The 58,193-nt window shown below is 29.5% G+C and overlaps 1 protein-coding gene and 2 long non-coding RNA genes across 16 annotated transcripts; all 3 read left to right on the top strand.

Annotated features, from left to right (window-relative positions):
• The first annotated feature begins 2,248 nt into the window (after positions 1-2,248).
• LOC147812627 (uncharacterized) lies at positions 2,249-10,214 on the top strand. The gene is made up of 3 exons (XR_015433328.1): positions 2,249-2,428; positions 4,167-4,267; positions 6,506-10,214. It is a non-coding gene; the product is annotated as an uncharacterized LOC147812627 (long non-coding RNA).
• Positions 10,215-23,039: 12,825 nt separating this feature from the next.
• Positions 23,040-39,489, top strand: LOC147812628 (inositol 1,4,5-trisphosphate-gated calcium channel ITPR1-like). Of its 14 annotated transcripts, XM_087162507.1 has the most exons (7): positions 23,043-24,906; positions 25,048-25,251; positions 26,650-26,692; positions 28,010-28,070; positions 30,516-30,581; positions 30,728-30,912; positions 35,081-39,489. In XM_087162507.1, exons 5-6 carry the CDS (start codon positions 30,525-30,527, stop codon positions 30,881-30,883), a joined length of 213 nt encoding a protein of 70 aa, XP_087018633.1. In that variant the 5' UTR covers positions 23,043-24,906; positions 25,048-25,251; positions 26,650-26,692; positions 28,010-28,070; positions 30,516-30,524; the 3' UTR covers positions 30,884-30,912; positions 35,081-39,489. The 14 variants fall into 14 exon arrangements, 6 of the variants coding, with proteins under 6 accessions (XP_087018637.1, XP_087018635.1, XP_087018633.1 ...); XM_087162505.1 differs by lacking the exon at positions 35,081-39,489 and having other exon boundaries at positions 30,728-32,498; XR_015433499.1 differs by lacking the exon at positions 35,081-39,489 and having other exon boundaries at positions 23,047-24,906; positions 25,048-25,190; positions 30,728-32,498.
• A 618-nt stretch (positions 39,490-40,107) lies between these two features.
• On the top strand, positions 40,108-47,874 carry LOC147812629 (uncharacterized). The gene is made up of 2 exons (XR_015433329.1): positions 40,108-41,521; positions 47,642-47,874. It is a non-coding gene; the product is annotated as an uncharacterized LOC147812629 (long non-coding RNA).
• The last annotated feature ends 10,319 nt before the right edge of the window (positions 47,875-58,193 follow it).

The raw sequence follows: 58,193 nt of genomic DNA on the forward strand, positions 1-58,193 counted from the left end.
TAAAAGAACGGTGCAAAACATGTAATGGGATTGTTAACAAAATACTTAAATTATCCACAAGTTTGGCAAAATCTCTTTTAACTTGTTGCAATCGAGCACTCTACAGTAGAACAGTTCAACGAGGACCGATGCCGCACACCCTCGGTCCCTCCACGGGCTGATTAAAATTGTCACCTCCCCCTCTCACTAACCGCTGCCAGAAATGCAAGACTTCGGTGATCTAGTGGGAACCGTGTCTTACGATCATTACCTCTGTAAGACAAATAAAACATGCAGAGATAGACTCAGAACAGATCCCGGTGTGTCCAGTTAACTTGCGATCTCATGTAACCTTACTTTCTTTTGGGGAAACAGTATATTAAATTTTTTTGTAATTCATTTACGTCGCACTGGAGCTGCACAATGAGCTATTGGCGACTGTATGGAAAACCATTTTGATCATATGCAGAGGGGATGGCACCTCCGCTTCGATATCCCGACGACCTGCACGCGAAGTCGAGCACTTTACGATAGAACAGTTTAACGAGGACCCATACCGCACACCCTCAGTCCCTACGCAGACTGATCCAAGTGGTCACCCACCCGCAAACTGACCGCAGCCAGTGATGCATGACTTCGGTGATCTACTGGGAGCCGTGTCTCAAAGATTAGTCCAATGCAGGACAATTTTTTTTGTCTTCGTTTCTTAAAAAATATATATATATATAAATGAATGAATTGTAATAAGGCAATAAAAAAATAAATTTTAAGTATTTTAAATGCTTTGAAAAAGAATTACAAGCTAACATTTAAAAAATTTTAGCGTTTTAAAATTTCATTTTTCCAATTTTTTTATTTCTATGTATTTTTATTTCTTTATATGCATCACACGGCACCATGTTGGAGTTGTGTTCACCGACCTTCAGAGGATGTGCCACTTCCTCCGTTGTACCGATAAAAGATAGTGGATTCAAGTAATGATCAAATCATAGCAGAAACCAGTATTGAACCAATGATAGCGAGTTCGAGAACTGGTAAAAATCAGTGGATTCTAGTACCGATTGAAAAAAATGAGTTCGAGTACTGATTAAATGATAGAGGGTTCAAGTGCCGATAAAAAAGATTGCGGGTTGGAGAATTGTTCCAAAGAGAGTGGGCTTGAAAGCTCTTCAAATGATATCCGATTCGAGTACTGATTAAAAAGAGAGTGGGTTCGAATATTGAAAGCAAAAGGAAGTTGGTTGGAAAAATATTCGATACATGGAATAATGTTCAAACAGCCGAATTGTGGTAGAATATTTTAAGAAAACCTTAATTTTAAATTTTAATTTTTCAAAAAATATATTCGAATATTTGAATTTTAATTTTTCAAAAAATATTGCTTGCAATTTCGAGTTTTGCCATCTAAAATTACTTAATTCAAAACGATATAAAATTTTTTATACCATACAGTGATGTATCAATTTTGAACGTATCTCTATCTTAATACTGTTGTTGTTCATTTACGTCGCACTAGAGATGCACAATGGGCTATTGGCGACGGTCTGGGAAACATCTCTGAGGATGATCCGAGGACACGCCATCACAATTTTGATCATCTGCAGAGGGGATGGCACCCCCGCTGCGGTAGCCCGACGACCTGCGCGCGAAGTCGAGCACATTATGGTAGCACAGTTTAACGAGGACCCATACCACACACCCTCTGTCCCTACGCAGACTGATCCAAGTGGTCACACATCCGCACACTGAACGTAGTCAGTGATGCTTGACTTCGGTGATCTGCTGGGAACCGTGTCTTAACGATTAGTCCACTGCGGGACCCCCCCCCCCCCCCATCAGAGATAGTTTTAGTTGTAGTTCATCTACGTTGCATTTGAGCTGCGCAATGGGTTATTGGCGACGGTGTGGGAAACATCCTTGGCGATGATCCGAAGACATGCTATCACTATTTTAATCTTTTGCAGAGGGAATGGTGACCCCGCTTGGGTAGCTCGACGCACGCTACGGCGGAACAGTTTAATGAGGACCCATACAGCACAAACTGATCCAAGTGGTCACTCACCCATACACTGACCGCAGCCAGTGATGCTTGACTTCGGTGATATGCTGGGAATCGTATCTTAATGATCAGTCCACAGTGAGAACCCATCAGAAATAGAAAAGTCTTTTCTGATCAAAGAGGCAGCTGAAGAGAAAAATGGTTTTTGTGACAAAAATGAACAGTTGGATGCGATCCCAAGCATCCACCCTCTTATATAAAAAGAGCAACACTCGCTCTCGTTCTTTACCCAATCTTTCATATGTGTGTTCCCGTCATGGGATATTTAGGTCTCAGATGACCAGTTCTACAACAACACCGAACGAATCGTTCTTTAGCCACGTATTTATGTTCGTACAAAGAAGTTAAAATTGTGGGATATACCTTCTGTTGTTTGTTCAATATTAACAGGTAAATTTACTTTCATTCTTATATAATCAGCAATATTTTTTGTATGAAATTATTTTAAAATAAAAAAGTTCATATTCATATCAACTTCATAGTCGTTGAAAAAGTCTTAGTGACTCTAAAATAAATAATTTAATTTCAAATGAAACAAATTTCACTAAATTTTTTAATTCTCTTAAGCAAGAATTTTTAAATAGCGTTTAGATGCTTAAAGCATCCAGACACGCTGTATAAAATGTGTACGTAATATTCGCTTGGATAACCTTTTCCGGTGCAGCGTAAAGTCTAGTAAAACTAATGTAACACATTTTACATGCCTTCTTTAAATGTAAAACTAAGTGCTTATAAACATTAAGTAACCACTACTCCTTAAACAATAAGTGTATAAAGTATCATTTAAAAAGTTTTGTCTAATGTTTCATTTGCTAATTTCTTGCTTCATGTCTAATGTTTAGATTCAAAATTTTCAACCAAAATTTGTTGTTCGGGAAAAAGTAAACATGATGAGCGTCCAAAATTTGCAATTTTGATTTGAAAGATAATTTAAATAAATGCATTCGAATTCTTGTTATTAGATCGAACTCTGAATTTACAACAGTTTCTGTAGTGAACTAAAATTGATCTTATATTATTGAAAATTCGACTTATTAAACTCGTATGTTGCATTTTTTTTCATGCAGTTCTTTTTGTTGCAGATTCCTTATTTTACATGCAAAATGTTTGGAATGTTGGAATTGTTCAATTAAAATATTAATTAACACAAAGTAGATCTTTGTTAGAGATATTATTTAGTTTCTAGTAGTTTTCTTTCTTATTTGGAATCTTACAATTGAAACTTGTAGTGTATCTACCACTAAAAAAATATAAATCCAATTCACTAGTATACAAGGCATGTTAACTCTACTCTATGTTGTGGTACCTTTTCATACCTGACAGTTGACATTGTTGTTAACTACTTGCTCTCCACATTGGTGACCCGGACGTGTTGTGAACACTCCTACCTTAACAGGAACTCCCCCTACGAACAGTTTCAGACCTGCTTATGAGTTTATTCAATAGTTATTCAATTCTATCTCAGATGTAATGGCTAAGCGATAGGTTGTTGTAAAGTCAGACCGCTTTCTGATTCATATTCAAATTTTTAAATCAAATTTGTGCCCTCCGGCTATCATCGTTTCATGTTTTTCTCAATGATATAAGCAAAATATATAGCTATTATATAACCCAAAAAAATGTGTCTTGTTGCGAAATTTTGGACACTTTCACTTGCTAGTGTACTCAAATAATAACTTTGACTTAGAAGAAATTTCCCTATTTTCCTAACCATAATCCTCATCATAATTGGCCAGACAGCCCAATGTGGGCCAATGCCTTCTACTGAGGATTTCTCCATAATGACTTCCGGTTTATCTTTGATCTGCAATTCTTTTCATTAATTGTAAGAAAATCAGACTCCACCGAGTCGGTCCATCTTAACCGCGGCCTTCCCTGCTTTCTGGTTCCAGTGGGTTTAAAAAGCAGCATCTATTTTAGTTTCCTGACCACTATGAATAAAATTTGTTACCCACAAAATATATATCCATATTAAATTTGCAATCTACTTAAATTTTTCTAAACTTTATGCAAAGTTCATCTGCTATTCTCCTTTACGATTCTCCAATATATTTTTTAATCAATGTATTATATATATTGGCGACTAGTTTCTTTTAAAAGTAACGTTACTCTTTGTTGCTTCATTCAGGTGCTGATTTCTGACTGGATTGGTGTAATCACGAATGGAATTTCTTCTTTTTTTCTGCCTATAAAACTGCCGATGTTTGTGGAATCTCTAAGAAAACAAAAGTGAGTATTTTTACTTTCTTGTGTTTCTATTAACGAAGATTTGTTTAAATCTTTAAATATTTTTTACTCTTTGAAACTAAGCATTTGTAAATGTTAAACTTTAAGAATTTCTTCGCAAAAACACAATTTGTTTTGGTGGAGAACTAAAAGAAATCAGCGTACAGTGTAAAAACTGCTGTACTATTTCTCTAAATTAGATGTTTAAAACATAAACAATCTTATAAAGGAACTTTTTTTTCACAATAATATCGAATCTAGCTTTCAGGAATTTATAGGGTCCAATAATCTAAATGTCTATAAATCAGAAATTTTTACAATGGTAGAAGCTTACACCAGTCTCTCGCTTATTCACACCATGCATTAAATACTCTTGTTTTCGAACGTCGATACACTTTGGATGAAAACTATAGATTGCATGTTGGTTGTCTTCAACACTGCTATGAATTTATGTAGAAATTAATATTCGCTGCTAAAAAGTATTTTTAGTTGTAAAATCAGGATTTGTGTTTTTTGTTTGTTTTGAGACTTAAGAACTTAAACATTTTGTTTCTGGTCTGAATTTTTTTTAATGCATCTGTCGATCCATTCAAAAATCGTGACTCACTCATTGAGGAAACTTAATAAAATAAAATTTGAAGAACTGATAAAACTAAATTTAATTTCAAGGAGAATCATTTGCAATAAGTAGCTTATCATGCAAAAATGCCAAATGTATAAATCTAAATTTTGAATTTCTTTTTTAATTTTCATTGGTTTTTCTTTTGCAAGGCAGATTAAGTCATACGCACTTCAATAATTTGATCCGACATGCATACACGTCAAAACCCTTTAATTTATGCAATCCTACAAATGTGGAATCAGTTGTCAGTCTTAACTAAAAGTATTTCTCAACAAGAACTTTGTTTGAAGCTCTATACATAGAGATTAAATACTAATCGTATTCCTTATTTTATTGAACTTTGATTCTTATATCGTAAAACTTTTACATTTTTATAGGCTCTATGGTGTATTAAAAAATCGATATTTTTAATGTGTTATCAACTTTTTAAAGCTTTTTAAAGAAACGTGAATACTCTTTATTTGACTGAGAAAATTTTAGAACCTTGTACGGATTTGTCTTGCACTTTTAGCAAAACTTCCATTTGCAGCCTTCGCCTCCCAAACTCCCGTTATTAACTAGAGAACTTTCAATTTATTAAAATTAAAAGATCAAAGGTTTTTAATGTATCCTTTGATTTAGTTCCTGATTCTGTTTGGGATAGAACTTAAATCAGTCTTTTAGCTCTGTTACTCTTGCAACATGCAAGACTTTTTAAATTCCTATTAAATTTTCGGGTAGATTATTTGGTACTAAGTACTCGTAGTGCTGCTAGTCAAGAATGTCTCACCATTTTAACAGCATGTTTTGAAAGTTTTAAATAACTTGCTATAACGTAAATATCGTAATTAACTTTAAAAATTGTAAAACTGATATTTATAAATATTTTCATAATGTTTAGTACATTAATATAAAATTACTTAATAAAGGATCATAACTTTGACGAAATGTTTAAGCGCATAGGATTTCAAAACACTATTAAGAAAGGATTATACATAGATTGAAACAGAATAACAAGGAATTTACAGAAAATGTTTAATTATGCTCTTGATAACTAGAGAAATCTTGAGAAACAAAGTGATTTTTCTGGCTAGTAAGAATACGCAAACAATGTGACGTTTTTAGAACATTGTGTAATAAAGAGCAACTTATGAGATCAGAAAATGGGTTGGGTTTCGTGAATTTTATGATCTGATTAATTCTTCGCTTAAAATTTATATCATTAGAAAAGCTTCTGTGAATTAAGATTTTCTGCGGTGTTTAAGGAAAGCTTTATTAATTTGTTAAATGGCAAAATTTATAAAATTCCTCTCCAAAGCTAAGTAATGGGCGAGTTCCTCTTGGTTGCTAAACAACTGAATCGTCAAACAAAATTCCTTTTGACTGGGTCGTTTTTTTCGTGCAAAATAAAATGAATCTGAAATTGAAAAACAATCTGCTTGAAAAAATATTTTTTAAACAGCTTCCTTTTTCTTCCAATCAAAATGGTTTAATTTAGTGGGCTGTTGAAAATCCGTACAATGCTTACCGTAACATTTTAAACTGAAAATTTCAATTTTTTTAAAAATCACTTTCAATGCATCCGTTTACTAATGTAAGTGGTTTACGGCCCAGTAATTATAGTTATTATTTAATTGCAGCCAGACTATTGCTCACCGGATGCCTGAATTTCACAGCATGGAATGAAAGAGCAGCCTGACTATTGCTCACCGGATGCCTGAATTTCACAGCATGGAATGAAAGAGCAGCCTGACTATTGCTCACCGGATGCCTGAATTTCACAGCATGGAATGAACGAGTAACATTTTCTTGATGAACTCTTTTTATATTATGTGGAATGTTCCTAATTTGAACACTTTACGCATTAATTGCCAACACATGTTAATCTTGACTTATGCAGATATTTTAGATCGTTGATATTAGTTTCAATCTTACTTTTCTAATAAATAGCCTTAAGAATACTTTTTAAGCGAGATATAATTAAAAACATTCCAATTAAATTTTAAGTACAATATTCCAAAATTCTATAGAAAGTCAAGGAGCAAACAGATGTTCATAAATTTTAACTTTTTATTTTTAAACATTTTCTTTAATCTGTCAAATTACAAGATTCCAATAAATATTGGTAAAAGCAAATACTGTTAGATGCAAAAATATCATGTTATAATAAAACTATAGGGCATATAGAGAACATCTCTAAGTACGCTAATTTCCTCATCAAATAGCAAAATTTATGAAGAACTTCTTTCCTAACCCGAATTTAAAATTCTGATTTAAGATGTTATGGGACGTTTTATGAAGTCATCTAGAAGAATGTAAGATTTTAACTCTGCTCAGGTATTGTCTTTCAAGTTATCCTTTGCGCTAGTATAATTGAAAACATCGGGCGATCACTCAGTCTTCGGAATTGCTTAATTAAGTGTTAATTTCGCCAAACTTATCCAAATTTAGATTGTTGACACAAAAATTAGAAGCAATTAGCATTCTTATTGTGAAAGTAATAAAATTGAGTGCTTTCAAATAAAAACATTCATTGTAATTCATTATTAGCGTTTTTTTTTCTTGATTCAACTTTAAGTTAAAAAGGGTGTGATTTGGAAAACAATTAATTCAATTAATAATTAAATTTAAAATGTCACGCAATTCTCAAAGTTTTTGCTGGAAATTTTGGTATTTTTACAGATGCACAAAACAGACTAAAAATACTTTTAAAGTTATATTTAATAATTCAGAAGTATCTGATTTTGAATTTCAGAAACTGGACTTATATTTACGTCGTTCGGTACGAAATTTGTAGAACGAATTTTTAATTCAACAGTTTTAGGGCATTTATTAAACATACAATTTGTCTGCTTTCACATTAAACCTTATTTTCAGTTAGGAAAAAGAAATGGACTTCGCTGTGACTCTTTATTTTACTAAATTCTAAACCCTAGGGTGGAAGTGAGGGGGGGACTATATGAATGTAAAAACCTAAATAGGATTTTTACTTTTAAGCTTAATTATATAATTAAAAGTTTTTAATAGTCTGCGTGCTCTAATTAAAATGAGTTGAGAAAACAAATTCGAAAATAAGTACTTCTAAAGAATTGCTCTTGCGTGATTTAGCTTAAATCTAAATATTTTATAATGGTGTAATTGCAGTTGGAAAAAAATTTAATAATTTTTTTTCCATAATGCTTACTTGTCTCAAGAATTTTCAACGTAGTTCAAAACTAATATCAAAATTTTATTTTAGCAAGTAGCTAATATTGTAAAAGTAACACGCTATCTAGTCCAGTCAAATTACTAATAGTAAATAAATTACATTTAAAGTCTATCGCAAATTTGAGTTTTAATGATTCTTATTTGCTGCTGGAGTAGCCAGATAATGACTAACTGTTCAATAATCACGTAACATACCTTAACATTAACCATAACACTAATTCGCTGCTTCAGTAGTAGAATAAGAATAGAGTACAAGACTAAACATCTTTTTGAATAAAAGTAAAATTATAATTGGGATTGGACTGAATAGAAACGGAGCTGAAAAATTCATAACTTAACCGGAAATGTTATTTTTTAATAAAAATCAAATTTTTGAATTACTAAATTTTTAAGAATTTTTGTTTCAAAGGTCACAGCAAGTTCTTTAAAGTAAAAACTAACTTTCAAACACTGTAAAAAGGTCATTTTAATGGCAATTGTTATAAATTTACAACTTACGAATTGCGCTTATTACACTTGAGAGAACTTTATAACTATAGCTTTATTCAAACCTTTAAGTCCATTTTACCTACAAAGCCAGATTTCCATTTAGTTCTAGCCAGACTTAATTTTCTACTAGTTTTGTTTTTGACATGAATATTTTATAGAATCTGAAATGTAAAAGAAAATCTTTTGAAAAAATATACTTTAAATAGAAATTAAATATGAAGAGATTTGTTTTCAATGACAGCCCCAGATTTGTCTAAAATTACATAAGCTTTAAGACAAAAGTCATGTAAAGTTTCTCAATTAACATATAGTTTTGCGTCTGCAGCCCCTCAAATCTCATAATACGAGCTTTCGTGCCAATACAAAACTATTTGTAACGAAATCAAAGCTCCAGTCAATATGCACAATACTTTTAAACCAAAAGTTTAAATAGAATTCTATTATTAACTAAACCCTTTTTAAATTTTCCAGTTTAAGAAATTTTAACTTGAGTAGACGGAGCTTTTTATAAAACCGAAGTGTTTAAGTTAAAAAATTTTCAGAAATTATTTGTTCGTAAACATATTAAAACAACTCTAAGGAGGGGAAATCTGGATGCCTGAAGTGTTTTATAGTTATAAGAGGGCAAATGTGTGTTGCGATTTTTAATAAAGGTAAGACTCCCAAGTTTGTAATAAAACTATTGATAATTTGATTTAGAGTTGAAGTAACATTGAAGGAAAAATAAGGATTTAATCTTTTACTTTAATATTACTATTAAACATGAACTTCGACAGAGACAGTTTAAAATGTCCTAATTTTTAAAACTTTATAAAAAAAAAAACTAACTTGTATAGACAAACTTTTAAAAGAAAACTCTGGAAAACGATCAGTCCGATGTATTATATTTGATAATGAACTCCGATTGGCCTAGTTCAGTAATTACTCCTTGTTTTTTTTTTTCTTTTCGAGAAGTTAAGCTCAATTAGAATAATTCAACTGTTTCCGCCCCATATGCCAGATCTATCGGAAACTCTATCTAAGGACATAGCTTTACAACACAGGTAAACATGTGTGAAACGAAAAATTCCAAAACCACTCTACAAGTGTGGAGGTCGAATTGGTAGAATTGACGCTGATTCGGATGTTCATGACCTGAAATCTCCGAGGAACTCTAGCACTTACAGCCGAACAACATAAAAACTTTTAAACTAGGTCATGAATAAAATTTTAAAAGGTTGGGTGGAGTACAGTAAGGTCCTGGACTGCAATTTTAGTTTCGCAGGTTCGTGCCCTGAAAAATCCCCCAGCGCTTTAAAAATCTTTATTAATACTAGACCACTCATTAAGACAGTGATAGAATCTCTTAAAAATCTTTAAAAAAAAAAGTGATCTAAGCGTTGTGTTGATGAGGGCTGCCTTTGATGGAAGATCTTAAACTAAGCGTTAAAAACTTTGTATAGCTCTGAATTTGAAACTTAGAATTCTTAGATTTGCGATCGATGAAAATTTTTATACCAAAATTTAAAATGCAGCTCTAACTTTCCAAGTCTTAAAATATATAAACTACAGAAGCGAACATTTATAGTTGCCATTTTCAACGTTTATTTCGATGCAGATAAGTTTCGACTCAGACTTTTATTAATCTTTAAGTGCTAATAATCGATAAACAAATTTCTAGAGTGTCTTAGGGCAAAACTTTTCTAAATTTGGAGTAATTTAACAGTATTTGCACTTAATAGTTTTCTAAATTTTCAATTCTACGTAAGTCTTTCAAATAAATAAAAGGTTTAAATGTAATAAGCAAATTTTAAACTAATTTTTTGAGCCAAAATTTAATTGAAATGTTTAACACTAAATTTACCCTTTTCCACGTATTAAAAGTACAATTTACCAATAATTTTAATTTCTTATTCGCTTTGAACTTGTGTTAAAAGTAACGAAATTTGAATTGAAATTTTGTTTTGAAATCTTAATTCTTGTTACCCTAAAGCTAAATGTTTTTCTTAAATATCTTGTATCAGTTAGATTACATGACTCAAACTGTATTCTTAAATTAGTTTATTTTAAAACAATGTGTATTTAATAACAAATGTATTGTATTACAATAGTATGAAATTCAATTTATATTTAATGTTGATGTCAACGATATTATTGTGTATATATAAGTATTTGTGAGTAATGTGTCTTGAATATTAGTTTTAAAGCACTCTTTTTGTACACATTTCGCCACTAAAAATGCTCCTAGTATAAATTATTTTAAAAGATGAATACTGGCTTATCGTGTAGTTTGTTTCATATTAAACCAAAGGTCGCTGAACAAGTTTATCTTTTTAGAATTTTCAAAGATACAAAATTTTAAACCAGTTATCAAAATATTATAAACTTAAATTTTCTAAATTAATCATTTTGTTTTCTGGATTACTAAATTTTCCGATATATCTTAATTATAAATTTAAAATTGTGTATGACAATGCAGTTTTATTTGTTCTGTAACTTTCTACATTTGAAAACTAGACCTTTTTCTTAATAGTAATGGTAAAACTCTTAAAAATTATACTCACTACGTTAATTTATATTTTTCTTAAATTTATTTCAATTTAAAATTCTAAATTTTATTGTAGCCTAAGCTTGAATCTGTCATTTTGTAAAAGGGTCTTCTTCATTTTGGATCCATTGAAGAAACCCCTTTTTCAAAATGATTCCTTCAATTTTGGCTTTCATTAAATGAGATTAGATAAAAATTCAAAACTGCGAAATAAAATTTAAACTTTTAGCTAAACTTAACTGAACAAAATTTTAAAAGTGAACTTTCATAAATTTTTTACGTTTCGTTATTTAAAAATTTTGCAATCACATGTTCAAAAATTTTATTACAATAGTTTCAGATAAAATAGTTCAATAAACAATAACGTTAACTTATATAATTAGCCATTTATAAATCTCCAGCTGTGTAGAAACAAAATAGTAAATATAATATTGGTTTAAATTTTTTTATTAAATAGATTTAGTGGCGAATGTTTTCAGTATTTTGTATTGAATCATTGTTTTGATACTTTAAAATGCTAAATTTGTAAAAGTTTGTAATTTGTCTTGGACAGAAATAAAACTTACGTTCAGTTTACTTTTGGTCTTTTATTAAATAAGAATAAATTTTTGTTGGGTTACGATGTAGGATCGCGATAATCGATCTTTTATACATACTTTAGCACGAACTCTTATTTCCGGAAGAAACCTAAATAAGAATTTAGAAGAAAAATTACAAAAATTTACTTAAAATCCACTCAAAACCAGTTTACTCGGCATGGTAGAGAACAAAAGTTTTATGGCACTTAAATTGATATGGTTTGCTAATGCAAAATGCTCTTTATATTGAAAAGCAAAGTATATCAGCATACGTTAATTCCAATTATATTGTAAAAAAGCTAATCACTTTTTAGATATACTAAGCGTCTTTTACATTGCATTATTAATTCAAATGTAAAGATTTAAAAATTTATTTATTTTAGCAGCAAAACCAAATTGTTTGATAAAAATATTAAACGTTATAAATGCAAACAGAGGTTAGAAATTTTTCTTTCGTGAAAAATGCTATTACACTTCGTATTTAGGATTTTGAAAAATTTTCTCTGATTTTTGAAAATTCGATGCTTTAACACAAAAAATCATTTTTGAATTTTTACGAATCTGAATTTAAATTTCTGGGTCATAGTTTCAAAGGCCATTTTTAAAAATACCTCGTGTTTTTTTGGAGTATATTTAACTATTCCTCAGTGCTAAAAATCGTGTTAAATTATGCTAAATTAAATGAAGCAGTCTTAACGGTAATTTCGTAGATTTTGTGTGAAACAAAGCTTTTAATAATTTATACTCTTTTTAGTATTGTTCTAACGCTAAATCTTTAACTTCTTCGAGAATAGTTTGTTTTTAAAGAATACGAAAATAGTGTTTAAAAACCATTAAATGGAAATGATTTCGTGCTATTTCACTTTATAGAATCTAATTTCTTTTAACTTATGAAAATATTGGATTTTTAAATTTTTCCCGTAGATTTTACTATTTTAGTCTGAATATTATTTGGAAGAATTAAGGATTTTACATAACTTTTTGCAAATAAGTTTTATATGCAAATAACTTTTTGGATGACTTTTGTCTAATACATAATATTCGATAGATACTAAGAGAATGTAGTTTGCTTTATTGTACGCTAGAATAACCCTAGTGTTTTAAGAACGGGTTTATTGAAATTGCTTATTACATGCTGAAATAGGTCTAATCTCTGAAAAAATAAAATTTAAAAAATTATAAGTTTTTGAGTTTGCAAATCCTATTTGTAAGGTTTATCTTTGGTTTAGATCCCAGTAAATTTCATATAAAATAAAAAGAATTTTTAAAGTTAATTTCAATATCCTTAAAACTGATGTTAATCGTGAATTTAAATGTATAAAATGTCCTAAAAGTTCTATAAAGATATGTTTACGTGCCGCATTTGTTTTTATTCACTTATTGCATTTACTTCGAATTATTGAAAATAACGAAGGAAGTTTAGGTGCCCTATTTTCAAAAATTTAATAAATAAAAAAATCGAACGCTATCTGAAATATTTTGAATATAAACTATTAAAAGTAACGAGAGTCCTAGGCAGCTATTGGAATATAAATTAGTCTAGAATAAATTATTAATGTTTAACATTATAATTTATACCATATACAATATTAATGTTATCTCCATATAATATAGTATAAATTAAAGCTAAATTTCTAATCATTAAGTTGGAAATAAAATAGGACCTATGATTTTTTACAAAGTTTATACACTTTCGCGTCTTGATAAAATCAATGAGGGAACGCGACCCGTTGAAAACCCATCAATAGCTGTGAAGAAAATAAATGAGTAAAGCTCATATGCTAATCTGGGAATTGCGACGACAACTTTAGTATTTTTCATGGCGATTCTTTCAATGTCAGAAAAATCAAGTGGCCTGTGCACAGATGGTCCTTTTTAAAACTATTTGTCCTGAAACTTTTCCAAACAATTTTCTTTTCACTAAGAATAACGTAATCATTTAAGTTTTGTCTCACCCCCTCTTTTCCTTCTCTTTTTCAAGCAAAAAAAAAAAAGATCAATTTCAGTTCGCCACGCTTTTTAAATCCAGTTAGGACAATTTTTTAGTCACTTACTGAAAAAAAATTTCATAATTTATTTATCACTTCCTTTGTACAACAAATACATTTTCACGTTAAAATCATTGGAATCTTCAGCTCTCGTTCATTTTTATTCGATTTTAAAATAAAAATATTTATAATTGAGCACATTTTTTTGTAAAACCTTTCTGGAAAATAAAACTTCCCAAGATTTTACAACATATTCTGATTAAAAAAAATTAGGAAATAAGTTTTCCCAACTTCATATTATTTAGTAAAATGAGGACACTTGGGCAGTTCTAAAATGGTTCAAAGCTTCCATAATTATACTTAACTGTGCTGTTATTTAATAAAATATAATTTATACTTTTCATAGCTATATACCTTTTGTAAAGAGAATTTAATGGGTATCCTCTATCAGTTTTAATATTTTTAACCCTTCGAAACTTTATGAGACTGAGATACAATAGTGAATGAATCCATTATTTATAACACTACAATGGTAGAATATCGTGCTATTCTTATTAAAAATGTATAAATTATTAAAAGCTCCTTTATAACTTGAAATAAAACACTGTACAAGGACTCCTTCTTTTAGAAATAACGAACGATTGAATATACTATTTATGGATTCTTTTTAGATTCAGGTACAGTCCGCAAAAAAAAAACTAATCACCCTGAATAACTTTCGTTCTAATGATCGGATTTTCACGAACTAAGTGTCAATCTTAATGGTTCCTGGGGTTGACCTCATATGCTAATTAATTAGTGCTATCTATTAATTAATATATGAAATCAGACACAAAAACGTACTTTCTCTGAATAAACATGTAATTTTTTTTACATATTTGGAATCTAGACACTTAAATTAGGGGGGGGGGGTAAACAAAATTTAAAAAAAATTGGATCGTAAATTGGGTCTCAATAAAGGTTTATATATTTGGCGATAGTCCAGAAAACCGCCAAAAAAAGTCGCCTGCGCAAATGAATATTTTAAGATAACCCATTGACTAATTCAAAAGAGGAATGCTTAATTTTACTAGGTTGCTAGGCAACCATGCCATAACTGTAAAAAAATAGAAATAATTTTTTGTGATAGCTCAGAGAGGTTTAATTCATTGTAAATAGAAAATATCTCGAAGTTTCTAGGCAATAGATAATTTTTAAGCTGATTTCTGTCTAAAAAGCAAAAAAATTATTTTAATGTCCTTTGAAAAGAAAATTTGAATCGATTTATAAATTATTTATGATTTTCTAAGTTTATAGAATTTAAATACATGAACTTTTTATCTGATATTGTTTAGATTATGCTGTTTTTGCTAAATTTATTCGAGGATTTCATACAAAAATCAAATTAATATAACTTATTACAGCTATATACAATATTTTAGGAATGATCATTTTTACAGCTTTAACCCCTTGGGGACGGGTGATTCACGAAAGCATTCGTACAAAATCAGAATCAGGATGTAAATAAATAAAAAACGATAGCTTAAATGCAGGCGTTGCTAATTTCACAGACTTACTTTGCCTTGAACTTAATTATTGTTAGTTTAATCATATATATAATCAAAGTATAACTAAATAATTTTATTTTGAACTAAGTAATGGTGAATTAAATAAATCAAACAATTATTACCCAGCCCACAAATAAACTGCTAAAGAATTACTTTGATTACCAGTTTTATCTTTTCACCCTGGTTGATACTGTTTTATGCTGTCACGTATTTGTGACAGTTGGTACGAAAGGGTCAATCGAGTCTTCTAGGCAAGAAAATTTGAAGGAAAAGAAAGTGCTTGAAAAATAAAATGTAGATTGTATAGTAATTCTAATGCACATTCCCAAGGTTTTCTGTAATTTACGATATTTCTTTTTTCTATAAATCAAGGAATTGCTGAATGTTTAGTGGCATTTTAAAGACATTGAAATATGTTGTGTTTAAGAATATGATATTGAAATAATATGTTGCATATTGTATGATTCGTTGTTTATAAAATCGCTTCATTATGCTAGATATTTAGGTTACATGATTTTCTTTGGATAAAGATGATTAGCAAATAGCATCCTCATGTTTCGATACATTCTGAAACTTACGTTCGCAATTTCACCATACAATGTCGCACAACATATTCTTCAATTACGATAAGCTACATTTACCACCAAATACTGCTACTATGATTATTTATGTTTTCTTATATATATCTGATACTCTCTTTTTAAACAGAGCTCGCAAGATCCTTAAGATACTGAAATGGGGGCACAAAAACGTAAAAGATAAAATATTTAATTTCATTAACTCAAAATATCTGGTCTCAAAATTTTAATTTTTAAGTTAAATACGTATTACTTTTACAATATTGATGCTCTTACGCTTTTAAAGACCACGTGAATCCTGTTAAAATATTAAAATGCATATGTTTACTTTAACGAGTGAAAAATCCTTATTAAAATGATGATCAAGACCCAAATGTAAAACATTATAATTGACGATAAAAACTCAACTGGCTTCATAACATATGAAGAGGGAAGTAAAAGTCGATATGACAAAAGTCGACAAATACAATCGCCCATTCTCAAGACTTGTCAGGCTTGAATGATTTGTGACTTTTATTATTGGACGCTCAAAACATGTCTATTTTTATTATCATCTATTATATTTTCAAATCAAGGAAGTTTTTATATCTTCTATTCAGTTTCTTGGGATTATCCATTTAGTTACACAACATATCTAATTATTTCACTCGATATTAAAATAAGTTTTACATAAGTTATAGGCACAGGTTCTAAGATTAAAAAAAATTATAATTCACTACTTTGTAAAAAAATCAATACAGTACAATTTCTTTTTGCTGCAAGCCTTAACATTTTAATTTAAGGATATAAAAAAATTTCCGTTTGCAATTGATATTTTAAAAGTCGAATGTGAAAATGGAATGTCCCCTAGCACCAGGAATCGAAATTAAATAGTTATAAGGACAACTATTTCAAACAAGTTAGTTTCTTTCCTAGTGAAGTTGTTTGAAAAGGTATTTTTTATATATCGATTCCAAAGTTTATTCTACATATATTTCAGGGTATACATTCGGAGTATTTCGATCGAATTTATTTTTATACCCTTATTTGCTTAAAATTATTAAATAATTTGCGTAAAGTAAATTATTCAAGCTACATGATTTAATGCATTTTTAGTATAATAGTAAACTGGGCTTCCATCACATATCCTTAACCTTAATACCGCTATCATTAAATAAATGGAATGAGCTTAGATAAATAATAAAAGTTAATTTTTCCCGCTTTAATTTTCAAGGAATAATATGTTTCGATCAAACAGATTTCATTCTTGAAATAGAGAAATTATTGAGTAGGTCCCTTGGAGCAATATCATTCTTATTCTCTTTTAACGAAATATAGAAAAAAATTGGTTTTCAGAGTTTCTGTAGAAAGTATGTTAGTCTTCTTGCCACGCTTTTTTTTTTCATTAAAATAAGTTCGGAAATTGCGTATTTTTTATAGCATATTTTTAAAATCAGATGACTCTAAAATTGGCACGGCTTCGGAATCTTCTTATAAATTTAAATTTTTTGTATTTCCTGCTTAACAAAATAAAGCATTTTCCTGATAACAAATTATACTACAATAATATCTTGGGAATCGTGCTAAAGTAAAAAATTAAACAAAATAGTTTAGTATATTATCAGGAAAAAAATCTACTTGGTATCATAAGGAAAGAGTAAAAGATATAATGAAATAATTAGTGAATCACACGTGGTTAGACAATTAAAAGTTTACTTTCACAACTAAGGTGTTAGGGCGACATTTAAGATACTCAGATATTTTAAGACGATTAAAAATTTTGACTACGTATTCGACAGCTTTTTATGTTCGGTATCTTCATACTCTCATACTCTTTGTAGTGACTTATAAAACATCAACACTATTTTAGATAATCTATGTTGAAGTCACAAGAAGCAGAAATAAAATAACAAAAAAAAGACAATCAATAATTTATATTCTTTTTTCGAAAAAAATAGTATGCTTAATATATAATCAGTTGTTTTGCATTAAATAATTTTAAACAGCGGAATGTTTTCAATTCCTCAACAAGGTTTTATTCTTAGCTAGCAGACAATAATTCTTTTAAAAAGAAACTTGACTATAATTTAAAAAGAAACTTTACTTTAAAGAAAACCTAAATTAAAGTACTAAAAAAATAGATTAGTTTATTAATGAAGAAATAACGCAAAAAGATAAAGAATAAGATTTTTAAAAATGTTAAAATTTAATTAAATAGTTGGTAAAATAGTTCTGCGAAACACTTCCGGAAATTTCTTTTAAGATTAAGACGATATAGGGTAAGCCAACCAGTGATGGAACACATCCCAGTGAAGAAACATTTCATAGATATTTTTTAAAAATATGATTTCAAACGTTTTAATTTAGATTGATTGGTAACAGTAGCTTACTACCTAACAATAGGAAGTCATCTAACAATGCATTGAGTTACCTGGTCTTAGAGTCTTCTCTGGAAAAAGTTTTGAGTTTGTTAGTATCTGTTCAACGCCTTGTTTCTTTGACACAGTTATAAGGTCAATGGTGGTAGTTATTCGTTTAAAGTACAATTAATTGCATATAATAATGCGTTTTTTCTCATTGTGAAAATGAGAATTCAAAATATGGTCATTGAAGTTACGTTTTATTTATTTTAAGCATCATAACATAAGCAAGTACTGAGATTAGGGGGTGTTTATTAACTGGATTACCGAACGATGAAAAACCAATGAATAAACAAGTGTTCCCTTACTAGGATTTTTTCAAGTTAATGAAAATAAAAGCAAAATTTTAATTCTTCTGTACTTTTAGTCATATTATGCATCAAAATTATGTTAAAAGTACAAAAAACAACTTCTAACCAGTGAAGGAACAGGCATGTTTCTTCAATGGGAATAGATTTCCCAGTGAATGAACAGTATGTGTGAAATATGATTTTACATGGAATTAGTAGTTCTGCGATATAGAGGACACCTAAAATTCAGTTAAATGTTGTATGAATAGTTCCTATAACAATTTCGTTTCAAAATGCAAATTTAATTGCTAAATTTATTTAAAGAATTATAATAAAAATTTATTAATTATTTATCGTTATAAATGTAGTGATTAGTTATTACATCATACCTTAGACACCCTAATAAGCTATGTTTACTGACTAAATATAATAATCAAAGCTTGAATAGAAAATTTCTTTGCAGGCCTTTGTGCTAATAATTAGCTAAGTTATTATCTTATTGCTGTATTTAACGTCCAGACGAGAACTGGTAGGAAAAATTCATTTAAAAACAATCATCCAGGTGGAAAATGGGTAAAGTTTTTTTTAAGGCGACATCCACCGATAACTCAGTGCAATGCGAAGATAATTTCAAAAGGCAAAACTTCCCTTAGAGAATAATATTCGAAATACTGATTTTAAGAATTTTAAATGAATCTTTAGGAGGGAAGTAGCCCTGGCATCCTTTTAGAAAGTGATTGCATTTACAATGCGAACGAAACAAGAGTTGAATACTGCCCTTAAACGGGAAAAATCCTTGGCCCTAAAAATTATAAGGATTTATATTCTTAAGTACCTAGGAAAGAAAATGTACCTCCATTGGTAGTTTTTCCTTACTGAAGAATTTTTGAGATATTACAGAATCAGTCCCTGCTATATATTTCATTGAGAAAAGCGACTCATGAAATGAAACAATGACAGCAGCAACATTTTACAAATATATTACAAATGCTTCTACCCATGGCTAATTAAAAATGCTATCAAATTCCCTATTTTGCTTGTTTTGGATAGGTATAAATCTCATATCAATTTGAAACTGAGCAAAGTTATGTTCATCAAAACAAATTTTCTGGTTTAGTTTTCTACCTAATTCAGGGAAATCTCCCGTTAGATCTTAAAAGAATTGTAAAGCAATATGTAGAGAAATTTTACATCCATTTTTAAATAGGAGATTTGAGGCATCAACTGATGAAGTTAAAATGCTTTTATGAAATGCGATATTTTGCCATTCGATATAAAAGACGTTGACTTTAACAAATGCATGCAAAACAGACACCAAGAGTTAATGAGCAAGACAACTTATCAACAAAATACATGCTTCGAGAGTAACGATGCACTATTTCTTCAGAAGCTTGAGAAGGAAATCTCACAAGTTATGTTGCAAATTTTTAAAGGAACATTGACGACAGAAAAGTTTAATCTCCCAAATATCCAATAGCCTGTGCTTTTCTCAATATTGAAGAATTTATTTCAAAAAGAACATTTGGTAAATCAAATTTTGGCACTGAAGCTGATACAACTAACATCGATAATGAAAGTATCTTGAAAACTGATTTTGATATAAGTCCTCTTGAGGCATTGTTAGTTGCAAAAACAATTGGTTCCATAAGTAAATGGTAAGTACTGCTGAAGACCCACTAGATATAAGTCAATGAGAGATGGATTTTACTCAAACTTCGAAACTCCTTTTTCTCATTTATTATCCAGTGAGGAATTCTAGAAATGATACTGGAAAATCAAAAGAAATTTCGAAGATACATTAACATTGGCCAAAAATTTGGAAAGAAGAGGAAGGTTAAATCAAAAGAAAAAAATTACTTTTTTGCATTAACTTCAGAAAAAAAAACGAAAATTTAAAGAGATTGAAAGAGTTGAAAAAAAAGTTAAAGCAGAAAATATGACGAAGAGAAAAAAATACTTTTTAAGATTAAAAAATAGCTTAAAAAAATATGGGGAAAAGAGTAAACAAAAAAGTGATCTTATTATAATAATAATAAAAACATCATCGGATTACGCAATGATAAACATTCATAATTTAGAACGGACTATTAAACTGTGAGGAAAAAAAATTAAAAATATTTTTTTTTTAAATTATGTATTCAAACATATTTTACTTTCCATTCCATGACTGAAAAAAAGTAGCATTTTCCACGTTAACTGTGATTATATGTTGTAATTCGAAAAAAAATTTGTTTTTGCACATTTGTGTGGCCTATGGATTCCTAACGAGCATCAAACATTCTCTAAATTAAGTGTTCATTCACTGGAAAATTTAATGTTTATTCACTGGTAAGAACTGTTCCTTCACTTGTTTATCTTACTACTTATTATTTAAACCACCAAAAGCTTAAAACAATATTATGTAAGTTATCTAAATTTTTTTTGCATAATTTGTATTTAATAACAAATATGTCGACATCATCATTTAGCTAAAATTACAAGTTCTGAAATTTTTATGATTTTTTCTTAAAGGCAAGCTAAGCTTAAGTGTTCCTTCATTCGTTAATTTACCCTATAAGATGTTGAGAAATTTGCGATGTTGTGAGAGGTGCTTAAAAATGTTGACTACGTATTTTATTAATATTTATAAATATATATTCAAGAAATTGATAAATATATTATTCCAAATCTATGCATACGTATGTATATTATTGAAATTGTATCAGTTACTGAAAAACAAAATCAAAAAATCAAAAATAATCACATTAAATAAGCACAATCTGGTGTATAATCATATTATATCAGAAGATCATATCATATCCTATTTTATAAAACTAGACATTCCTTGAATAAAGTGTTTTTTATTCAAAATGTTTTATTCAAATTTCTTTACTAAATTGCAAATAAATTATTAAGCGACTAAAAAGGAAACATTTTATTTTATAGTTAGAAAGAAATAAAAATAAAAATATTAGCAAACGATTATTAGCGAAAAAAATATGAATGAAATTCTACACTACGCGCGCGAAGTCAAGTTCCTCGCAAGCTTATCACATTTTAATATTAATCGCCCTATTTAATCATTTCTTTATTGTCGCCAAATTATTTTTTTAAAAATAAGTAATTTTAATTTTTCTCAGCTTCTAATAAATAAAAACAGTTGAAACTTTAGATTTTTCAATTGAAAAATATGTAGATTAATATGGTAGAAAAAAAATTCATACCTTATAATTCAAAATTTTTTCATCGTCAATTTAATTAAATAATAAAAAACAATTAATAATTATTAAAAATTATTTATTTCATGAAATTATCTTTGGGTAAATGAGTTTTTTGAGTGGGTGCAATTTTCTTTAAATTGCTTTATTAGTTTTGAAAATATGACTAAAAACGTAAAAAGTGAAATGAACATTAAGGGATACGAACTTTGGATCGCTCTCCTGACCAAACTAAGGGGACCATATTTCCTAGATTGCGGCTACCCCCATATTTTGAAGGTTAAGAATCCAAATATGTAAAAAAAAATTCATGTTTATTCAGAGAAAGTACGTTTTTGTGTCTGATTTCGTAACTTAATTAATAGTTAGCACTAATTAATTAGCATATTTGAGGTCACCCCCAGGAACCATTAAGATTGACACTTAAATCGTGAAAATCCGATCATTAGAACAAAAGTTATTCAGGGTGATATCTTTTTTTTTTTTTGCGGACTGTACATGAATAAAGCAATTACAATATTATAAAAAATGAAAATAACAAAATTCTAAGTTAAACATTTTTTAAATTAAAAGCTATATATACAATGATAATTCCTAATACTCAAGAAATCATTTCAGTGAGTATGGAAATAATAAAAAATACAATACAATAATAAAAAATTATTAACAATTTCAGCAGCCAATATTACATATAAAATATGTACAAATAAAATATGTACAAATAAAATAACGATGCATTAATATAATATCATCAGCCTGACAAATGGCTAATGTATTTAAAATTAAAAATTTAGCTCTGCAATTTGTAAGTGGGTAAACAAAATAGAAGAATCGTATATATTTATATATATTGAACAGAATTCAATGCTAATATTAAAGGAATGATTTTGTCAGGAAAGCAGGAATCCTCTGTTAAAACTTTCAATTCTACAGAGTGAAAAAAATTAATGTATTTAGACTTGTCAATCTGAACTGCCTGTCTGAACTTAACACAAAGCCCGATATATCAGCTGGCCCATATTTTTATTGGACCACGTAATATATTACCGGGTCTATCCTACTACAGTAAAAAATTATAGGCCTATTAGGGGGTACACAATGTGGCCCTATAGGTCACTATGTATGTATAGATATAATAGTGTGTAAAATAGCTTTAAAATGAGGAAATTCGTATTCTGTTTTAACACATGGCCTGATATCTCACCTTAATATTGACCCTTAATATTTATATTGGACCACGCATTATATTACCGGGTACTAGTGTACTCTACCAGAGGAAATAATTATTGGCTTACTAGGGGGAACACAATGTGGTTTTACTATGTAATCTCTATATATCTATGTAATATCTATATAACAGTATAATAATATTGAATGGTGCTTTTTTTGAAATCTTAGGCTTAAAAATCAATCGAAATTAGTAACCCGGCATATTTACGACGAATTTTTTTCACTAGCTTTATCTGTGCTTAGCTTTGCACAGATAGCGCTAGTGAGTGGCACGGTTCCCAGCAGATCACCGAAGTCAAGCATCACTGACTGCGGTCAGTGTACGGGTGGGTGACCACTTGGGTCAGTCTGCGTAGGGACCGAGGGTGTGCGGTATTGGTCCTCGTTAAACTGTTCTACCGCAGATTGCTCAACTTTGCGTGCTGGTTGCCTGGCTACCGAAGCGGGGGTGCCATCCCCTCTGCAGAGGATCAAAATTGTGATAGCTTGTCTTCGCATCATCCTCAGGGATGTTTCCCAGTTCGTTGTCAATAGCACATCGTGCAGCTCTAGTACAACGTAAATAAAGTACCAGCCTACTTGCGCCACCTGTTGCTACTACGTCTACACAAAGATTTGAAAGTTCAAAGCTTGTTTTAAATCGCACAGACATAGCAGCTGCAAGCATACTCAGCAAAACAAAAATCTGATCTCTTTCTGATACAAGATTCTAGTTATTTAGTCTCTCTGAAGTAAATTTACGACATTACCTTTTCTAATAAATTTAGTTCCGAATTAGGATGAGTGCTCTTACTTTTAATGATTGATGAAGAGCAGGTTGAGTTTAATATTTTATGTATTCTGTAATCAGCATGTGGATAAGGAACTGTTTTTTTCATATTTCTTTTAATTATGGTATGCGAGTGATTTTTATTAATTCATTCGACTTTAATATGAAATCAAATTATAATATTAATTTGATTTCATATTAAAGTCGAAAAAATGTGAATCGTTTGAAACAATTGTAACGAAGCTTACTGTTATTTTTTTTTATAGTAAATGATATAGTTTACACGTCAAATGACACTCATATCATTTCACTGGTCTGTCAAAAAATTTTTTATAAAACTATTGTTTTAACTAAATTTTGCTTTAATTCATAAAAATTAAGTGCATAAAGTATTAAAACTAAATTTATGAAAAAAAAAAACTGGGTCAGCAGTGAAAAAAAATTGTAAACAATTAGTTTTGTAATCATGCATCTATTGATTAGTTTGCTTGTATATGGTACATGGGTTATTCCCTACAAATTGGCTATAATAATTTTCTATAATAAGCTACAGGATAAGGTACTAAACAAGAAAAAAAGCAGTCTTGGTTAATATTAAAAAATTGCTCTTATTATTTGAAGTTTTTATTAAAGTGAGTCTATGATAACATAGTAAGAAAACAATAATTTTAGTCACAAACATGTTTAAAATAATATTTTTAATGAACATGTTTAAGTACATCCTTAGTCCTTAATTGTTTTTTTTTTATTCATATATTATTCATTACTGCCAAGTATTAACTATAAAATATAGATATTATTTACTTGTATCAGCTATAAGTAGTAAACATGTAAATAAATTATAGGCTGCTAATTTTTGACAGTTTTTCATTGTTTTCCTCTTTTTTTTTACCACTAAAAACATACTTTTTATCATGTTATAGTAAAACTGGTTATTAAAATCTTACCTTAACCATGTAATTCCAATTGTTATTTGAGTGTTCCAGCTATTGAAAAAGCGCTTGATTCCATAAAGATCAGTTTTAGAAAACAACTCTAAGGGTACAAACATATTACTGAATTAAACAATTAATTCTCTTTTTCTGCCCATTGAGATTTATAATTTTATTTTTTAGTATCAAGATCTTCATAGCTATTTGAATAGTCTTGGAGGCAGTATTTAAGAGGAGAATTCAGATGAAGGATTTCTAACTGATATAGACGATGTGATTGGCTGTTGCGAATTTTGACTTCATGAAGCTGGTAAAGTTACTGTTTTATTTTTCTGGAAAGAACAAATGATTATATGATTGGGAGGTTTCTTTAAGGAAGAATTGCTGCATGTGGCCAGCTCCAAATATATCTTAATGAGTAAATAGGATCTACCTGATTTTTTCATTGCAGGTCCACATATAAGAAAAACAAGTACCAGAGGTTCACAAAAAGATTTAATAAGGAAGATGCAGGTACATAGACAATCAAAATGACAAACGAAATTCCAAGATCTCTGCACTCTTTAAAATCATAAGGCCATCTACCAGTTCAAGGTTAATACCTACACATATGTGCATAACTCAGAGTAAAAAATAAAACAACTGTCCACACATGGTATTATTTTTCTGAAATTACAAATGATCATATGATAGTGTTTTCTTTAAAGGATTATTAAAATAGACTCAAATTAAATTCTAACTTAAAATGTATTCTTAAAAGTATTTTTTCTCATTGAAGGGAAAAGATTCCGTTTATAATTAAGCATTACGATTGCATCTCATTATTTTTACTTTCTATAAATTATTATTTTCTTCTTTTTATAATGTTTTATGGTACATTAACATTAATTTTGGTCCCATCTGTTTTTTAAAAAAAAGTTTTTATGGATAATATAATTATTTTTAAAGCAATGCGAAGCTTAAAAAAAAAAGAAGAAAAAACAGGAACGTGGTATAAGTATTAAAACATACTGTAGTGAAAAAATAAATGATTGGTATAAATTTCTTTGCCTAACTAATTCTATTTAATTATTTCTACGATTAACCACTGCATGTTTTGAGAAATGAAGTAAAATAGAAGTTAGTAAAAAGTTTTTAAAAACTGAAATTTAAACCATTGCATTAATGAATACAAATTTACACATCGCTTATTTGAAACATTTTAAATTTTAATTCAAAAATTAATTTAGTTTTCATGGAATGCCAGATTTTCTCTTTTCACTAACATTAAACTTATTGTTTTGGTTATATACATTTTTCCTGCATTTATATTTTGTTTCGAAAAATGATTTTAGAGTATGACATATCCTTAAGGAAACTTTTCATTGAAAGTTCTCTTTCATCTCCATAACTAATTTAAAGTGAAGAAAAAGTGAGTTCAGACTAACCTAGAGTAAGTTATCAAGTTTAAATCGCTGAAATCTTTTTATATTTAAATTTCAAAATGCAAACAAATTATTGGAAGCAAACCATTGCGTAATATCTTCTCATAATTTTCATGTTGATACTTTTAATACTTTATTAACAGTGTTTGAAACTTTATAGCTTACTCTAGGTTTGTCTGAACCCACTTTTTCTTTAATTTAAATTAGTTATTAAGGTGGTCCTCTTAAACATAATTTTGCATTTAGTAGTATAAAAATAATTTTTCTATCAGCACTTACTATTGTTTGGACCAAAGCTTAATGTTGCCTTCTACTTTTAATCATGAAGTATACACGCATAACATTTAAATAGTATTTACATATGCAATTGCTGATAATAAGATGTTTAAACTAAAAATTTCTTTACTATAGCAATTTAATGAACATAATGTAGCTTTAATTATGGTAAATTAAGAAAATATTTTTGATGAAATTATCGAGATAAAAAACAATGGGTCCAAACTAGTTATTTTCTGCTAACCTTGTATCTCTACTTATCAAATTCTTTCCTGATCTGATAACCTTTAAAGTTTGAGCCTTTGTCAGTAATCAATTTGATTGCCATTCATTTTATTGATGCTTTTTTTCAGATGCAGAAGGTACTTTAAACCCTCCTTATAATGGTTCTACAAAGTGAGTTTCAGAATGCTTTTTGCATTTTTAGTTTAATTTTAATCTGTTTTATTACTGAAGTTAAAGCATTGTACCTGATAGTGCTCTGTTAATTTTGAAATGTTTGTTTTCATTTTTATTTGAGTACAAATGAATAGAAATTCGATTAATGTCTTAAAAACTATTTTGCTATGTCCACCTGCTATTGTTTTCGAATAAGTTTTTATAGTTGTATGTATGAGACTCTCTACTCTTGAAATCCCCATATAGATTTGTACAGTTGCATGCTGAAATAGTCTTTTATTTATCTTGATGTATTTATGTTCCTTTATTTTTGTTATTTTTGAAATATTAGTCCTTATCAATTTTCAATAAAGTCTTCTAATTTAGATGGATATTAAAGCAATGAAATTCTTTAGGCAAATATTCGAAAAGTCTATATATCTTACTACTTGTGAATTATGATAAATTCCTCTTATGATCAACCTAATGGGGATGGGTCTCCATTTGTCTACCATAAGGGTGCCCAACCTTTTTGAGTGAAGGGCCACATGCGTAGCAGATTGACCAATGAAGGGCCGCATGCCAAAGGGAACACCCAAAGTATTTAGGCAGACATATTCACAGCAATTTTAAGTAGTAATTGTTATAAAAACATTGTTCTAACCACTAAATTATTTTTCTAAGTTAACCTTGTAATATCTTAGTATAAAATTAAATACTTTTGAATGTTTAAAGTTAAAACTTCCAAACTGATTACTTAAGAAAAAAACAGAATCCGAAAATCAGAATCAGTTAATCAGAAAAAAATTTAGATGAATTGAAATAATTTAAAAACTTTGGGAAAATTCATGTTTTTTTAAAATCATATTACACAATACAAAAGTCTATTTAAACAAAAATTTTAACTTTAAAAAATTTGTTCATAGAATTAAATTTTAAAAAAAATATTCTAGTTATTAAAATAAATGCAAGTTAAATACTTTGATTGAAAGAAAGTTTATAGGGTTAAAAATGATAAATGTTGACACAAAATCCCTTCTGCGGAAAATAAGATTTAGCATTTAGTAGGGGAATATACTTAAACTTTAAAACATTTATTTTAAATTAATGATATGACGCAGGGGCAGAGAGAGGGAAAAAAAGAAAGAAAATATTAATTTTGAATAAACTATTTTCCTTAATAATAAAAAACTATTAAGATACTTGTTTACAATTTTTTATGGCGAATATTTTTTTAACATGACACTTACTATTAACAATTAATACACATATGCATAAACAATTAGTAACATTTACACTACTTTACGAAACTTATTTTGATTATATTTTTTACAGTTAACATTTAATGATGTACAAATCATTTCCCAGCGTATAATCATGAATGATATGAAATGGTGTAAGTATATAGAAAATGGTTTAAAAAATTTCTTAATGTTCGTAATTTCTTCTGTAATTTGCAAATTTTTTAAATATTGTGATAATTTTATTCACTCTATCATGTGATAGCTTTTTTGAGCCATTAAATGAAAATTTAATAATTTTGTTTAAAGATCTGTAATTTTGAGCAGGCCAAATTTATTCTGGAAAACGGTCTTTCGACAGAAGCTGTTGTTGTGGGTAGTATTAAATTAGGGCAAATAACTTAATCACTTTTGGAATATGTCCTATATGGTGTTCTTCATTTCCATATTTTTAAATCACGTTAATACAAATAACAATGTGTTATTTTATAATTGCCAAAATACTAATTGCTATGTGTGCTTTTTGAATTGCGTAGATATAAAATGCAATGTGTGATTTTAAAATTGCGTGAATACGAATTGAGATGTACAATTTTAAATTGCGAAAAGACTACTCACAGCGCTTGATTTTTTAAATGTGAGAATCGCGATATATGGTTTTTAAATCCCATGAAAATGAATCGCAATGGATAATTTTTGAATCTCGTTATTGTTAATACGAAATGCGATGCGCAATTTAAAGATCGCATAAATACGAATTACGATGTGTGAATTTTAAATTATGAGAAGGATTAAAACGTGTAAATACGAAACTCAACATGTGATTTTTAAATCATGTAACAAAAAAAAAATAGGTTGGGTGTGTGATGTTAAACTTGCATTTGTTCATGGGACTAAAGAAATATACGCGTGTTTTGAATTATTTTTTAGCAAAAGGGAATGCCTTTAATATAAATGTACACAACATGTTTTTTTTATTTTTTATTCTTTTCAGGAAGGGATCGATTTTGTTAAAATACGCAATTACTTTTTAAGTTTCAAAAAAAAAATTTAAACACTATCGAATTTTGAGAGTTGTAATATTGTGCTAAAATATCAGGATATTCTAAATCAGAAGTAAAAATGTAGCAATAATTGGAAAGAAAAAAAAATGTTCGAAAAACCTCTTATATTTATGTAAAAATCGACACAAATACAACACGTAAAAAGTAATTATTTTAATGCGCTATTCAAAACTCGCGTGCTGTCAAATTATAGTATGAAAAATATCAGAATTTTTTTAAATCGCGGGTAAAAAACGTAATAATTACCAAGGAAATTATCAAAATCCCTTTATATTTACGGTGAAATTGGTGTAAATAAAACGTGGCAAAATTTTATGTATTTAAATGTGAGATTAAAGTATCGAAATAGCGTATAAGAAATATCGGACTTTCAAAACCTTGTTGGAATGTGTAACAATAATTGCCAAAATAACGAGTGAAAAATAATTTTATTTGCAATAAAATCGGCACAAATAAACCACGTCAAAAAATGGTTAACTAAATGAGCGATTATTTAATCGCGATTCATAATAATATCGTGCTAAAATATAAAAATTTAAAACACCATGCGGAAATGCGTAGCTCCAGCTGCCGAAAAAGGATCAAAAGTCAATTAGATTTTTCATGGAGTTTGCACAAATACAGCGTTTCATAACTTTTAAAAATCGCGATTTCAGAAAGTACGTGAAAATTGGCTGCAATAACTACCGGAAAGTCATTGGATTTACGATGAAATTGGAGCACACGAAGAACATCAAAAGTAATAACTTAAATTAGAAATCTGTATATCGTAATAATGATGTGTTAAAAATAATGAGATTTTAAAAACTATGCCTAAATCTGTAGAGGTAACCATCGAAAAAAAACGATCGAAAACTATATTGAGTGAAATTGGGTGCATCAAAAACTTAATGCGCAAATTTGAAATTTCCAAAATTTTTTTTATTTAAAAAAAAATAATTTTTTTTTCTTTTTCGTTTTGTTCAGATTGCGGCCACGGCCGCACATTGAGGGTTGGCGGGCCGCAGGTTATGCACCCCTAGTCTACCAGATTGTCTACTGTGCTTATAAGTCTTCATTATCATTAAAAAAACATTAAAATGTATAGCATATGTAGCTATCACGGCGAGAATTGAACTGGGGATTATCTGTAAGGATATAAACTCATCCATGTATTACTGTAATTGAAAATGGAGTAGCTAATACTTTCCTTTTGTAAATGTTCATTTGGAAAAATTTTCTATCAATCTAAATTTTTTTAAACAATTTGTGGATATTTGATATGTGTTAAATTGAATCCATTCTTAGACCTTGGAATTTTTTTTACCAATTTTACTAGTTTTTTGAACCATGATAAATCAAACACGTTATTATTTCCGTAAATTTCTCATTCCTATGTTGTAATTTTTTTGCTGTTAAAATGGCATTTTATTTTAATCAGAAAGTGAAGATATTTTTTAATTAGGTAATTTCTTTTTATTTAAATGATCAACTGTTCTTTAATATTTTCCTTCCTTTTTGAGATTGATTTATATTCTTTTATTTGTTAAAAATCAGGAAGTCGTCATGGAGAAATCTTCAAAGGAAGGCATTGGCTCACATTGGGCTGTCTGGCCAACTATGGTGATAATTTATTAAAAATCTCTGTTTAAATTATTAACATTTTTAGAAAAGAATGTTAATTATTTGTCTTGTAAGGTTTTGAAATTTTAAGGACTCACTTTGTTAAACACAGATTTTAATGTTGTGTATTTGCTTGATATCTTCAGGATATCATGTCCCTCTTGGAGGATCAACTCCATCCACTAGTTCAATCAGAGTTATTAGTGTTAGTTGATGTTCTGCATCAACCTGAACTTTTATTCCCTCCTGGAACTGAAGCTGGGAAAAAATGTGAAAATGGTGGATTCATGTGGTGGATTTAGAACTTTTACAAACCATCTATGTATGAAATGTGAGGGTATTTTCAGTATTTTTCTTCACACTTAACCTGTGCAATTAATATTTTAATTTATTGCACGATTAATTACAATCTCCTGGCGAAAAAGTGAGCCTCTGTCCTACACAGAACTAATTTCAGACTCCCTTTTTATAATATCAAAAGTCTCATAAAGAACATCTTCAGGGCCTCTTTTTCACGAGGAACTCAAAAATCGTAATTCCAATAAATCATCGCTTAAACAGATTCTCAGTGGCCTAGGATGGAATCTGTTGCCGTGTTTCGTCTGAGAACTGGCCACGATTACCTGAAAATACATCTATGTCACATCAACGTGGTTCCTTTTGTACATTGTGTGACCTCCACGAGGTAATAAGACTTGTCTCACCTGTCTAGGTGCCCTGCTCTCGCTCGGAAATCTCTCTGGGAACGCTACTGAATTGCTTGCTCTTATTTATAGATTTATTGTTATCTTTTTGATGTTCAATTGTTATGTGCCATTGGAAATAAAATAAAAAATAAATAAATATTTTATAAATTATTATCTGAAATATCTTTATACTGAATATTAATGTTTATAAACAGTTATACTCATATTTATAAAAGGAAACCTATATAAAAGATTATAAACTCAGGTTTTCACCGAGGTGGAATTCAATCATTTATCAATTATGCTTATCAATTCATTAATGAAATTTAATAGTTTTTTTTTAATTAAAAGTTTCTTAGTGAAAGTATTTCTTAATCACTGTATCGGTTATCAAAATATATTTGCAAGTGTTAAAATATGTAATAATTCATTTAAATATGTTTTTAACTTAAAATTAAATATAACTGATATGTATTACACTTTTTAATGTCTTGTTTTCTATTTATATTGCTTGAATATAAATATTCGAGAATACTTGTTATTTTCTCCTTATTTTTTAATTGAAAACAATATTTTGAGTTTAAAGAAAAATGTTCTGAAAATTTTTACTGTAAGAAAGAAACAAGAAGTAACGCCAATTAAAAGAATATATATTTTCTTATTAAAAGAATATATATTACAATATATTTGCTTCCTTTTAAAATTCATGGTTTTAAATTATAACAACTAGGCTTGGTCATTAGTATATTGTATTAATTTGTATAATTATGGCTACTCGAAAGGATAAATTATGACTTTGTTAAGCATTTTATAATAAAATGGTTCAATTTTGGAATTATTCACTAAGTTTGAAAACAAAAAATGTACAGTAAATTCTTCGAAAGTTAGTTTATCTTTTTTTTAAAAATATCGTTCTTTGTGCTTTCTTTTTCGTTAGACTTTTAAAGGTTTAGTTATTAATGCAAATTAATACGAAAAAGCAATTAAAAGCCTAAAATCTACTTGCAAAGGTAGTAGATTTAGACCTTTATATGTGGTGCCATAAATTTTGAGTTCTTTAAAAAAAGTATAATTTTCTTCATACCTTATCTAATTGCATCAATACATCTTTGTTTTCAGTAATATTAATTTTCTTTATAGCATTATTGTTTATGTATAATTCATTGTAATATACTTTTTTCATTTCAAAATAATATAAATTACATTTCAGTACTTGGTAATGTATATATATATATATATATAAGTCGAACCCCGCTATAGTGAACCGTCTGCGGACTCAGTAATGTGTCCACTATAACCGATGGTTCACTATATCCAAATTTTTTGAAGAATATTTTTTGCATAAGACAGTTGAATGATTGAAAATTGGCTTTGCAATTTTGCATAAGTTATTTAAAAAATTATTAAGTAATTAACAGATAATTAAGCAAAAATTGATGGAAAAAGTAATTACGTCGCTAAATATTAGTTTTATTTTCATTTTTTATGAAAAAAATTTGTGATTTTTGATTGAACACAATTTGATTTTAAATTGAGTTCATCAATTTTCTTATCTACAATGTGCAAAGAATGCAAGATTTTAACATTTTGAACCATCTTAACAAAGCATCTTCTACGTTTTCTCTTTCAGCTCCACGCAGTTTTTTCGATGAAACCATGTTTTTGTCGTATGCCGCAAGAATTGTACTTCGATTTTTCCAAATGTTTGAAACTGTAGATTTTGACTAGGAAAATTCCTTACACAGTGTCAATTGATTGGTTCCATCATCAATACGCTTTACAATTTTAACTTTGTCCTCTATCGAAAACTCTTTTCTCTTTAGAGAATTTGCTATTTTCACTGCTTTTGAAATAAAAATCTTGTCTGAAATAGATAATGTAAGAATATGAAGAGAGCAGCTGTAGAATGAGTTAAATTGTTGCCCTTCTTGATTGTTAAGGGGTGATTTGTAAAGAATATGGTTTGAACGGATAAGAAAATTCCAAAAATTCAGCAGGTGGCCAAGTTAACTAGTTGTAGAGCAAGCTTGGGGAAAAGAGATAAAGCGAGGCTTGGCAGGGAGGGAGGAGTATAAGATAAATGATCTGTTTGACATTCATTACAGTATAGTTAGAAGTGATAAGCATAAAGGAGAGTAATATGACACATTTTATAGGAATGCATTCATTTTCAATCCCAACACCTACAAGTTTAAAGATGGAGGACTGAAAAAGATATTTAAGGAAATGAAATGTGAGTCCACTATAACCGAGTTTCCAAGTTCTAAGCTGTTCACTATAAGCGTTAAAAATAACATTATTTAAATAGGAATACGGACGGGACCGCTAAAAAAGTTCACTACATCCGAGTGTTCACTATATCCCAGGTTCACTATAGCGGGGTTCGACTGTATATATATATATATATATATATTTAAATACAAAAAAAAAGTATTCTTTAAAAAATATCTTATGATAAAATGGCTCACGCACACACATCACTTATTGAGTCTTATGCCACTTTTGCATCTTAGTTTTCTTTCTCACATTAATTAGTCTTATTAAAGTTTTTTATATGTTTAACAAGATGATTTAGTCATTTGTAGTTGGATAGAGAATTTCTTAATATATAACTAATTGCCCTTTCTCATTTTGCTTCCTTCGCGCAAACAATGTGGAGTTTTTTTTTTCCGGTCTGAAGAACTATTTAAACAGTTCTCTTTTAAATATTATTATTTGTATGAACTGTTACATTAGAGGATAGCTTATTTTTATGATAGGTTCCCTACAGAATTTTTACTCCTGTGAAAAATTTATTAAATTTATTTATTCACAAACATGAGAATAACATAAAATAAATCATTAGCATTGGGACATGCTAATGATTTATTTTATGTTATTCTACATTACATTAGAAGATAGCTTATTTTTATGATAAGTTCACTACAGAATTTTTACTCCTGTGAAAAATTTATTAAATTTATTCCCAAACATGAGAATAACATAAAATAAATCATTAGCATTGGGACATGCTAATGATTTATTTTATGTTATTCTACATTACATTAGAGGATAGCTTATTTTTATGATAGGTTCACTACAGAATTTTTACTCCTGTGAAAAATTTATTAAATTTATTTATTCACAAACATGAGAATAACATAAAATAAATCATTAGCAACGCAAAAATCAGAAAGAGTTTTAAAAAATAACAGTTTCTGTGCTATTAACAAATATCAATATAATAAATTTAGATGCTTGGTTATAGTACTAAAATAAGCAAACACTAGACTAAATATTTTTAAAAGACTGGCGCTTGCCTTTCAAAATTCTTTTTTTACATAATATTCATTATTTCTATTTACTACCAGCAGAAAGATTACCCTACTTTTCTTGAATACAAGAGTAACATATTAGGAAAAATATTTTTGCAAGAATCATAGAATTTAAGTTATAGAGTAATAAAATTTATAACATACTTATAGCAAGTCTATGTTAAAAAATAAATTGCTTTAAGTTAAGGGCAGGAAATTTATTGTATCTCTTAAATAAATCTTTCTTCAATTTAATATGCCTCCATATTTCAATTACTCTGTATAATGTACTAAATTTCCCAAAAAATTTTAAAGAAATATGTTTTTCAAAAACATTTGGTTAGTGCAAATGGTAAAGATACCACTTTTAATTGATTTATTGAATTTTTATACCAAATGCTATTGTTTTATCATTTTCCTTCAATAAATGCTTACTCCTAATTTGAAATTTTTTATGAATACATTATCAGTTATTCGACATTTTATTAGTTCTCACATAGTTTATTTATTTTCTGTTTAGACTTATATGTCAAACTGAAAGATTGTTGGAGAAAAAAGAGGAAAAACTTTGCATTAAAGTGCTGCAAACTTTTAAAGAAATGATGTCATTAGACCCAGACTATGGAGAAAAGGTATGTTTAGTCTTAACTATTTACTTACAAGGGCAGTAAATAACCAGTAACTATTGATTCTTATTTGTTCCTATTATAAATAGTTATGAAAGCTTAAGTTCTGATAATGACCAAGTGTGTGTTTTTTTTATTCATTGTTCTGCTTTTATTATACTAATAGATTACAAAGTTTGTCATCATTGCAAATTATTGGTTTCTTTTTGTTTCATGTCAAGTTTCAGAAAAATATTAAACAAACCTTCACTTCGATTTTCATTATTATTACATGGTGCGTAGCGTTTTTAAAAAGGGCTTAAAGGTGCTTATTTTCGTTTTTTAAAATCCCTTGAAGGTGCTTTTTCATTGGGTGTTTTTAAAAAGTGCTTAATATCCCGAAAATGAACTTTTCTTCTTCTTTACCATGTCGACTTTCGCGCGTTATGCAAAAGCATGCTTTTCACATTGTTCTATTCAAAGTCTTCACAATTCATCCAATCACAATCTATTTCGGCTTCCCGTCGGTCCATAGGGTCTGAAAGCACCACTCATTTTACATGTTTGATGAAATATTTGATAGTACACGTCTACTTAATACCCAAATAGATAAGGTTTTGAATCACTGCCATTTTAGCATTTGAACACAGCTGATTCCTGCTCCTTTGTCATTCAACTCAATGACACTCCTTCAATGTGTATAGGTTGTTATCTCAAACTTTTTAATCAAACATATTATTTTCAACTCAAATACAGTGCACTCCCGATTATCCGGGTTAATCACCGGGACAGGGAGCACGGAGAATCCGAAAACTCCTTTAATTAGAGAAAAAATCAATATCAGTACAAAAAATATAAAAATTACTGACATTTGCATGCATAACATCAAACTGGGAATTTTCCTTTTAAAAAATTGTGTAATGCGTCTTCGTCATATGTTTTACGAACCGCAGTAATGTCACCGTAATCAAATCCTCCCATATAATCTAATAAAATTTCCACAGAGCATCAGAAATAGAAATTGTATTTCCCTCATTTACTACATCTTCTGCATCAGTTACTATCATCACTATTTGATTTAACAACATAACGATGTCTTCATCAGTCAAATACTGGAAGTCAGGCTCACATGCATCTCTTTGAAACCAACCTTCAAAATTTTCTTCGTCAAGAATTTAGAAACCTCAGATTTCTTTTGCTTGTTCGAGAATACTGTTATCATATTTTTCTTGAACATCTGAAGAAGATTGCTCATCAAGCGATATTATCCTTCTCGAAGATCGTGATAAAGTAGACGATTTTACCTTTGACCATGCTGCTGATATTCGATATACTTCAATCCACTAACGAATATTGCTTCCAAAAATTTGGTAGTGTTGTAACTTCATGAATAAAAATTTTTTTAATCTTTAAAATGTTTCTCTTTATATTTTTCGTGTGACTCCAGAATGAGCACGGATATCCGCAAGCCAGATAATCGAGAGTGTACTGTACTTTTTTTATTTAAAAGATGTCAATCAAGTGATTTTTTTATTACTATAAAAATTATGTTATTGCAGATTACTGAAACTTTAGTTGTAACACACTTTACTTGAATTACTCTTATATTCTTTTTCCCAACAGATTGTCACAACTTTTTTTTTTAATATTTTATTATTTACCTTTAAATTATTCTTTTTATATATATTTTTTAATTATTTTATTTAAGCGTGTTTATTGTGAACCAAATTTTTCTTTTATCTGGTGCATGAAATTCTGGTGAGTATGATGCTTCTGTAGCATTAATCTATAGGCTTTGTTCTTGTCTTCTGTGGCCTTTCTGCAATCATTGTCAAACCACTCATTTCGGGTTCGTCTTTCCAGATCTGGGATAGCTTCACGTGCAGATGTCAAAATGTTATCCTTTATTGCGTACCAGTCAAAAGTGAAGCCTGGTTTCCCTTTTTGTTCACGAATCCAATTGGAGAATTTAATTTTATATTCTTTAAGAGTGTTTTGATCATTTAATTTAGAAATGTCAGGTTTGAAGTCTCTGATTTCTCTCCTGTGATAGAAATTCTTGCATAATAGGAGTCTGACTTTGGATATCACAAGGACATTGTCGTGTCGACATTCGCTCCTCACGTCCATCACATTGCTACGGTGTCTCGTGTCCACAAGTATATGATCCATCTGGTTAAGAGTTAACCCATCAGGAGCCAGCCAAGTATGCTTGTGTATATCTTTATGTGGGAATGCCTTGCTTGTGATGAACAGATTTTCCGACACAGCAAAGTCAAAACTTCTCTGTCCGTTTCCGTTAGTATCGAAGTGAAGACTTTCATCACCAGCATGGGATCTAACAAATCCTTCCCTGCCGATCTTCGCATTGAAGTCCCCAATTACCATCTTCATGTCCTGTGTGTGCAGGGCAGGAATTATAGCTCTTCATCAACAGGTGGTAAAATAAGTCCCTTTCCGCATAGTCTTTCTCTTCAGTCAGTGCATGAGCACAAATCTGGGTTATGTTGTAATGTCTTCCTTTCAGTCTTATTTTACAGAGTCTCATGCTTATAACCTGAAAGTCAATGACTGCCCTACTCAGTCTTTTGTTCACAATGAAACCAACACCAAAATGGTGTGATTTGTCATGGCAGCTGTAATATTCTCTGCATTCCCTTTTTATCAAAATTGCCTTTTCCCAACCATCTGATTTCCTGAATTGCAAGGATATTTAGCTTATAGTCATGGTCTAGCTTATTGCAAGGTTATCCCTTCCCATGCAGAGTCGTCTGGGTAAAACAGAGCCCGGTATATGCACATTGTTGAGGTTTCTGAACTGGAGGTCTTTTACAGGGTGGGGTAGTTGGCCCCACGCCCAACCTCTAACATAGAGGACCAGTTCCCTGATATAATCCCCAGGGGCAGTGTGTCCGGCTATACCCCCGGACGCTGATACCCTAGCTGACCCTACTCGCAAAAACTCGACAGTAATTGTAATTAAAAAAACTATGGCATAAAGGTATTACTCTTAATTGGACTAGAGCTCATGTGGGGAGGCGGATCGGGCAGCCAAGGAAGCCATCAGTCTCGACCAAGCGGATTTCACTGCCCAAGTTACCCAAGTACAGGTCAAGTCGATAATAAATGAACGTGTCATGACACGGTGAAAAAGCGAATGGACAAACAATACTAAGGGACATCAAACTTTTACATTTTTTAAAGATCCAAGGGTCACCAGACTGCAGGCAGATTTTTACCGAAATCAATTTCTTACAGGCCATGGCGTGTTTGGTAATCATCAATACCGCCTTTTCGGGAAATCCCCCAACTGTAACTTATGTGGTGAATTCCAGGATATTAAACATCTATTACTTGATTGCCTGAAAATCCAGACTCGCCGTGGCACTGACTTTCAAAATAATAATACTGAACATCAACTCTATTCTAATCAGGCCTGCAGGAATAATCAAATACATCATCAAAGTGACCCTAAAGAACATTTTAGACTTTACGAAACTATAATACTTGAAATATTACTTCTGAACTTAGACTGTCCCTCCATCGTGCCAACAATTTTAACTTTTTACTTATTGATTTTAACTATCGACTTTTAAAACTTTACACCTGCTTTTATCATCTTATCTGTCTACACTACGATGTTAGTTTTTTATTTGTTGAGTTTTATATGATTCTTCAATTTAAAGTTTTACTATTTCACCCAAGTTTTAATTTCTTATAGATTTTAAAATTGCTCATTTTAGCATTTGATGTTAAATTACTTTTAGAATTTTACTTGTTTTGGGGCTTTTCCCAGGTTTTAAATTTCTCTTTTGTTCTATAGCTTAATATTTATCTTACTCGCCCACCATGTTCATGGGCTGTTGCCATTTTTTTACGTATCTTGTGTATTTTATGATTTGTATATCTTTTTGGATTTACATAAACATTTACCCGTATGCCCTAAATTGGGGCAGGTCGGGGTAAATTTTCATACCCCCGGACGCTTTAGTCGCCTTTAACGACATGTATGAGCTACATTGAAACTATTCTTTCTCACCAGGTCACCACACAGGTGTTTCTTATTATATTCTTTATTTTAGAATGATTCTATGAAACATATCAATTATATAAATATTGCTATTTATTTATTTGTTAGAAAATTTCTGAGACAAAACTTTTGTTTTGGTATATTTATTTGTTATATTATTGTAATATTCTTAAATGTATATATATATTTTTTTGCTTTGATAATTCCCTTCTGCATTTCTGCTGATGCTATTTTTTTATTAGTTTCTATAAAAGCATAATTACATCTGTAATATTTTTATCTGATATAAATAAGGAATCTTTTAAATACAGGGTATCCACGTACCTGGAAAGTCATGAATTTTGGTATTGAGCAAAATTTGTCATGGTTTTAACTAATTTTTTTAAAAAAAAATCATGAAACGTCATGGATTTAGGTTGCCGATTAAATTTTTAAAGTGGAATTTACCCCCCCCCCCCCCCCAATTTCATAGTGTTCTGAATATCTGAATTTGTAACAAAATTCCCACTCACCACTCCCATATTTGATTAAAATATAAAATGTTTTTATCGTGTTCTATAAAAATTATGGTGTTCTTTCAAAAAATTAAAGGAAAAACATCATTTCTGGAGCGAATTATCTTTGAAACTTCTGTGATTTCAGAATTTTTGTTATTATTTTTATTTTATCAATTTAAAATTTTACCTGAAGGCAAGCCAGCAATTGGTAAATTTTTTTATTCCGAAATGTGAACAGAAAATTCAGGAGTATTCTTTTATTTTCTGATGAACAAGAAAAGTATCTTTCGAATGTAATTCTGCCGAAGAAAAAATTTTTTCACTTTTGTATTTTTTCAGCTATTTTATGGCTTCAACTCTTTCTTTACAATTTTGAAATTAATTTTGAATTTTACAATTTTGAAATTAATACTTTTGAAATTATTGGTTAATGTACTTCTCAGAGCCATCCCACAGTCAACTGATCGTAAGACTTCCTGTACATCACCAAAGTCAAGCTTCACTGAGCAAGTGGGTAACCACTTTGATCAGCCTGAGAAGTGACCTTATTAAACTGTTCTACCATAATGTGCTAAACTTTGTGGGCAGATGGATCAAACTTGTGATGGCATGTTTCTGAACCATCTTCAGTGATGTTTCCCAGACTGTCCCCCATTATGCAGCTCTCGTGCAATGTAAATATTGTACTACTTCTCAGGGCCAAGATTTAAATTTCAGTTGGCTGTATTAGAACAATCTGACCAGTTTCTGTTGAACAACTATGTCAGCTTTTAAAATATTGGTTAAAGTGGTTTAAAAGCAAATGTTTCTCAAATCGATAATTGAAATGCTTCTCACTGTTATTTAGATCCTGTGTTGTAAGGACTCGAATAATTGTTGTTCAGGATCCCAAAAGAAAGGAGAGAAATGATTTTATCATTCTCTGATTGTAACAGGGTTGCCACTCCACAGGAAAAGCCTGGAAAATACAGGGAATTTAAAAATCACTTAAAATAACTAGGAAAATGCAGGGAATTTTGATTTTTTCTTTACAAACTGGGAAAATACAGAGAATTTTGTTTCTTATTTTTGTCTTTTAAAAAATGGTGACTCCTCAAGGAGTAATCTATGGGATATTTCACCCTTATATTTCAGCTATACTAAATTATTTCATTTGCTAAAGCATTATTTAAGTATGTTCACTGTTTTTCCAGCAATTAAAACTAATAAAAATAGTTAGCCCAATATAGCTCACACAAGAGCACAGTAATTGTTGTTTCCTCTTAATATATTGTGTATAATATGTACAGGGAATTTTTTTTCCCAGATTTGAGTGGTAACCCTGTGTAAGATAGTTCTTATTGAAATCCAACCTAATGTAATGTCCTTAATAGTTTCTAAATTAAGTTCCTTGGTTGGTTAGGAAACAGTGTGGTAGCCAGGTAGTTACTACTACAGTATGGGGAAAACGAATGGATTTAGTCCTTGAACTGAAGGTTTCTGTATATTTCTTCTAATCTAACAAAAAATGTTTTTCTTTATACACTTATGTAATATTAGAATAATAAAACCTGTAATTGGTTCTAAACTGTAGCTGTTTTTGTAATTTGTTGTTAACCTTTCCATTTTTTAATTAAAAAAATTTTTTTAAATAAACCAATATGCAATGTTTTAGATTTAAGTTAATGGATTTAAATTTGGTTTAAAAAAATTGTTAGCTACTTTTGTAACCTATTGTGTATTCTTTTACACAGAACAATGCATCAAAGTTATTGCTGGCTAGAATGGAAGGCAGAGGTGACAGTGAAAATACTGAACGAATTCTCCATAATATGAGTCCAAAGCATCTGGTAAAGTAATATTTTAAATAAATTTCCTATTTACTGGGGACATTTTTTTTAAATATTTATTTACATTATTCAAGTTAATAAATAAAGGATTAAATAATAAGGCAATATTATTTAGCATTCTTTTACTTAATTTTTTTTATTCAAATTACCAATTACTTTGTTTTCTAGTTATTCATTTATTTGTTTATTTAATTTTTTGCTTATTTTTTACAGATTTAAGTTTTACAGATTTTTTTCTTTGACAACAAAATAAATTAAATATTTTGTAAACTGCTGAAAATTTCAATTTCTTCATTTTATTAATGGCTTCTTATCTTCTGTTACATTTAAAAAAAAAAAAAAAAACATTGAAGAAGAGATATTTATGTGAATAAGAGTATTACTACTATTACCAGCATACCTGCTTAAATTTTTTATTTTAACTGTTTATTTTTTTTATTTATTATTTTTAGTATTTAGTTATTTTTAAGAGTTTTATTTTATGTGTACTTTTTTTAATTAGAACTTCTTTGAAATTGTTCAAAATACTTCTATTGTAATTTAATGGAATCTGATATTTTAATAAATTATCAAGTGCAGAAATTTAAATTTGTATCTAGCTCTAGAAAATTGTGGGAAGCTTGTGAAAATTACATAAATTTCTTTTTCTGTCAGTATAATTCTTGTAGCAATTGAAAGATATTTTAAGATTAAATTATTTCAAATTATATTAGGAGAAGCTTTCTAAATTTATTCTAACGATAATTAATAAGTCACAGAGATTTCAAAGATTACAAATGTTATATTTTTGTCAGTTATTTCTTTTATCTAATTTATTAAGTTCGGAACTCATCATAATGTACATTATCTTTGTTAAATAGAAAATAAATAATTTCATTTGTAATAATTATTAATAATTTTTTGATCTGCTTACATTCTAGTATTTCATAATAAGAAGCTAATGCATCCTTATTGGAGATGAGTCCCAGCTGGGCTTGACAACTAACTGAGACTCATTGTCTGGAAACATTTTCCATACTCAAGCTAATGACATAGTTTTTATTTACTTGCTAATTTTTAAATAAGTGATCTCAATATACTAATCTCAAACATATTTTACTTAGTCTTATATCTTTACAAATTTTAGCTTAATCTTACATCTAAAATCTTTAACACATATAAAACCGGCTTAAATTTAGAGTCAGCCTCTAAGAGCGAGTCTATGCTTAACACTAATTAGTATTTCCTCAAAACAATAAAAGTTTCATTTAATGGTTGATTATCATAAGGCATTTGATCTTTTAATACTAATTTTTTTTTTTTAGTAGTTTAAAGTCTTGTGACATTTTGTTTCCTCCATTTCATTCTCATTGCGGTTTTAGTCTCTTCTCGATTCAGTCCCGCTACTAATTAGATGTGTCCATTTTGATATAAACATTCCAAATTGTTTATTCAATATTTCTATTAGCAAAAGCCAGGAATTTCTTTAATGATTATTAAGTATTTACAAACTATTAAGTGTGAAATCATATCTCCAAATTATTTCAAGTACTATTTTCCAGGGATTGCCCACAATATTCTAATGAATTAGAGAAAAACTTATTTAAGTTTCAAGGAAAACTGTCCTTTTTTGCATTCTGTTATTTATGTATCTGTGTTAATCATTATGAAATAATGTATAAAAATTGTAAAAGATTTTTAAGATAACTACCTCCAGGCATTCTATTCAAATGATTCCTCCCTTGAAAAAAAGAACTTTGAAAAAAGGATAAATATTAGGAGCTAAAAAATTAATAAAATAGAGATACAGACAGGGTGGCCACCCACCTGGAAAACCTTGAAAACCTGGAATTATCAGGGAATTTTTTTTATACTGGAAAAAACCTGGAAATATTAGGGAAATTTGGATAAAAACCTGGAAAAATCAGGGGATTTTAAAGAAAAGCTGGAAATTTTTTCTTTGATCATTTTTTTAATTTCACCAATTTAAATTATTTACAAATTTTTTTAATTTAAATTATTTCATCCATTATACCTACTTTTTTTTAAGGAAAATGTATCGCCAAACAGTTGAAATATTATCAACTTAGCGATACTTTGCTTGCATCAAAATTTGCTCCATTACAGCTCTGTTAAACTAGAATGCCGCATAAAATTCTGCCACGGTTGCTAAACGAATGTGGAAACCTTTGACCGCTATGGGACTGTTCAATTTAGGAAAGATTCTGGTGGAGGTGGAAAAGGGGATTAGGAAATTAGCTTCTGCTTTTAAATTCTGTTCTTGGGCTGAATCCATTTATGGCGCAAGTTTGTTCCGATGCTTTGGTGGTATTTTTTTTCTATTTTGACAAAATGTTTTTGTATTTTTAACTTTATGAAATTCTCCAAAAATTAGTTGGTTATAATTTAATAATAATAGACTTTATATTGCACCCTTTTTCTGAAAGCTTTTCTACTCCCATACAAAGAAATCTATGAATTATTTTTTTCTCAGCAAACCAACCAATCACATATTTTTACAATCGCTAACCGCAATGTTTGTCAACAAATCTTTACAATTGTTGCGTTAATGATTTTTGATTCAAAATTTTGTACCAAAGCATTAAAAATTAAATAAAACATCTTGAAAATTGTCAAAATAAATTATTTTTTTCAAGATAATATGTTAAAAAAATAATATTTTGTATAAAATATTTTATAATACCGACACTTTTCTTGTACACATCCTACACTTTACAAGAAAAAAGAAACAAAAACCTGGAAATTTTAAGATTTTTATGTGGAAAACCTGGGAAAATCAGGGAAATTTGAAATCTGATTTGAGTGGCCACCCTGAAAATAGAGATACAGATCATTACAATTACGTAGAAATGTTTGCACATTTAATAAAAAAATTTAAATTTCATTTCTCTTTTCAAATGAAGGAGAAAAACAGAAAGGACCCAAGGGACAACAGGACTTAGAATTTGGGTTTAAAATGTCCTGTTTTGCCTTTAGTATGCATTTACTGCTCCATAAAATAATTAGTTATGTATTGGGAGTACAAATTAATTCAGTCCTTTTTTTGGGGTTAAAAATCCATTTCTTTCAGAACAAAATTAATGAACAGATTAATCAAAGTATTGTCCATCGTTGGCTACTACTTTTTCCAACCTCTCAGGCAATTTTCGAATTCTATCTCTAAAAAATTTCTCTTCTTTTGAGGCGATCCAAGTTAAGAGACAATTTTCGATTTCTGCAAAAGAAGCGAACCGGTGACCTGCCAAATCGTGCTGCGTCCGTCGGAACAACCAGTAATCAGAAAGAGCAATGTTTGGCGAATACGCCGGGTGTGGTAAAATATCCCACTTGAGCGTTTACAAAAAGAATTTTGCGACATGAAGCCAACCGTTGTCATGAAGAAGAATAACTTTGTCATGTCTTTGCTCGTATTTGGGCTGCTTTTCTCTTAATGCACGGCACAAACGAATCAATTGTAGCCTATACCGATCGCCCATAATGGAATCGCCAGGTAGTAGCAGCTCATACTATACCACACCATTCTTGAAACGTCGAAACCATTCCCTACATGATTTATTAGTTTATTAATTTTCATTTTAATAGTTCTCTCCCCTATTCAATGAAAAAAAGTGTTATATTTATAAATTTTATTAATGTATATGAAATACTTTTTTTAATTTTATTATGTACAATAAGATTTTGATTGTGCAAACACAATCATATTTAAAAACCTACTTTGTTAACATAGCTTAAAAATATATAGGTTAAAGAGAGAAAAATAAATGACAAAGTACTGATTTGAAGCATCTTGAAACTAACCTGTACAATATTGAATGCCTTCTAAGACATTATTTGGTAGAACAATTCTTTGCAATAAGAAATTTTTTTTAGTCCAAGCAAGTAAAATGCCTCGTAAAAGTTTTTTAATTTATGGTAACTAAAAATAATGTTAATAACACCTACATTTCACTTATTTATCTATTCTTAAATAGTAGAAAATCTTTTTATTTGGCAAAAATACACCTTTTCAAAAAAAAAGTTTTCTTGAAACAGAAGTTTAAAATGTAAACGCAATAGGAATCACTAAACTAACATTTAAGTGTGAAGGAAGCAAGAAAGTTATAGAAATTTCACGATTTTCTTATGAGTTAAAAAAGATGAAAAACATCAGAACCAATTTAATTGCGCATTGAAATGTTGAAGTTTTCAAAGATTATTTTTTAACTTTCCTGTCCTCTGGCAATCAAACAGGTTTAAATATTTTCAGTCCGGTTTTCCTCCGAATTATTCATTAGATTAGATTGTTTCTTTTCCTTTGTGACCCTTGATGTGTGCGTCTTATAACAAAGTTTTTTTTTACTAGAATTTGAAAAGTATATATTGAAAGTGGTTAATGTGGAACCCCTGCTATACTAATCTACAGAAAATGACAACTAATTTTTCTGTATCAAATGAAAATGCATGTAGTATGTAGTGTACTTCCTCGAGAAGGGCCACCCCTCCTCACTGCCCTTTGATGACACTGTCTGTTAATATTCCTTTTAAAAAATTAAATGTGTATATGATAATTACATACTTTTAAAATTATTCGTGTTAATAGGTTTGATTTTGATACCATTACAAATATTTACTTTGTCGGGATTTTTCTCACCTGGTTAAATTTTTCAAAGCTTCTCTTTTTGGTATCAATAAGTTTATTAAGGGATATTGAAATTTTTTTGAAATAAATATATATTTTTTTTAAATGTACCTTTAAATATTTATTTTTCTCATAATTTTTAGTTTAAATTATAGAAAAAGATCTCAAGTTTAACAATTAATTTTTTTTTTAATGTGTGCACAATGGTTTTCTTTCAGCATATCTTTTTTTTTCATAAACTACAAATTTTTCTCATTTTGATTATGGGTGAGAACTACTTTTTGAAATACACATGTAAAATAGTATAAGATGGTAATTTTACAGTCGTTGAGAATCAAATTCAGCCACTACATAATAGTACACATTTTGTTAAATATTTATGGTGTTAATTAAGAACCCTTTAAAAATTTGATGTACCCTTTTCTGTGAAGAAGCATCTTGCGCTTTTTTGTTCCAAGGGAGAACTCTGTAGTAGGCATAGTAATGGAGTATTTAAGAAATAATTTTAGTTAAAAAAGCAACTAAATAATTAAAAAAAAAGTGAAGTAAAGAAATTTCTTCAGAGATGTAAACAATGTTATTAATATATTTATGTAAACATTTCATTTTTTGTCTTACATCTGTACCAGTTATATAGGGACATTACGGAAATCGTAACTTGGTCAAATCTGTTATTGTTCTTATCTAATTCTTGTGTTTTTTATGTTAGGAAAATGTATGAATTTTTCAAAGCATCACCATTAAAGTAATTTAAAAACTTTTTGAAATATAAATTAGTTACAGTATTGGAAAATTATCTGCCTTTTTAACTAGCAAATTTTGAGCAATCTTTTTTCATTTATTACTGAATTGGTTTCAATTTCATTACGTATTATTGTTTTAATATGAAAAATGTTGTAAATTTTGACATTTTTTTTGTGGAAGGAATCCAATAGCAAATTTAATCATAAAAATGAACCGAAAAAGAAATACAATTGATAAATTCATGTATGTAAGTAATACATATTTAGAAGTACTTTTTCTTCTATGCCTCTCCTTGGAACAATAAATTACATTAGAGTATCATAATTATTTTACATATTAAAAGCAATAAAATTGAGCACCATAAAATAAATAATGAAAAAAAAATCAGTATGTTTTTGAAAGTTAAATATTTTCTGAGAAAAGGTGTGCACAAAATAAAAAAGTGAACACCCTGAATAACTTTTCATTTAACAGTCAGCTTTTCCTGTACTAGGTGTCAATCTTAATGGATTCGTGAGTCAATAATTTCCTTCAAAAAGGAATTTTGTGTTCAAAATCTTTCTAAATTATAAGGCAGGTGTATACTTGCATGGTATTACAATATGTATTTTGATGATTCAAAATTTATCAATGAAATGATGAAAACAAAATTTTTCAAGATAGAAATTTTAGTTTTAAAAGCACATTTGTACAAAAATACTCAAGTTGCTTAAAATATATGATTTGCATAATTTTTATTTTAATATCTTCTCTTTCAGGATTTTGAAAAATGTCAAGCATTGTTTGTTGCAGTTGTTATATTGAAGTTTTCAGAACTCTTCTATGCTATTCCAAGGGATTCTATGTTGACAAAAATATTTATTTCTCTGTTGTCTTTATTATTTTTAAAATTAAATATAAATAGAAATTTGTGTAATATTTGTATTGTTTATGGATATGTCTTTGTATTTATATATCTTTGTATAATAAAATATATGCTAGAGACAATGTTGATTATGTATTTAACTACTTTCAGTGTACATTCAATTCATTACATGAGATAACCAGGTGATTATATTAGTACATTTTTGTACAATACACTTATTTTTTGCTAAATTTGCTGCAAGACAAAATATAATCAGTAAAACATGAATTCATGACCAATACCGCACTAAATCATCATCTGTAGACAGCTTCTTAATATTATCGGCTGTAGGTTGTATCTATTTCTGTATAGGGTACAATAGTATCACTAGATTCCTTAAAAACGCACAGCTTTTATTTTAAAACTCTATTTTTAACTTTATTATATATTTATTTTATGTTTAGTAATTTATATACATATATTGACTACAAGTTAAAACTTGAACAATTACTTGTGAGATACAGAATTTCTATAAATCTGGACAGCAGTTTTATTACTCTGCTTTTAAGTAGAATAGCACAGTAAAGGAAAAACTATTATGTATGTTTACCTAGCTTAAAAAATGTACTAATAAGTTTAACCCCTTCCTTCTCGCTCCCGTGAAAATGACGTGGTGAGATTTTGCCTGCTATTTCTCGCTCCCATGATATTAACGGGCTGGAGTGTTCAGTAGTAACGCGCCAATAAGAATAAAACTAATTCATTTCTTTTGCAAGGAAAACATTTTATTTCTCATTTTACACACCTGATGGCAGTAACAGGATAATTTTAAGGTAATTGTAGATAATTAGTTTATTTTAAACTAGTTGCAGCACTAATCTAATACAAATACAAAAGCCAAGAAAATAGGGCACTTTTATGATCGTTTTCATGAAAATTAACCGATCGTTAAGGAGTTAAACATAGATTATGCAGGGCACATCTTCTGGACTAAAGGGTTGAGCTGTGTAAAAAATATTTTTCTTTACAAAAAGCAATTTAAATGAGAGAATTACCTAAAAATATTTTCTTAGTTCATTTATTAATAATTTATTCAAATATGTTATTAAATAGCTAGATATTTATTTAGCTAATTGAATTGTATTAAATAAAAATAATTGGATTTGAGGGTTTTAATTACCCCTGTAACTAGGTCAGTGACTTCTAGTAAATCTCAATAGACTGAAAGGATGCTGCTGAGTGCATATAAATTGCTGGCCCTCAATTATTGATTCATTGATTACCCTCTGCTGGAAAACGTCGGGCAATCCCTCATCCTACGCTTCTTAGACGACGAATGCTGTGTTGAATACTACTGGCCAGCATTAGTACAGTTGAAAGTGACTTAGACCCGTCGCTTTAGCTGCTGGCAACCAGCAGTTTTGTGGTGCTGGACCTATGTATTTGTTTTTCCTGGGATGGAACTTTATTATCATATAATACTAACAGCATGATGGTTATAAAATTATCTTCTTTTCTTAAATTCCAATTGCTCTTATTACGATTGCTTAAAAATTATTTCTTTTTGAAAAATACATTTTATATAGAGGAATATTTGCTGAAACGAGGCACATTTCATGATGACATTTAATTTACCATCACTTTACTATCCTGAGTTATCTCAGAAAATGAAAAAAGTTAAATATTAGTCTTCGTATGATAGTTTTTAAAACAAGGGACAACACAAAGTGATACGCTATTTTTTTTTACTCTTTTTTTTTTCCTACGTAAATTTGTTGTTGTTAATTTACGTCGCACTAGAGCTGCACAATGGGCTATTGGCGACGGTCTGGGAAACATCCCGGAGGATGATCCGAAGACATGCCATCACAATTTTGATCCTCTGCAGAGTTGGTGGCGCCTCCGCTTCGGTAGCCCGACGACCTGCACGCGAAGTCGAGCACTTTACGGTAGCACAGTTTAACGAGGACCAATACCGCACACCCTCGGTCCCTACGCAGACCCTACGTAAATTTAGTAACCGTCGTATATACAAGCGCACAAAACACGTGTGCAGTATCGCAATCCAACAGCAAAAGTCATAAACAAACCTTTGTAATCTTCCAATGACAGCAGATTTTTATTCCAATCTAGTAAAAACGAAGAAAAAAAACTGACAAATTCTGCTATGCCCGGTTATTGTCGGGATAATAAATAAATATTTGCAATATATACACCCACCCGAGTTAACTCGGTACAAAATTATAGTAGCTTGATTGGAAGGTATTGTCGCATCCCCCATGTAGACCCGATCTCCCACTATAATTTAATATTTATTTATTTACATCATTTATCATATCTTGATTACCATTTTTACGAATTTTACAAAATTTTTAAATTTTAAAGATTTTATCAATAAAAATCACATAAAATTGTGATAAAATTACCATTCTGTGCAGTAATGACATTTCTGGTAAAATAAAAAAAAAAGTTTTGCTTATAAGGACCTGAAGTTCTATGAGCTTTGGATCATGGAAATAGTAGAAAAGTCAGTCAAATAGAATGAAAGATATTTGACTAATTTTATTTTTTGTGTAGGAAAAAAAAAAGTTTATTTCACTCTAAAACACCGAAATTACTTTCCAGCTACCCCAATAGTAAAGTAATAGTTTTAAAGGGGTTCCCAGAATTTTCACTGAGTATCTTTTTTTTTTAAATTTGGGCAGCTAGAGCCCAGGTATCATAAAAAAGATGAGTCAAAATTTAAAAACTTTATATGTTATTAAATATGCTTCATATAAGAAAACGATAAAAAACCTACTTCAAATACATATGCGTACATAGTAAACTACAGGGTCACATTGTGTACCCCCTATGAGGTCTATAATGATTTCCTCTGGTAGGGTACACTATTACCCGGTAATATAATACGTGGTCCAATTTGAATATTATAGGTTAATATAAGAGGGAGATATGGGACCATATTTTTATACAGAATAGTGACTTCGAATTTCCTCATTTAAACGCTATTCAACACACTATTATATTTATACATACATAGGAAATTAAAGAGCCACAGTGTGAACCCCCTATGACAGGAATGGCGAACCAATGGCACGCGAGACATTTATGACACGCGATACAATATTTTAGGCACGCCACCCATCACAAAGTTTACTATGAAGCATATTAACATATAAATTAAAATTTAAAAAAAATTATTGACAAAAAATTAACAATTAATGCCAAAAAAAAACATTTAATAACCATAAAAAACAAGCTAACAATAAATAACTAGCAAAAAAAAATTAACAGTCCTGTTTAAACTAACATACGATCTAATATAAGTTATTTGTCATCTGATTTGCAACAACAGAAGTCACACTGATGTTACTTTAAGTTGAATTATGCGTATAACTGAGACATTGCAAAATGCTTTTTTTTCCATAGTATATAAAGAGTTTTGAGTTGATAGTATTCAGTATTATTACTTTCCCAATAATCACGAAGTCAAGATTATTTAATGGCACGTCTATGATCACATTAAATAATTTTTTAGAAAAAATGGCACGCTAGTGCAAAAAGGTTCGCCACCCCTGCCCTATGAGGTCTATAATTATTTCCTCTGGTAGGGTACAATACAACCCGGTAATAAAATACGTGGTCAAATTAAAATATTATGGGTCAATATTAAGGTCTGATATCGGGCCTTGCGGTAATATTGAAAAATTAATTTCGAATTTCCTCGTTTTAAAGCTCTTGAGAACACACTATTTAAGATATACTTAAATAGTAAACTACAGGGCCACATTGAGTACCCCCTATGAGGTTTATAATTATTTCATCTGGTATGGTACACTATTACCCGGTAATATAACACGAGGTCCAATTAAAATATTATTTGTCAATATTAAGGTCTGATATCGGGCCTTGCGTTAATATTGAAAAAGGACTTCGAATCCAATCCAAAATTTATCAGTTTATTAGCTATTATTCGCTATTTCATAAAGGAAAAATAGTTATTTCTATATACAGAACACTTGATTCACGTTAAATTGTCAAAAAGTATATTAAGCTAAATATTCGCTGGGCTGGTATGTGAATCGTGGTGCAGTTGGTAGCGCTGTGATAAAGGATGATTTGTAGTCCCGGAAGTCCTGGGTTCGATACCCTGCAAGGGTTGACTTTAAATTTTTTTTATTTATATTATATTATGTTGTTTAATCTACTTTTCGACAATTTAGCGTGAATAAAGTGTTCTGTATATAGAAATAACTATTTTTCCTTCATGAAATATCGAATAATAGCTAATAAACAGTAAAATTTTGATTATTTTTTATTTATTTATTTATTTTATTTAATGTCATTTTTTTAACTTCTTTCTCAATATTTTTAAGTGAATAGAGTGTTTTATATAAAAAGAATTATTTTTCTTTGTTAAAGAGCGAATAATGGCTGAAAAAGGGACAAAAGTCGTATCTGGAGGCACGCGCACATCACACCCCGTTTCTCCCTATAAAATTAACCTATAAATTTCAAATTCGGCCCGAAATTAGAGTCTAATGTAACAAACAATTGTACCGAAGGAATTCTTATATACTAATTAGTGGGCCCAAAATGTTCCAAAATATGTTTTGTTGATTAACCGGGAGGAGGTGCTTTAAGCTAAATATACGCGGAACAGGTATGTGAAGCGTGGTGCAGTTGGTAGCGCTGTGGGCAAGGATGGTTTATAGTCCCGGAAGGGACTATAAACCATTCTTGGCTCGATACCCTGCAAAGGTCGACCTTAAATTTTTTTTATTTATTTTATATTATGTTTTTTAATATACTTTTCGAATATTTAGCGTGAATAAAGTGTTCTGTATATAGAAATTACTATTTTTCCTTCATGAAATATCGAATAATAGCTAATAAACACATAAATTTTGATTATTTTTTATTTATTTATTTTTTTTATTTAATGTTATTTTTTTAACTTCTTTCTCTATATTTTTAAGGGAATAAAAAGTTTTATATATGAAAAGAATTATTTTTCTTTGTTAAAGAGCGAATAATGGCTGAAAAAGGGACAAAAGTCGTATCTGGAGGCACGCACACATCACACCCCGTTACTCCCTATAATATTAACCTATAAATTTCAAACTCGGCCTGAAATTAGAGTCTAATGTAACAAACAATTGAACCGAAGGAATTTTTTAAAGACTAATTAGTGGACCCACAATGTTCCAAAATAAGTTTTTTTGATTTACAGGGAGGAGGTGCTTTAAGCTAAATATACGCGGAGAAGGCATGTGAAGTGTGGTTCAGTTGTTAGCGCTGTGGGAAAGGATGATTTGTAGTCCCGGAAGTCCTGGGTTCGATACCCTGCAAGGGTCGACCTCAGATTTTTTTTATTTATTTTATATTATGTTTTTTAATATACTTTTCGACAATTTAGCGTGAATAAAGTGTTCTGTATATAGAAATAACTATTTTTCCTTCATGAAATATCGAATAATAGCTAATAAACAGATAAATTTTGATTATTTTTTATATATTTATTTATTTTATTTAATGTTATTTTTTTAACTTCTTTCTCTATATTTTTAAGGGAATAAAAAGTTTTATATATGAAAAGAATTATTTTTATTTGTTAAAGAGCGAATAATGGCTGAAAAAGGGACAAAAGTCGTATCTGGAGGCACGCACACATCACACCCCGTTACTCCCTATAATATTAACCTATAAATTTCAAACTTAGCCTGAAATTAGAGTCTAATGTAACAAACAATTGAACCGAAGGAATTTTTTAAAGACTAATTAGTGGACCCACAATGTTCCAAAATAAGTTTTTTTGATTTACATTGAGGAGGTGCTTTAAGCTAAATATACGCGGAGCAGGCATGTGAAGTGTGGTGCAGTTGTTAGCGCTGTGGGAAAGGATGATTTGTAGTCCCGGAACTCCTGGCTCGATACCCTGCAAGGGTCGACCTTAAACTTTTTTTATTTATTTTATATTATGTTTTTTAATATACTTTTCGACAATTTAGCGTGAATAAAGTGTTCTGTATATAGAGATAACTATTTTTCCTTCATGAAATATCGAATAATAGGTAATAAACAGATAAGTTTTGATTATTTTTTATTTATTTATTTATTTTATTTAATGTTATTTTTTTAACTTCTTTCTCTATATTTTTAAGGGAATAAAAAGTTTTATATGTGAAAAGAATTATTTTTCTTTGTTAAAGAGCGAATAATGGCTGAAGAAGGGACAAAAGTCGTATCTGGAGGCACGCACACATCACACCCCGTTACTCCCTATAATATTAACCTATAAATTTCAAACTCGGCCTGAAATTAGAGTCTAATGTAACAAACAATTGAACCGAAGGAATTTTTTAAAGACTAATTAGTGGACCCACAATGTTCCAAAATAAGTTTTTTTGATTTACAGGGAGGAGGTGCTTTAAGCTAAATATACGCGGAGCAGGCATGTGAAGTGTGGTGCAGTTGTTAGCGCAGGGGGTATGGATGATCTGTAGTCCCGGAAGTCCTGGGTTCGATACCCTGCAACGGTCGACTCTAAATTTTTTTATTTATTTTATATTATGTTTTTTAATATACTTTTCGAATATTTAGCGTGAATAAAGTGTTCTGTATATAGAAATTACTATTTTTCCTTCATGAAATATCGAATAATAGCTAATAAACACATAAATTTTGATTATTTTTTATTTATTTATTTTTTTTATTTAATGTTATTTTTTTAACTTCTTTCTCTATATTTTTAAGGGAATAAAAAGTTTTATATATGAAAAGAATTATTTTTCTTTGTTAAAGAGCGAATAATGGCTGAAAAAGGGACAAAAGTCGTATCTGGAGGCACGCACACATCACACCCCGTTACTCCCTATAATATTAACCTATAAATTTCAAACTCGGCCTGAAATTAGAGTCTAATGTAACAAACAATTGAACCGAAGGAATTTTTTAAAGACTAATTAGTGGACCCACAATGTTCCAAAATAAGTTTTTTTGATTTACAGGGAGGAGGTGCTTTAAGCTAAATATACGCGGAGAAGGCATGTGAAGTGTGGTTCAGTTGTTAGCGCTGTGGGAAAGGATGATTTGTAGTCCCGGAAGTCCTGGGTTCGATACCCTGCAAGGGTCGACCTCAGATTTTTTTTATTTATTTTATATTATGTTTTTTAATATACTTTTCGACAATTTAGCGTGAATAAAGTGTTCTGTATATAGAAATAACTATTTTTCCTTCATGAAATATCGAATAATAGCTAATAAACAGATAAATTTTGATTATTTTTTATATATTTATTTATTTTATTTAATGTTATTTTTTTAACTTCTTTCTCTATATTTTTAAGGGAATAAAAAGTTTTATATATGAAAAGAATTATTTTTCTTTGTTAAAGAGCGAATAATGGCTGAAAAGGGGACAAAAGTCGTATCTGGAGGCACGCACACATCACACCCCGTTACTCCCTATAATATTAACCTATAAACTTCAAACTCAGCCTGAAATTAGAGTCTAATGTAACAAACAATTGAACCGAAGGAATTTTTTAAAGACTAATTAGTGGACCCACAATGTTCCAAAATAAGTTTTTTTGATTTACAGGGAGGAGGTGCTTTAAGCTAAATATACGCGGAGAAGGCATATGAGGTGTGGTGCAGTTGTTAGCGCTGTGGGAAAGGATGATTTGTAGTCCCGGAAGTCCTGGGTTCGATACCCTGCAAGGGTCGACCTTAAATTTTATTTATTTATTTTATATTATGTTTTTTAATATACTTTTCGACAATTTAGTGTGAATAAAGTGTTCTGTATATAGAGATAACTATTTTTCCTTCTTGAAATATCGAATAATAGGTAATAAACAGATAAATTTTGATTATTTTTTATTTATTTATTTATTTTATTTAAAGTTATTTTTTTAACTTCTTTTTCTATATTTTTAAGGGAATAAAAAGTTTTATATATGAAAAGAATTATTTTTCTTTGTTAAAGAGCGAATAATGGCTGAAAAAGGGACAAAAGTCGTATCTGGAGGCACGCACACATCACACCCCGTTACTCCCTATAATATTAACCTATAAATTTCAAACTCAGCCTGAAATTAGAGTCTAATGTACCAAACAATTGAACCGAAGGAATTTTTTAAAGACTAATTAGTGGACCCACAATGTTCCAAAATAAGTTTTTTTGATTTACAGGGAGGAGGTGCTTTAAGCTAAATATACGCGGAGAAGGCATGTGAAGTGTGGTGCAGTTCTTAGCGCTGTGGGAAAGGATGATTTGTAGTCCCGGAAGTCCTGGGTTCGAAACCCTGCAACGGTCGACCTTAAATTTTTTTTATTTATTTTATATTATGTTTTTTAATATACTTTTCGACAATTTAGCGTGAATAAAGTGTTCTGTATATAGAGATAACTATTTTTCCTTCATGAAATATCGAATAATAGGTAATAAACAGATAAATTTTGATTATTTTTTATTTATTTATTTATTTTATTTAAAGTTATTTTTTTAACTTCTTTTTCTATATTTTTAAGGGAATAAAAAGTTTTATATATGAAAAGAATTATTTTTCTTTGTTAAAGAGCGAATAATGGCTGAAAAAGGGACAAAAGTCGTATCTGGAGGCACGCACACATCACACCCCGTTACTCCCTATAATATTAACCTATAAATTTCAAACTCAGCCTGAAATTAGAGTCTAATGTAACAAACAATTGAACCGAAGGAATTTTTTAAAGACTAATTAGTGGACCCACAATGTTCCAAAATAAGTTTTTTTGATTTACAGGGAGGAGGTGCTTTAAGCTAAATATACGCGGAGAAGGCATGTGAAGTGTGGTGCAGTTCTTAGCGCTGTGGGAAAGGATGATTTGTAGTCCCGGAAGTCCTGGGTTCGATACCCTGCAACGGTCGACCTTAAATTTTTTTTATTTATTTTATATTATGTTTTTTAATATACTTTTCGACAATTTAGCGTGAATAAAGTGTTCTGTATATAGAGATAACTATTTTTCCTTCATGAAATATCGAATAATAGGTAATAAACAGATAAATTTTGATTATTTTTTATTTATTTATTTATTTTATTTAATGTTATTTTTTTAACTTCTTTCTCTATATTTTTAAGGGAATAAAAAGTTTTATATATGAAAAGAATTATTTTTCTTTGTTAAAGAGCGAATAATGGCTGAAAAAGGGACAAAAGTCGTATCTGGAGGCACGCACACTTCACACCCCGTTACTCCCTATAATATTAACCTATAAATTTCAAACTCGGCCTGAAATTGGAGTCTAATGTAACAAACAATTGAACCGAAGGAATTTTTTAAAGACTAATTAGTGGACCCACAATGTTCCAAAATAAGTTTTTTTGATTTACAGGGAGGAGGTGCTTTAGGCTAAATATACGCGGAGCAGGCATGTGAAGTGTGGTGCAGTTGTTAGCGCTGTGGGAAAGGATGATTTGTAGTCCCGGAAGTCCTGGGTTCGATACCCTGCAAAGGTCGACCTTAAATTTTTTTTATTTATTTTATATTATGTTTTTTAATATACTTTTCGACAATTTAGCGTGAATAAAGTGTTCTGTATATAGAAATAACTATTTTTCCTTCATGAAATATCGAATAATAGCTAATAAACAGATAAATTTTGATTATTTTTTATTTATTTATTTATTTTATTTAATGTTATTTTTTTAGCTTCTTTCTCTATATTTTTAAGGGAATAAAAAGTTTTATAAATGAAAAGAATTATTTTTCTTTGTTAAACAGCGAATAATGGCTGAAAAAGGGACAAAAGTCGTATCTGGAGGCACGCACACATCACACCCCGTTACTCCCTATAATATTAACCTATAAATTTCAAACTCAGCCTGAAATTAGAGTCTAATGTAACAAACAATTGAACCGAAGGAATTTTTTAAAGACTAATTAGTGGACCCACAATGTTCCAAAATAAATTTTTTTGATTTACAGGGAGGAGGTGCTTTAAGCTAAACATACGCGGAGAAGGCATGTGAAGTGTGGTGCAGTTGTTAGCGCTGTGGGAAAGGATGATTTGTAGTCCCGGAAGTCCTGTGTTCGATACCCTGCAAGGGTCGACCTTAAATTTTTTTTATTTATTTTATATTATGTTTTTTAATATACTTTTCGACAATTTAGCGTGAATAAAGTGTTCTGTATATAGAGATAACTATTTTTCCTTCATGAAATATCGAATAATAGGTAATAAACAGATAAATTTTGATTATTTTTTATTTATTTATTTATTTTATTTAATGTTATTTTTTTAACTTCTTTCTCTATATTTTTAAGGGAATAAAAAGTTTTATATGTGAAAAGAATTATTTTTCTTTGTTAAAGAGCGAATAATGGCTGAAGAAGGGACAAAAGTCGTATCTGGAGGCACGCACACATCACACCCCGTTACTCCCTATAATATTAACCTATAAATTTCAAACTCGGCC

This window comes from Parasteatoda tepidariorum, chromosome 4 (assembly GCF_982258835.1).
Source record: "Parasteatoda tepidariorum strain Cologne lab strain chromosome 4, Ptep-v5.0, whole genome shotgun sequence".
NCBI lineage: Eukaryota > Metazoa > Arthropoda > Arachnida > Araneae > Theridiidae > Parasteatoda > Parasteatoda tepidariorum.

Bases quoted from the DNA above. Each gene is read 5' to 3' on its own strand.
- LOC147812628 (XM_087162511.1), top strand. From the start codon at position 30,525: ATGGAGAAATCTTCAAAGGAAGGCATTGGCTCACATTGGGCTGTCTGG. The intron at 30,582-30,727 runs GTGATAATTTAT...TGATATCTTCAG, and splicing joins GGGCTGTCTGGCCAACTATG to GATATCATGTCCCTCTTGGA.